The sequence below is a fragment of the Protopterus annectens genome, chromosome 3.part1, assembly GCF_019279795.1.
Source record: "Protopterus annectens isolate FY-2018-M chromosome 3.part1, PAN1.0, whole genome shotgun sequence".
Lineage (NCBI taxonomy): Eukaryota > Metazoa > Chordata > Ceratodontiformes > Protopteridae > Protopterus > Protopterus annectens.
Window position 1 is genome coordinate 412294884 of NC_056732.1, and position 72089 is coordinate 412366972.

The following is a 72089-nucleotide window of genomic DNA, read 5'->3' on the forward strand; positions in this document are numbered from 1 at the left end:
AAGGGCAGAAGGCCTACCTCACTGCAGCTTTGGGCCAAATAATAGGTTAAGACTTGACTAACTGCCCTTGTGGACCATTTTAAGCCTAGTCAATTAGGGCCATGTGAGAATCAAACCCTGTACCTTGTGTCTGTAAGATAAACACATTAACCATTATGCCAACCTTTTTGGTGTTAGCTAGCAGTTTGCATTTACAAGTGTCATTTTTAATAGCATCACCTACAGTGCTTCAAAATTAAATAGGATATTAACTTCCAATTTGGATAACACATGAGTCTAATTGCATTTTGAGAAGGAGAGATGCTACTCAGCCTGTTTAGCTCTGTTTCTGTATTCCCCAAGAAGTGAGTCTTTAATTACCTTGACACTGCTGCAAATAAGAACCAGCATTTTTTATTTACTTTTTGTGTGACAGCTGTTTTCTATGCCTGACATTTTCTATATCTGAATTTCAGTCAGTTGTGCAAGTGAATGACTCTTATTTGTGCTGCACTTGCACCTGGATCATAGCTGAAAAGGGTCCTCATGCCAGTCCACCAACCCAGCCACAAAGTAGAAATAAATAAATAAATAAATAAATAAATACATAAATACATAAATAATGTGATTTAGAAGTGAAATACTATCTGGTTGTATAGCAATTGGTTAATGTCAATTAACACCAGACGTGACCTTAAAGCTAACCTGCAGGACTTACCAGAGTTTACCTAGGTTTATGCCTACACTTATCATTTCATGCATTTAATTTATAGCTGTGTATTTTGTAATAAATTGTCAGTCTCAAATTGCATTTCTCTGTCTCATTATATAGAAACCCTACCTTGAAGGTCCTCTTGCCTAGATAGTTAAATCAGTAATTGTGCATCACAATGCATGGATAAGAGCCAACAACTTTGATTCTCAGTATGCAGAAATCAAGGGTTAACTGTTTTCTTTGTAGGGCAACATGAGAGGCAGAACTACCTCCATGAAACCCCAAAATCCTTTAGGCATAAAGTGAGCTCATACCCAGATAAGGTAGCTTTTTAATCAAAATAAATTTTTGATTTTGTACAAATATATAATTTTCCTATCTCACAAGCTACATTTTTCTTATAATTAAGCAATGTATTTCATTAAATATAGCTCACCATTTTTAAATCATATAATTGCCTTGCAAATTTATAATAATGGAGAATTTGATGGTTTGGTGAGCAATTAGTGTACTCTAGCTACTCTCCACACTCATTTGTCTGACAGGCATTTAACACATTTGCTTTAGACTCTGAATATTCTTTAGCTATGATCTGTTACAAATAATGGTTAACACAGTATCCATCATCAAGATGATGAAGATCTAAAATTCCTATAAGAAACTGGTGACAGGATTAGACAGAACACAGATATGAACACAGACTCTCCTGTGACAAAAAGAATAAATACTTCTTCATATATTGTATTTCAGTTCACTGCCCTTATGCACACTTTCATAGCAGATAGTAGAGTATGAGTCTACTTACCCTAAAGAACACTAAACGATATGTTAAACAGTTTGCTAAAAGGTAAGCAAACTGTAAGTCTTATCCAGCAAAAAGAAAATAAATAAATAAATTAAAAGGCATTAAATAATCAGATCATGGGCACTACAGCAACTCAGTGATTAGATCTGTGCCTAAAAGCTCTGCTATTTGGGGGTTAGTCTGACCGCCAGTCAATGTGTGGGGTTTTGCGGGTTCTCTTTGTGTCTGTGTGGCCTTTCTCTGTGTAATGCTATTTCATCACACCTCCTAAACACATAAATGTACATATATATATATATATATATATATATATATATATATCTACATACACACACATGTATTACATGGTTGCATTAATTTATTCGTGTAGCCATACAGATAATGCAATTACTCTCCCATTGGGGTCTGTATTGTTTCAGAAAAGGGTTAATGAACCAGACCACTTATCCACTTAATAAATGGTGAAAAAATTCTTTATCAGTAAAAATATATATTAAATAGATGGTTAGTCAAGAAAGAAATATGCAAGTTAAAGGACTACTAAACTGTATCCTGCATATAATAAAATAGTACCCTGGTTAATTCATTAGTTTGTAAAACTCCATTCTATCATTAGAATGTAAATATTCAATTGTGAGCACATAATTCTGGAGGGTGTGCATGAATTAAAGTTTGACTGCACAGAAGATTAAATGCATTAGATCAATTATAGTTATAGCAATACCTTTTACTAAGCTGATTGTAGCAGCTGCATACCAATACATCTGCATTAATTAGATGCCTACAAAAAATGAAGAAGGCACAATATTACATCTCTGCTAACAATTGCATAGGTATATTTCTTATAAACACAGGAGTTATATCATTCATGGCCCATGAATGAATATACAAAAATGCAAGAAAGAGGAGTAGTTCATTGACATTTTAAATGCATAACACTGGTTATACTATATCAGGATAATGTAGCTGTGATGCAGGGTGCCTGAGGACACAAGCAAAGGATATTGTAATCCCCTACACATGTTTTAATTTTTTGTATTCTACCTTTCCTCTTAGCTTTTCAAATCTAGTCTTTAAGGTACAGATAATAGATGGAAAAATTAATTGCAAAACAATAAAGTTCAGCCCAGGAGGTAATTCAGCAAACTAAACCGTTTCTTGAGCTGACTTTCCAGTAATCTGGTAAAGCAAACTTAAAACACATCAGTAGTGGTTTTGAGCATTATAAATTGTAAATTAATAGTTTAATATCCACATATAAACAGTATTAAATGATACCATAAATATAGAAAATAGGCTACACTATCTAGGGTTCACAGAAATACTCTGCATGCCTGAGCAGGACTTGTACAGCTTAGAGGAGACACTGCAGTGTTAAACAGGTATGAGTGTACAAATTGTCACAATATGCATGGCTTTTGCAGCTTACTGTGCTCTAAAGTTAAAATCAGAGCAACACTAAAAAGCTGCAAATCAATCAGCTTGGAGCAGATCAAGCAGTACATTGTAGAGCAAGAGAGTTGTCATTTGCTAGCAGGTGCAGTTCTGGTAATCCCTGAAGCAAACAGGGAGTGAGAGTTGGACATCACATGCTGGAGCCGGCTGTCAGCAAGGGCCACATACAATTAAGCTGCAGCATTAAGCTGCGGTGGTGCAGCGGTAGCATTGTTGCCTCACAGCAAGAGGTTCTCCTGTTCGATTTTCAGCTGGAGCACCTTCTGTGTGGAGTCTGCATGCCCTCCTCGCGGTCGAGTGGTGTTCGAAAGACATGTGTAGAATGGGTGTGCCTTTGTTGAAGGTTGGGCGTTGAGCTGGCACCTCGGCACCATAAAAATCTACTGCCAATCATTAGCAGACCGGAGTTCCGCTGTGGCGACCCCTAAGCCGAAAGAACAACAACAACATTGAAAGTAACAGTTAGAAGCTATCTCATCACCTGGATGTTTATTGGTACCATAAAAGGGGAAGAAAAGGAAGTCTAGAGCAGTAGGAAATGGGGGAATATAGGAAGCAGGGGTGCACAGGAAAGGAAGCATAAAGAAAAAGCAGGTGGATGGAAGGCAGGGTACATTATTTGTGAGCATAGATACCCTTTTTTGTATATATAAGTAGACAGAATGGACAATGAGAGGTGTGATAAGGCAATGAGGAAGAAAGATAGGGAAGGGTGGGCCATGGGAACACAAGAACAAACAGTAAGCAGCACAGGCAAACAAGGATGGATGTCCACACACTAAGGGGGGAAGACATGGGCTGGACAGAGACAAACAGGAGGCACACAAATGGCCATGAGGAAGTATGCAACCTAGCTACATGTTCTGTCACTTTTGACCTCCATCAAAATATAGTAATTCATAGACATATGTAGAACTTGCCCTTTTTGCATACGTTTTATGCAGACTACTATTAAGCAGATGGTCTGCCATTTTAAATGCTCTCACATAGCAAGTAAGTTATTGAAAAAGCTGGATTTTGCATGATAATTATTTTTCTGACAAGTCTGTCTGTTTTTATATGCATAAGCTTTATTTTTAGTACATTATTAATATTTTTCCAGTGTTGTAATTGTCTTGTAAAACTCAAAAATACAGATTTTGTAGCCTTAGTAAATGATGTTTTATATGATAGTCAGACTTCAAAGCAGCTCATACAGTAATTAATGAAAACATTTTTGAAGGTCTAATTATGCCTTGTGCTTAATCATTACAAACAGTGAAACTCCATATCTTTATCAACAGGCTGCTCCTGTGTTGCATACTGATTCAGACTATGTTACTCAGCTTGCAAATTGCAGACATGTTCATTGTTACATAACATGTAATCCCTGAATAACACTCTGCTCACAACAGTTCCCAGTTTCCATTCCTTTGGCACTGTTTGGTCTATAACTCAAATTTTAGTGAAGTGTATTACTCCTATCTACAGTATAATAATGGCACACCGATTAGGGTAGTTGTCTTACAACATCCCACTCTAGAGTTTAACCATGAATTCTGTTCACTTATTATGTGAGTTTTGCATTTTCTTGTTGTGTCAACATAAGCTGTCTGTTTTGGTATAGGATCTTCACCTTCCCCGCATATTCCAAATACACTCATCTTAGGCTAATTGCTACTCTAGGTGTCTGCTAGGTTTGTGTGTGCCTCTTTGTGAGTAGTGATACTGTATAACTAATTTAAATTGATACTGTTTGTTTGTTGACTGAGTAAGCAAATTGATCTGTTGACCTTTTTCAGTCATGACCTGAGCCAGAAGATACCACAGCGATGCAAAATATTAAAGTTAACAAAGGTTACATCAATACAGTTACTGACTGGTTCAAATAATTAAACATATTTAGATCTAAAAAGATCTAACAAATATTAAATATAGATGAAGATAGGTATTATTCAATAATAAAAACATCCACCAGGGATTCAGTAACCATTCATGCAGGAATAACTTATTCCTTCATGGAAGGGACCGTTCCTGTGCAGCACAGCAGCACGCCGTGTATATGTATGAAGGCGCGCTGCCGTGCTGTAATACGTACATGGGGATGTGTACAAGCACAGGGGGCATGTTTGAGAGCAGTGCTCTCACAAAATACATGCCTTCTGCACACCAGAATTGCCGTACAGCAATGTAAAAAGAGCAAAATCGTTCTTTTCACAAAATGTAAACCCAAAACAGGAGAGATCCCCAGACAATGTCCATATTCCTGCCGTATATTGTATGGCCGTGAAATAAATAAGTGGCCACTGCCAAAGTAGTGGCATATTATTAAAGAATGAAGTTAGAAAATAATGACAGACCTAAGTTTTAGATGTCATACCCTTCAGAAAATGCATGCGAGCGCAAAACCTACTATTCTAACAACTGTCTAAGTTTGTAAGATCAATATTTAAAAAGTGTCCGTAATGGATTTTTTTTTCATATCAGCAGGAAAGTTTAAGCGTAGCTGCGTGGGTGTGCCAGTTGCTTAGCTATGTGTAGGTCAGCTTAAATGGCCCAAGAAGTTAAATAGCAATAGACAGCCATCATAAGCAATACTGCAGTGACTAGAGAGTATACTTCGCATGAAGTCAGTCAGGATTCTAGCCCCACTGTAGCCAATTCTATTTTGTATGTGAAATCACCACAAATGTAATATTTTAGCATATTTAAGTAGTGCAGTGCTGGGACATACAGGAGTCCAAGGTCATGCTAGAACTCCTGGTAAAAAAAAAAACATGATATGAGACTGCTGCAGGACCAGTACCAGGGTTCCTAATATAAAGTGGAAGCCTGGGACCGTCTCGCCCGTGATCTCACCAGTGCCACTGGTATCCCTTGGACTGGTGAGCAGGTCCGGCACCACTATGCTGACTTGAAGTGGAGGAAGAAGGAGCTCTTGGATGGGTGGGTCCAAGAAGCAAGACAGAGGGTTGATGTCCCAGCAGTGTGTAAGTATTCATATCAATAGTTGTGTACCAAAGTCCAGCCTGAATAAGTGATGGATAGGTATGCCTAAATGTTTCTCTATTTCCATTACAGCTGCAGCTGAGTGGGCTGTGAATCAGGAAGCCCATGCCAGTAGGTTGCAAAGGCTGTGTTGCAAGGCTGGTGAGTAACAATCCTGCTTGTAGTAGTCATGCCAAATAAATATAAAGGAGTAGAATGTCACCTGGCAGTATAAAAATGTGTATGGTTTGTAATGAATAAACCAGACAATATGACAGTAATAGTCCCATATAGGTCATGTTTAAATAAAACTGTAACAGCCTGGCAATAAAGTTCTATATCCTGGACTGGTTGTGTTTACACTGGTATTGTATGGCTTGACACGTTGCATTCACCAAGATCTGATATCGGAATAGTAATGTTGTGTCATCCACTGTTACCCACACTGTGCTACATAGAAAACATGTCTAGGAATGCCTGTATAAGAATGTTGTAATTACAAGGTCAGACTGTGCAATCAAGAGACCCTTAGATAGAAAACACTGAAGGAAGCAGCAACAGTTTCTCAATAGCTCACAGTGATGAAACACAAATTGTTGTAGTTTTAGCAGACACAGCCATGGTTCAAATCTCAGGAGTGGTAGTAAGCTGTATGCATAATCATACCTCTCAAATGTACAGATTTTCACAGAATGTTCAGATTTTAGGTTCATATTTTTGGTGTGTTCCTCTGTTTTCCTGGCAAATCACTGGGACGATCTCATGAGTGAATTCACTAAATAATGACATACATTTGAGTTTTAGACTTCAAATCCTTCAGAAAATGTATATTAAAACAAATCATGTTACTCTAGCAACTTTCTAAGTTGATAAGAGCAATATTTAAAATATGTCCCTATTTGTACCCCCATTTTGTCAAGCTTTGTCCACATCTCTTGCATTACAAGGTTGAGAGGTATGTGCATAATGTTAACCAAGAATCTGAGAATATGTGTAGAAACAGTCAGGTAGTGTTCACAAACATTCCACCCAGGTCTACCAAGTAAGAGAAGTAGAATGTAGCTATAAGATGATTCATCTTGTATTCCCCAGGAAATTACTGTGAGCAAATAAGTATATCTGTCAGTAGTTGATGACACAATACATCACAGTGTAAAATGGTACATATGTCTGAATATCTCTGCTAACACCAAAACCATGTAGCACAAGCAGCACAGACATGATTAGTTACAGTATCCCACTATCCTTTGCCCATTGTGACTCCATATTGTCAACCTATCTACAGATATCCTTCAGAAACAGATTGCTAGCAGTAGGTGTAGAACACAAATGCCTGCACTGGAGTATAATCTACCTGGAATGGATTCGCACATTCAGTACAGAAGGTCATATTGGGCATGGTCCCACACTTAAGAAATGAAGCCCATGTCTGACAACAACAGTGGACTATACATATCTGTCAGTTACAGATTTCTGTGCACACACACCACATTGCACACCAGTCATGCTTTGCACATACATCGGATAGGAATACACACATATATCCAATGACAACACACTATAATAGGTCAAACATACACAAACAGAGATGTGAGGAAGAGAAAGACAGACAGTGAGAAAGAGATTCCCATCATGAAGCCTGTCACACCCACCACACATCCAACTGGCCAATATCACATGATGTGCCAATGTCTATCACTGTAGACATTTGCTTCTGGTATCCCTCAGCACTATAGTGTCTGTGCTGCTTGTGATAACTATGTAACATGACAGTACAAGTCATTATTCATCTAGCGTCCATATACAGAGACCTGTCAAATGTAAAGTTATGTATGACTGAGTGTTGCGTCTGTGTTTCCACAGGAAGGGTTTATGGCCCATTCACACACACTGCACTCTCCATTGTCCTAGTTTAGCTAGCCTGCTGATGTCAGTCACCTTGAAATACCCCTTTGTAGAAGGATCATCTCTGTAAGCTCTGTGGTATGTGCATTAACTGCTTAATGCAATAGTGTCATGTACTAGTTGGGTAGGAGTTCTAATCCCAAACATAGCAACTGTGAAGCTGTGTGTGTGTGTGAACAGAGTAATGCTTTTGAGGCCATTCACAATCACTACACCTCACATTGCCCTACTTTAGTAAGCCTGCTGATGTCAGTCACCTTGAAATACCTCCTTGGACAAACTTCAGCCCTCTAAGCTCTGTGGCACATGCAATAACTGTGCAATGCTATAGTGTGACATACTAGTTAGGTAGGAGTTCTAATCCCAGACATGGTATGTATGTGTGTGTGTAGGAATCAATGATTTTGAGGTCATTCACAGACACCACACCTCCCATTGCCCTACTTTAGCAAACCTGCTGTCATTCACCTTGAAATACCCCTTTAAGCCCTATAAGCTCCATGGAGTGGGTAATAACTGTGTAATGTTATAGTGTGATGTACAAGGTAGGAAGGAGTTCTAGTCCCTGACATGGAAACTGTGTGATGTGTGTGTGTGTGTGTGTGTGTGTGTGTGTGTGTGTGTGTGTGTGTGTGTGTGTGTGTGTAGGGATCAATGGTTTTGAGGCCATTCACAGTCACTACACCTCCCATTGCCCTACTTTAGCAAGCCTGCCAATGTCATTCACCTTGAACTACACCTTTGGATAAGGGTTAGCCCTAGAAAGTCCGTGGCACATGCAATAGCTGTATAATGCCATAGTGTAACATACTAGTTAGGTAGGAGCTCTAATTCCAGCCATGTCAACTGTGTGTGCATGTGTGTACTGTAGCTACCTCTGCTATTATCCAAAATGGATAGGATGCTTAAAGGGCTGGTACTCTCTTACACTGCTCAAAAGGTATGATGTTAAATGGAAGTTAAATGTATGTTGAACTTATAACAGCAACTAAACATTCCAGTCATACAGAGAATAAAGAAGGTATAATACAGAAGAAACATGTGATGGACAACAAGCAATGACAATGAGGTCTGTCTGTTGAAATTTGAGAACTTTTTTATTTTTGTCATTCATTTTATCAACATTTAGGCTGTCAGTCTAAAGTTTTGATTAACTTCAGTAGATCTATATATATATATATATATATATATATATATATATATATATATATATATATATATATATATATATATATATACAAACACACACACACACACACACACACACAAACACACACACACACGCATACACACACACACACACACACACACACACACACACACACACACACACACACACACACACACATATATTTTTTCCAGAAAGTTGATCTTTATTTGATATCATTAATGTTTGTAAAACATGAGTAGGAAATAAGTACTCATACTTGATCTTCAATTTGAAACTGTTACACTAAGTAACAGTCCAGTCTATTAGCCATAAATACAGATCTTATAACTATGTTTTTTCCAAAGCTTACCCACAGTCAGTTGACCAGATTATAGAACAATTTACACTTGAGGAAAGGTGCTATATGAAAGTCACAGACATCTTTACATGTCAGCAGTTCCAAAAGATTTACAGTGTTGCAGCTCCTTTACTATGCAGAAGTTAAAAATGGAAGAGTAGTGACATCCTTTCTTCAGAAAGCATCAGGACGCATAAATCTCAGTGAGTGCAACCTCTTTGTAAAATTCATCACCAGCAAAAAAGAAAAGCATTAGAGACATAATTTTCAAGCTCCCTATGATATTTCACACTATACCCCAAAAGTAAGGTGCAGTGCACTCTGTTATGAAAATCTTGAACTGTCTATAAATGTAACAACCCAATGAACAATAATGTACCCCCATATCTCTGTATTTAGTACCTAGAACACTAAGAAAAGAATTTATTAATTGAGCTAGAAAAAAAAAAAAAGAAAACAATAGCAAATGTGAGAAGAAAAACTGTATTTTGAGACATAGATTACAAACTAAGAAAGTGAATCAACAATCTGTTTTGAATAAAACTAATATAGAGATGCCACAAGTTGTGAGTCCCTTCCATATGAAAAAGAAACATTGAATTTTAAACAAAGACCAAAGGAATAAGAAACAAAAACAATCTATACTAAGCATTTAATATATCAATCCATTAAATGCAAAGTAACATTCTTTAGACATCATTTCATTCCAGAATTCTAGAAGGAGATATTTAATAAAATCAGAAAATGTAAGCGAGGATTCATTAACAAGCATGCACACATCGTGCTAAGCTTACATGTTCATTCTTCTCAGTGTGACAAGCAGCAGTGCTCATCAAATATGTAAGCCGCTAAACAGCCCTACACATTGAGCAGCATTGATTCATGCCTAGAACACCTGCTAGCAGGGACATTGAAGTTCATATAGGCTCAAACACACGGTATAAACTACAGGTTGGAAATAAGTTTAATCTCAGTAAGTGAGCATATATGAAAGGCACAATACAAAGCAAAGGCAACTTGAACTACATAAATAAATAGGCAGAGTAAGCTTAAGGAGGACAATGTAGTTATATATCACTTGTTTACTGTACAAACAACAGGAATTGTAATTATTGAGCAGTATATTTGTAATCATGGCCACTCGGACACAGCTACATTATTAAAAAAGGAAATGTTGAACAAATGAGGTGAGAGGGACACACCTACAGGGTAACAAAGTGACTACATGTATAGATAAATATTTAACATTGAGATGTGATTTGGCAGTTGTCAAGCAAAGCAGATAGAGTAGCGAACATTGCAGATACTGCAGACTGTGCACATTTCTGGAACTATGCTGGCATTGATATGTACAGTGTGAAACTAAACCAAGGATATAATTTACATACATATGATTGAGTTTGAACATTCACACAAGTTAAAGGAATTTAACTATTTGTTTTGCCTTGTATGTATGAAGGAAACAATAAGGAAGTTGTATTGCAATGTACACACTTGAAAAGGGGGACATACTGAGAAGAATCTTGCACACCTCTAAAATCAGTACAATAATAATATTACATCTGGAAAAATAAAGATTTGTGGTAGAAACCTGCACGTTATGAATGATGACTGCTCAGACATGCTGTGTATGTAACTACTGCCATAGAGAAGGATTTCACATATACTGAACTGTCACTTTGATCGGCATATCAACAGAAAATTGTGCTGCTATCCATACAGTTGTCTAAGTATAATACATGTGAAATGCATGTAGCTGCAAAATGAGGGAAATTATCTTGTGACACTTACTAACATGCTGATTAACTCATGTATATTCACATCCTTGACAACTGGAATGTGTACGCAAGGCTATCAGTATATTCCTGTACATATGCTATACGCAAGCATATACAATAGAAAGGTAACAAATGGATAGGCAGCCCATGGAAGAATAAGCCAACAAAAAATTATATGCCAGTAGTATTATATAATGACATCAGCTACAGGGAAAATAAATCACCTGTCACTTTAAAATTATTTAAGTGCAATATTTTTTTGTGAGTGTAATCAATCATATTACGTGTATCCTTCTTGTCGCAAATGACACACAAAACACATTCAAATACAAATGTCTATAAATGTACACCTCTGAATGCAGTATAGCATCATGTTGTACACTCCATTTTGCCCTGAAGTGAGACTTGTTGACTACATCAGTAATACCTGTATGACAGTACGCTAACATAAACCACAAACAGGTGAAATATTAATGCCTGGTATTAGGTGATGCGTGGGATTTAACTACTTGAAACTGCATCAAAAGCTAGACCTGTGTGCATGTATCTGTCTAACTAGCCTCTGAAAACTCCTACAGAAACCTTCCCAGCAATCAATACAGCCCAGATTTATAGACCCTTTCAAGCTACCTGCAATGGACAACAATTAATATCTGTGCGCATGTATCTGTCCAACTAGACTCCGAAAACTCCTACAGGGACCTTCCCAGCAATCAAAACAGCCCAGATTTATAGACCCTTTCAAGCTACCTGCAATGGACAACAATTAATATCTGTGCGCATGTATCTGTCCAACTAGACTCTGAAAACTCCTACAGGGACCTTCCCAGCAATCAAAACAGCCCAGCTTTATGGACCCTTTCAAGCTACCTGCAACAGACAACAGTTAATGTATGTGTAAATCCTTGGTGCTACTGCAATTGCAGCCTATACAACTATATCTTGTTCTTTGCATCACCAAGACATTGTTAGTTTCCCTTCTGGCTTCACAGCCACCTTCTTGCTTTAATTTTATTCCTACTGTTGCTTGTACTGGGCTTACTTTTTTGTTACCCAGAAGGAGATTGGTACTACTTAAACTCTCTCCCTTAACTAAACCAACCAGAGAATGGATATTCAGTCAGTGCCTTCCTAAACCAAAATAATAAAAGCAAGCAATTAAAGACTGAAAAGAAGAGTCTCAGACTGTTTGTAAATGATAGCATTCTTAGTAATTTAATATTAGCAGCTTACTGATTGTTTTGTCTTCACTGTTGAGACTTGGGTCATTGGGTCACCCCACTCCATTCACCCTTTGGGCTCACTCCACTCCCCTATCCTGCTCTTAAATCCCACCTGCCCACAGCACCTCTACATTTCATCACTTTAGGCTCCTCCCACTAAGCCCTTACACCAATCACAACCCTCCCACCCCTCCAAACTATAATCCACTACCCCACCCTCTTATCTCCACCACTACTAATACTCAAATTACAATTATTCAACACACTTATCATACACATTACCAATATATACTCATACTTCATTCATTTCAATGATCTCTAAACAACTTACCATCTCTATCCCACCAAATTAACCATACAAAGCCTCCTATACCTACACAAGCCATTCACCATGCAAACAGTCATAACACTCTTCATAACATTACTATTTCTCTTGGTACTCATCTGCCCTTTACTAGATCTTACTGCCCTCACTCCTTTTACCTTCTCACCTCAATATTCCAACTCCACATCTCTCATCAGAAATCTTGCCAGCTTTACCAGAATATCTCCCCACCTCTAGCAAACAAATATTCTTTTCCAATACAAAATAAAAATTGTCCCTTGCATAAACAGAACCCTCATATCCCCCAACTACCACACTACCAAAACCAGTTATCTAAACAACTCCAAATATACCACTAAGCAAGAGCCCCTAGCCTACATATTCAGTCTCACTACTTTGCCTTTATCTGGAGACATACACCCTAACCCAGGCCCAGACTCCCTTCCAAGCAATAATCCTACACATCCACCTCAATCTAATACCCACAAATCCATTTACATAGTAAATCTAAATACCCAAAGCCTCCACAACAAAATATCCACTTTTCAAGCATGGCTCGCCCATAACCAACCTGACATCATTGCCATGACCAAGACCTGGCTTCAACCATACATCAAAGATTCTGAAATTCTCCTCCCTGGCTACCCAACCATAAGATCTGACAGACCCAATAAAAAGGTGGTGGAGTAGCAATAGTCTTCACTAACACTCTCACTGTAATACCATACTCCAACCCCATCCCCTAATTTGCCAATGCAAAAATAACCATCACTTTCTTAAAAATGAACAACTGCAAAAATCGTTGAATCATAGCCAGGAAACAACATCCCTATACTAGGAAACATCCTCGCCTGGATCTCTTCCAACATAAAAAATGAAACCATCATCTTAGTGGACATAAACATCAACTGGGCAAAACTGGCCTCCAACTCCTCTACCACCAATATAAATCTATTCAACTTCACTCATCTCATTAACTTCCCAGTCAAACCATAAAAAGATAATACCGTCAGGTCCATCCTAGACTAGATTCTCATCTCCAACCACAACAAAATATCTTAAGCAGGTACTCTTCCTGATTCCCTAAGTAATCACCTCCCCACCATTATCTACCAGTCTCCATCTGCCTTACAACATCAACAGCACTATAAACAGGCACAGAACCTAACGACCTTCAACCCTCAAATCCTCTCCAGCACCCTTAAAAAGATAAACTGGCACATACTAAAAACTCTCCCCCTAGATAATGCAGCCGACTACTTCAATAATACGTTAAATTCAATGGACACACTAAACAACCAAACACCCATACATACAAATCTGTTCCATGGCTGACCAAATCTACCAAAGATCTCATGCACCTCAGAGATAAAGCTTTGAAACACTATCAAAATAAAAAACAAGGCTCCTTGGTGCATTTTAAACAACTTTGTAATGAAGTAAAAAAACTAGTACATAAAGACAAAAAAGCTTACTACACAAAACTTCAGTCCGATCACAAACAAACCCCGCCCCCCCCCCCCAAAAAAAAATTCTGGAATTCCATCTCATCTCTCTTTAACCCAAGCACAAAATAAAATCCATGCCCACATCCCAACAAATCAACTCAGGAAATAGCATCTCTCTTTAACTCCTTCTTAAACAGTATAGCTGACATTACTGTCACCTTTCCTGACAATAGTAACAACATAAACAATACTGCTAAAACTCCTAAATCATCCTCCACTTCCCCAACCTGCTCAAGCTCCCCATCCTCCTCTAAACCCTACACCTATCCTACCCCTAACTTTACACTCAACACTGTCTCTACCACAACTATTAAAATCTTACTCCTAAAGCTCAAACCTTGCTCAAATGCTCCCAACAACTAACCACCCACTTTCCTAAAGATTGCATCGCTTACCACATTCGCATCTTGATCAATAAATCTATTCAGGAGTCCTACATGCCAAATTATGGAAGAAAGCTTACATTCTTCCTTTTCAGAAAGTTGGCAAAAACAATGATATCTCCAACTTCTGTCCTACTGCTATCCTCTTTCCAATCTCAAAGATTCTGAAAAAATGTATCCACATTCAACTAATGGCCTATCTCATCCCAAACCACCTCTTATCTCCAACACAACATGGTTTCAGACCTGGTTACAGCACCACTACTGTCGTTATATCTTTTCTAGGCACAATTAATAGGGCTTGTGACTCTGAGAAAACAGTAGCTACCATATTCTTAGACCTTTCAAAGGCCTTCAGTACTGTCTCCCACCCTTTACTACTATCATAACTCTCTCATTTCAGACTCTCCCACACCACTCTAAACTGGTTCTCTAGCTATCTGTCAGACAGTTTTTGAAATAAATAAAAGGACAACAAGTGTAGAATGATCCACAATAGAGGCAATAAGAGCTAGCGCTTTCTTTCACTTTATTTTCCGTGAACTTCTTCAGAAAAAAGACCATGAGCCCCCTCATGCTCATGTCTTTTATATAATACATACAGGAAATGATGTCACCAATTGACTTTTTACATAAATTATGAAAACTGTTTAAAACAGTAAATAAAAACTTATAATACCTTATATGCTAATGTTTTCTTAACTATACATTGTTTTTTATGTATTATCACATTTTGTTTGTTTAAAAAGCATTCCAATGAAAAATGTGTGTGTTCAAGTCAAACACTTTGAAGTGCTTTGTGAAAGAAGTACTAACTTTTTGTCATTTTTTTGTAAAACTACCCTACTTTTTTTAAAAAAATTCTGTAATCTACTATAATGTAAAAAATACAAAACACTTATTGAATCCGTATCTAAATTCATATACTTGTTCAAATTATCATGTGCAAATACCAATGCACTTGTCCACAATAATTATTTGTAGTGTGAGTGTATGTCAAACATGAAATCCTATTTGTTTATCAAGATTGTGTGTTCACATCCACGCTCATCCTATGTAATATGAGAAACCCTACATAAACACACGTTAAAACTCTCCCTATCTCCGTAGTTTGCCGGTCCATGAATTGACACTCAACTCACATCATGGTGCTGATGAGATAAATGACCATAATACGTTAACCCAACTCGAATGATACTGGCCCACAATTTATAGGCTAACTTGATCTCATATCCCTAGTCGGCATGTAGCCTTGTCACTGAATGAATTGTGGGTGTAGAAAAGGTACCAAAGTACCATTTGATGAACCATCTACCCTGTTTGTTTCAAATTAAATGTAACTGGCCCAAGTGACTGAACCCAGATGTGTCTGACCCAAAGCTCTCCTGTCTAAAAATCTCCTCTAGCCTTCCTATCAAAATGTGTTGTTCCATTTTCCAAGTTCCTTTGGTCATGGACTACAGTGTCCTGATGGTGCCTGACTATGCCGTAACGGACTCTGTATGCCTTGGAAATATTTGGCCTCTACTGACTTAGATTGATGAACTAGCAAGTGGTCCATTTAAAATTTATTTATATAACAGGAAGCATTTCAAGTTTATGGATTCGTTCAAACCTGGTGAACGATCCGCTCCTAATATTAGTTGCCACAATGTTTCCCTTTGCTCCAATGTGTTGTTGACATCTCCTTTGAAAACACCCTTTTCAACCTGATCTAGTACGAAAAACTCAAATTTCTTGAATTTCTCGCACACCAATGCGTGTCTTGCTAATGAATTGTTCCTATCTTTGTTCTTAATAGCCAATGTGTTCAGAATTCTACGCTTCAAAACCCTAATGGTTTTACCAACGTAGAAACTGTCACATGAACAGCATGAAGCTAAATAGACTACATGATCACTATGGCAGTTGAAATAACTATGAGCCCAAAAAGTTCTTTTCATGTGCTTCAAAGTCACAAATGAAGTGTTGCTGATGAATCTACATTGTCTGCAATCTTTACATGAAAAACTTCCTTTCTTGGAACTAATCCTCTAGTTGGTTTCTCAATCCTCCTATTTGTGACCTCCAAGATTTGTTTGACATTTGTTACCATCTTGTATGTAAACCTCGGTCTAATCCCTAATGTTTCTGTTAAATCCTTGTTTCCTAAAATTATGTTCCAATTCTTTTCTATGATACTCTTGATGTACCAAATTTCATTAGAAATTGGTAGTGGAAATGCTGTACAAAACTCGTTCATGTTTCCATTACTTTCTTTGGTACCTCTTAAAATGACAGGAGCACCAACTGCCTGATCTAGTGAAAACAGTATAGGTTTGGCTACATTGTCCCTTAACTTTATAACCTGATGTTCCAACTTTTTCAATTTGTTGCTTTTGTAACCCCTGGCCAAAAATAACTTCCTCAACGTAACGAGTTCTTCCTTGAAAACATTATCCTCTGATGTGAGTCTACTCAATCTTATCATCTGGCCCTTGATGACATTGTTTTTCATATGATTGGGATGGAGGCTGTCCTTGTGCAAATATTGATTTGCAAAACAGGCCTTCCTGTATATCCTACTCTCTATTTGACCGTTGGTGGAGTTTATCTTTAGATTAAGATCAAGATAGTTTATATCCTTACCATAGCCACTATGTTTGAAATACAAAAAATTGGTGGTGTCATTCAAATCTTTTGTCATGTCAAGAAATTCACTCTCTTCACCTGCCCAAACAAAGAACAAATCATCAATGTATCTCAAATATAGTTTGACTTTGTCAAAATTGGGATGGTTTTTTAAGTGAATCTGCTCCCAATTTGCCATTACTATATTTGCAAAGGCCGGTGCTACTCTGGCCCCCATTGCTACCCCAGAAGTTTGCTTGTAGTAAGTATTGTCGAAGGAAAAGAAATTGTTGTCAAGAACTAATTCCATCAAGGAACATATTTCATGGACCGGCAAACTACGGAGATAGGGAGAGTTTTAACGTGTGTTTATGTAGGGTTTCTCATATTACATAGGATGAGCGTGGATGTGAACACACAATCTTGATAAACAAATAGGATTTCATGTTTGACATACACTCACACTACAAATAATTATTGTGGACAAGTGCATTGGTATTTGCACATGATAATTTGAACAAGTATATGAATTTAGATACGGATTCAATAAGTGTTTTGTATTTTTTACATTATAGTAGATTACAGAATTTTTTTAAAAAAAGTAGGGTAGTTTTACAAAAAAATGACAAAAAGTTAGTACTTCTTTCACAAAGCACTTCAAAGTGTTTGACTTGAACACACACATTTTTCATTGGAATGCTTTTTAAACAAACAAAATGTGATAATACATAAAAAACAATGTATAGTTAAGAAAACATTAGCATATAAGGTATTATAAGTTTTCATTTACTGTTTTAAACAGTTTTCATCATTTATGTAAAAAGTCAATTGGTGACATCATTTCCTGTATGTATTATATAAAAGACATGAGCATGAGGGGGCTCATGGTCTTTTTTCTGAAGAAGTTCACGGAAAATAAAGTGAAAGAAAGCGCTAGCTCTTATTGCCTCTATTGTGGATCATTCTACACTTGTTGTCCTTTTATTTATTTCAAAGTTTGTTTTTCGGTTTGTCCGAAGTTTGTACGTGGTTTTCATATCTGTCAGACAGGCAACAAGACATCAAATGACAAAACTCAATGTCATCCTATCTCAATATCCCTACCGGAGTGCTTCAAGGCTCCATACTCGGTCCCCTATCAGTCAATATTTTTATCAATAATTTTCACTCTTCTATCACCAGTGCAGCTCTAATTCTAATTATAATTCAATCCACAGATGACTCAACCATAGTATGCTTAGACGACTCAACTTCTGAACTATTACTCAAAACACAAATTGCTTTCTTCACTACTGAACCTGGATGTTCAATAACCACTTAGCCCTGTACCCAATAAATCTAAATTCATCCCTGGGATTGAGCATGCAGCCATGCAGGAATAAGTTATTCCTGTACGGAAGGGACCATTCTTGTTCAGCACGGCAGAGCACCATGCATATTTATGAAGGCACACTCCCATGCTCTAAACAGACACGGTTCTGTGTACAAGTGCAGGGGGGGGTGTGTCTGAGAGCAAAGCTCTCACAATACACACACCCCCTGTACTACAGAATTGCCTTTCAGCAATTAAAAATGAGTGAGAACACTCGTAACACCCCCAACCCATCAGGAAAACAAATCTGTGGTCAAAGTCATAAGGGACAAACATCCCTACCAAGCATACCTCTCAACTGTACAGATGTTTGCAGAATGGCCAGATTTTTGCCTCACATTTTTGGTGTGTTCCCCCTAAACTATGTACCTTTACTGGCAAATAGCTGAGGGTTAAAGTAATTAAATGACAAAATATTTGAGTTTAAGACTCCACACATCCTTCAGAAAATTCATGCTAATGTAAAACTTATTATTCTATCAACTTTTTAAGTTTGTAAGATCAATATTTAAAATTTCTCCCTATTTGTCTCCCCATCATTTTAGGCTTTGTCCAGATATTTTGCTCTAAGAGGTTGAGAAGTATTCTACCAAGCCAAAAGTTATTAGGATAACGGAGGTAGCATAAGCATATAGCGCACACCTCCCAACCCATCAGAGTAAGTAATGTGGGCAAAGCCAAAAGGGACAATTGTCCCTCAAAGCAGAAAGTTGATAAAATAACAGGTTCACCATTAGCAGGGATATTCTGAAGGTTATCGATAAAATAACACAACAAAACAGTTTTTTTATAAATGCGATAAAGTTTAAGCATAGCTGCACAGGTTTGCCCGTTGCTTAGCTACACTTAGTCCAGCTTAAACAGCACAAGAAGTTAAATAGCAAGAGACATCCAACATAAGCAGTATTGCAATAGTATAGTGGTTAAAGTGTACACTTTGTGAGCAGCCATTCCTGGTTTGATCCCTACTGTAACCAATTTGCATTTTACATGTGAAAACAGTACATAAACATTTTTAGTATTACCTACTAAATAACATATATTTGTTAACCAGAGTACTGCATTAGGTCCAGCTGTGAGGTGTCAATTTAATAAAGTTGTGAAATCCCCATATAAACACAAGTGCCTCATACACTATAGTCACACATGAATAAATGTAATGGAAGCACATTGGGGGATGTCAGGGACAGTAAACAAATTTATAATATGTAATGAATGATAAATCAATGCCATACAGCAGATAGTCTATAAAATGAAAAATAAGCAAAGCTAAGCATTGCACAGCTCTGCTTACCAGGTGTAAGCATTGTGTAAATATGACTGCTTAGCAAAGAGTAGCCCAGCTAAGTGGATTTGCCCATCGGTAAGCAGTGCTGAACCTGTCTCTTTAAGCAATGCCAACCTTAGCTTAGCAGGTTTGCCTGTAGCTTAGCTTAGCTTAGCATATTCAAAACTGTCCAATCATGGCAAAGGGCAGGAAATAGGCCATATTTAAACCCCACAGGCAGGAATGCAGCTCATAATTGGTTGCAGCTTCCCACTGTAGGTAGGATAGCAGGAGTTGGAGAGGGACTGCGCTTTTGCGTGCAGCGCTGGGGCATACAGGAGTACAAGGTCATGGTAGGACTCCTGGTAAAAAAATATGACAAGAGACTGCTGCAGGGCCAGTACCAAGGCTCCCAATACAAAGTAGAAGCCTGGTACTGTCTCGCCTGTGATCTCACCAGTGCCATTGGTATCCCTCAGACTGGTGAGCAGGTCAGGCACCACTATGCCGACTTGAAGCGGAGAAAGAGGGAGCTCTTGGATGAGTGGGTCCACGAAGCAAGGCAAAGGGGTAATGTCCCAGCAGTGTGTAAGTAGTCATACCATTACTGTTTACTAAAGTCCAGCATGTGTATGTGATGGATAGGTATGCCTCAATATGTCTCTATTTCTTTTACACCTGCAGCTGAGTGGGCTGTGAATCAGGGAGCCGATGCTAGTAGGCTGCAAAGACTGTGTTGCGAGGCTGGTGAGTAACAATCCTGCTTGTAGTAGTCATACCAAATAAATATAGAGTAGTAGAAAGTTACCTGGCAGTATAAAAACTGTTGTATGGGTTGTAGTGAATAAACCAGACAGTATGACAGTAATAGTCCCATATAGGTCATATTTAAATAAAACTGTAACTGCCTGGCAATAAAGCTCTAAATCCTGGACTGGTTGTGTTTACTCTGGTATTGTATGGCATTTATTGTTGCATTCTCTGATTAGTAATGTTGTGTTTACCACTGTTAACCACACTGCTACATAAAAAAATGTCTAGGAGTGTCTGTATAAGACTGTTGTAATTACAAGGTCAGTCTGTACAACCAAGAGAGACTTAGAAAACACTGAAGAAATAGAATGCAATATCCAAACAGCACACTCTACTGTGAGTTAAATTGTTGTATTTTTGGCAGACACAGCCATTGTTCGAATCCTGGGAGTAGTAGTAAGCTGTATGCATAATCATACCTCTCAACTGTACAGATTTTTCAGAATGTTCAGATTATTGGCTCATATTTTCTACCTGTTCCTCTGTCCCCCTGGCAAATCAGTGGGATGATCTCAGAATTGTAGTCATGAAATAATGACATACATTTGATTTTCGGACCTCAAAACCTTCAGAAAATGTATATTAAAACAAATCCTGTCACTCATACAACTCTCCAAGTTTATGACAGCAATATTCAAAACATGTCCCTATTTGTACCCCCATGTTGTCAAGCTTTGTCCAGGGTGTGTGCATTAAGAGATTGAGAGGTATGTACATAATATTAACTTTGAATCTTGGAATATGTGTAGAAACAGTCAGGTAGTGTTAAAAAACATTCCCTCCACAGATCTACCAGGTAAGAGATGTAAGAATTTAGCTATAAGACAGTTGAAGTACACACTGTGTACAAACATACCACTGCCCAAACCAAGGCCAGAGGGTATTGTAATAATACCTGTACCTTAATGATTAGAGCAATGATCATTAAATTTGTGAGTACTACAAGGATATATAAGTTAATTGACATCTCTCTCCCCCTACCATATCTGCAACAATAATCTAAATATACAAATCAATGGGTATGTTTGCACCAAACCTACTGCTGAGACATGTCCTATTGTTCAATAAATATTGCAATGTATTTCTATTAATGTTCCATGTTGAAATACTATCATTGGTGGCCTGTTGCTATCAATGTAACCTGCATGCCATTGTAATGGCCACTGTGGTTCCATATATGCATGTGTTCTGTTTGCTATGCAACTGTTCCAAATCTGGTGTTTTGGGTTAATGTGAATATCTAAGCTATGCATCCTGTTATAACTAATCCTGGATTGTGTTGACTATTACTAGCCCACATATGTTTTAAAATACAACACCATAGCATTTATGGGAAGGCCGGTCCCAGCAGACCCACCTGTCCCACCTCATCTGGCCATGGCACCGGGCCCCAGCATGCCTGGGACCACCCTCAGCACATCCTTGTCTGCTGGTCCTGCACCACCTTTGGGTGGAACCGCCTCTGGGATGAAGCTTGCCCCCCCCCCTCTGGAGCAGGTATGGACAAGATTCTGTCACCCGAAGTCAGGTCTGGGGATTGGTGTTAGCGAGCTCCAAAGGGAGTTTGGAGATCTGCTATGCCAGCTTGATGGCTGTGTGGCACATTTAGAGGTTCAGCCTGCCCCTCCTGCTCAGCCTCTAGCACAGCAACCTTCAGGGCCATGAAGGTGCAGTGGTGACTGCCCATGGGTGGGGACTTCAGTCCCACTGTTTCCATTTAGGGGCTCAGGACCTTCTGATTTCCAAACACCCATCCCCATCCAAGGTGTTTACCCCCAACATGTGTCATATACTGCCCATATATGCTGTCTTGTCTGCCTTGTCTGTTTTCCTACCCAACCTAACTCCCCAAATATACCTACTATCCTCCCTCAACATCCCACTCTCACCTTAAAAAAAAGGGCAATTTGTTCCCAAAAAAAGAATTTTGCCCCATACATAGCTGTCCATTTTGCACACATGTCCACTGAACACATGTAATCTGGTCTAATTGGCTTCACAACATATTATTGTTGTCCTCACCCCTCTCTCAGAGGTTTGAGTAACCATATCAACCTCCAAATTCAGTATATATGCACAGCTGTTGCTGTAGAAGAAATGGACAGCTATGGACCTTCCCTACACCCATCCTGCACATCCCTAGCTACTTTCCCTATTGTTTCTCCCTCTGCATGCCCTCTTTTTCACCATTTTCCTATTACTCCTTTTTTCTTTTCTTTTAAAAAAATTAGCACGGGGGTAAATGGGAGTAAGCTCTTTTAAGCAGTAGTAAGCGGGTTTAAGCCTGTTTGTATGGTGGCAAGCAATGGCTACACAGATAAAGCACTGTAAGGCTAACTGTCTGTAAGCTTATTTAACCGGAAGTTAGCATTGCTTACCGCCGGGCAAACCCATGCAAGTCCACTTACAACTGCTTAAAAGTGCCTTAATCACTCTGTATCCATCCTCCCTTGTTCTGCCCAGCAACAAAATAATTAGCCATCGCATGTCTCAAACCTGGGACCCTGCACACCATAGCGACAGTGCTTTACCACTAAGCCATTTGAGCTGTACATAAACTTGATGTTTTCTCAAACATATGTAGTACAGTTATTCAACAGGAGGGAAAATGTATTTATATACGTAGATGTATGTGTATACATATATATATATATATATATATATATATATATATATATCTATGTATATATATATATATATATATATGTATATATATAAGTATATATATATATATAATATATATATATATATATATATATATATATATATATATATATATATATATATATAGACATACGTCTGTGTATATGTATATATATATATATATATATATATATATATATATATATATATATATATATATATATATAGACATCCTGTGTATATGTATATATATATATATATATATATATATATATATATATATATATATATATATATATATATATATATATATATATATATATGTATATATATAGACATACATGTCTGTATATATATATTTCTATCTATATATATATATATATATATATATATATATCTATATATATATATATATATATATATATATATATATATATATATATATACATTTAAATTGCATTCGCACATTGGATCCACACTCTGAACCTCTCGCTGCAAAACATCTGACCAAAGGTACTGTTAATGAGGGTGAAGGGGCCCAAAATAGGGCTCTCTTGTAATTATTGCCATTATCCCTTCCTCAACTGCTGAACTGATCTGCCTTGCAACATAATAACCAGCACTTGCAAGTCTTGAACACTAGTCACAACAAGTTAACAGTAAGCCATCTCAGCTGCAAAATGTCAGGATGATTTCTCTAACATGTCATGCAGAACAGTCAGTCAACCATAGGGAATGTACAGTGTGGAAGCAGTAAACATTCCAATGATATATTTTCAAATGGCCGGCACTTGAGTCTTTCCTACAAATGAGAATTATTGCATGAAACATGTACCAACACACAATGCAAAGGACATGACACCACACACAAGTTTGCATACATAGAAATGTTTATTTGTGTACTATTTCAGTTGTTTATGCCATTTCTTATAGCAGTTAGGAGTTTGAAATACATAATAACTGATTAATACAACTCTCAAACAAAACATATGATACAGTAATCTGCAAAACATAATATACTTTGCTGTCTAGGCTAAGGCCTTCAAGTAGTAAAAAACACATTTGCCTTGAAGATAAGAACCAATCAACACTTAATTACAGATGTAGTTCAGTAGCCTCCAATTACACTCTGTACTCAACCCCTAGGGGGAAAAGTATTATTTGTCACAATGTAAATTTATCTGTTGTATAACAATGCTTAACTTAAAACGTCACTATCATACTGGCAAGCAGATCTGTGTGTAAGATAGTAAGCTCTAGCCCACCACTGCTCCCATGGGGAAATGTATGAAAATCTACAGCCATATACCTTAATGTTTCTTACTACTGATATCCCTCACATGTTGTAACAGCCTAGGTTAAAAACATTTAATACCCCTCCCCCATAAAATGTCTTACAAGGCATATAACAGTGTTCTCCATACACTGACTTCCGGACTGTACAAGATCACACACGTTTTGTCCAGCTGTAGCCCTCATATAAATGGACCATACCCCACAATTTGTGTGGGAGTCCACAACATCACTGGAATGATAGCAGGAATACCAGCACTAAATAATGATGGGCCTTTACGTAACAACCTCTTACTGCATGACATAGGTTCATAGGTTCATAGGTTTATACTAGGCTATCTGCCCTAAGGCATTTATAAGCCTAGCCCAAATTTTTGTGGCTTACGCCACCCCTTATATGAAAAAATACTGTGCCCATTAGTTTGTTGTGCCTCTGTCCAGCAGTGACACAGAGATGATTCCCGGGGTAAACCTACGATCTCCCATCCACAGGTCTAGATTTCTCTTGAACAGAGTCAGCGAGGTGCTCTGCCTCACATGGACCGGGATTTTATTCCACAGCATAGGGAGTCTCTGAGTGATAAATCTATCCTCCAGCACGCCCTATTTATATCCGTGCTAAGGTTTAAGTCGCTTGCTCTAGTGGTTTTGGTGGTTTGGGATTTTTTGAGGTGGAGCATGTGCATTAATTCCGGGTTGGACATGGCCTTGTATGTCAGGCACATGTCACCTCTGAGCAGACGGTATGCGACTGAATAGAGCTGGAGTTTCTTCAATCTGGCAGCATAAGACAGATTTTGGAGTCCCTTTATCCTTTTGGTGAGGAACTTTGGGGTCTCTCCAATTGCTGCAGATGTCGGGTGAGATACATCCCGAATGGGGCATTGTACTGATCATTGGTCTGATAAGTGAAGAGTACAGGGGAACAATGACCTCACTAGATCTGGATGTGAATCCTTCATGATCAGGTGGGCAATGTAGAAGGTCTTTCTAACCACTTTAGCAATGTGAGTGTCAAAAGAAAGGCCACTGTCAACCTGGGTCCCCAGGTCCCTGATAACCTCTTCTGTGCTTAGTGGATTGCCACCTATATGGTAGCTTGGGGTTACCTTGTTTTTCCCGAAGGGTATGACTATACATTTTTTGGCGTTTAACTTCAGGCCATGGCTCTGGCACCAGCTATCTGTTTCCGTGAGTCCCTTCTGAAGGATATCCGTGTCCGATGCACTTTCCACTATGGCCCAGTTTGCAGTCGCCTGCAAACTTTGTCAGCCAAAGTCCTCCCATGCTGGCCTGTACTTCTGAGAAGTAGATGCCAAACAATAGGGGGCCAAGGACCGAGCCCTGTGGGACACCACTTGTGACCTGCTTGGAGTCTGACACAACGCCAGCAACTCTAACCCTGTGGGTTCTGTCCTTAAGCCAGTTTGCAACCCATCTTGTGACATATGGGTTTACATTTAAGCTGGTAAGTTTTTCTACAATACCCGAGTGGGGTATTGTGTCGAAAGCCTTTGCAAGGTCAAGGTAGGCTGTATGGACTGCCTTTCCCTCATCAATGGCCTTGGTGACTGTTTCGAAGAAGTCGACCAAGTTCAAAAGGCATGATCTTCCCTTGACAAAGCCAAACTGGGTCGGGTCCAATGTCTGCAAGTCCCCTATATCTTTGTTTATGAGCTCCATTATGATCCTCTCCATAGCTTTGCAGACTAGACTTGTTAAGCTTATGGGGCGGTAATTGCCAGGGTCCGTGAGGCGCCGCTTTGGAGTGGGACCACAGTTGCCGTGACGCCACTCCTTGGGCACGTATCCTGTGGTAAGGCTGAGATTAAACAGCTGCCTTATGTGCGGGGTTAATTCCTCATTTAGCTCGTGTAGCACACAGCCGGGGACACCATCCAGTCCCATTGATGCTGTGTTTTTAGCTTTAGAGAGAGCAGCTTTCACCTGTGCATTTGAGATGTCCGGGAGGCTACACTCGGCTGGGATAGTTATCTCTCCTTTAGGGGAGAGGGTGAAGTTTGCACTGAACCTGTCTGCCAGTATGTTGGCAATGTCTGTGGGTTCAGTGATTTTTGTATCATTTTGGACTAATTCTGAGCATATCTGGGAGTTTCCACCCAGGTTCCTAACATAGCTGAAAAAGGCCTTATGATTGTCCTTTGAATCCATGGCAATTTTTCTCTCAAAATTGGCCTTAGTTGATTTTATGAGTGCTCGTAATTTTTACTAATAATGATCAGGGTGACTTCCTTTATGGATTTTGTTCTATCATGTAATAGCTTTCTCCTCTTATTGTAAAGTTTGTTAATGGCTGGGGTCCACCAGACTGGACGCTTGCCCTTTGTGGAAAGAGTCTTGGTTTTATTTGGGATTGCCTGATCCATGCAGTCCTGGAGGTGTTCATAGAAGGCATTTGTAAGGGCTTCCAGCTTGGGTTGTGGTTTCCTCTGGCTCAGGGGCCTTGAAGGATACCACACCAGTCTTGAGTAGTGTGAAGTTTGCTTTAGAGAAGTTCTTCACTATGGTCTTTTTGTTTGGGGTGGGGGCGGGATGTGGATTTCCAGTGAGATTAGTTTATGATCAGATCTCACCAATGAGGGATATACTTCCGGTGTGGAGCATTTTGTCCCCATGTTTGTGACAATGAGATCTAGTATATTTTCTCCTCTTGTGGGAACAGTGACTAGCTGTTCCATGGCATTTGGATTTATGAACTCCAGGAACCATTGGGCTAGAAAGTTAGGGCTTGAGTAATGTTCCCAGTCTATATTCGGGTAGTTGAAGTCACCCAATATGATGGTGTTTGGAGATACATTTATACCCTCCAGTGTCTTCAGGAAGGCTGTGTGGGGTTCCTGAGTTTGAGAGGGTGGCCTGTAGCATGCTACAATTTGTAGAGCAGTTTTGCCTATGGTTAGTTGCACCTGGATGGTTTCCAAGCTTCGCGTTGCCACCAACCTGGAGGTGTGGGTATCCTTTATGAATATGGATACACCCCTCCTTTTGTGGTGTGGTTGGGGTTTTGGGGCCGGAACGCATGATATGAGGTAAAACCTAATAGTGCCGGGTGCTCTCAGGAGCCTTGAGCCAGGTTTCAGTTACAGCACAGACATTGATGTTCTCCATACTGAGAAGGGCCTCGAAAAGTGCATTTTGAGATTTAGACTTCTGGCATTGAGCAGCATTACCCTCAGTTTCTTCCCATTTTTGTTTTGTAGGGTGGTAGGTTTAGAATTTGAGCCTTGCCTAAAAAAGGCACTATGGGGTGGCAAAAGCCTTAGCCAATATCCGAATCCCAGGGTGACAGGTGCAAGCCGTCCTTGCGAGCAGCGTGGCTTGTCAAGCATGTCATCCCAGGCAGACAGACACTGGATCCCTTTGAATGACACCAGACATTAAGCCAATTGTTAAAGCTGATCATCTTGTCTTTATATTGTGGCATCATTCTTGGTGAAGGAAGGATACTGCTCAGGGTTAGGGTCATACCTGCCTGGGCTACATAATCAGAGAGCTCCTCTATGTCTCTTTTCATGTAGTCCAGGGAGGTACGTCTCAGGTCGTTCACACCAGCATGGACAATGACTGTGTCATATTTGTACTTGCCGTGGAGAGACCCGAGTGCTTGTGTTATGTGGTGGATTCTAGCGCCCGATAGGCAGCTTACTGTGACCCTCTCCTTGTTCAGCCTGGTGAGTGGGACGTCAGTGTGTCTGACTATGGAGTCACCTATGACAAGTATGTTTGATGTTGTATTTGGCCTTGAGGGCTGTGACTGCTTTGCACACTGCTTTTGTGGTTTATGTGTTGCTTGTGGGGTGTCTTGAGGTAGCAGTTGTTTGGGTGTCTGCTTTGGAGGCCTCTGCTGTTTAGGTAAATTTTTACTCAGAGCCACCGAGTATGTCTTTGTGTGTTTATGTGTTTGATTCAGTGGAGTGGTAGCATTATGTGAGGCTGGTTTTGTGGTGTGTGTAGTTGCCTTCTCCTCCTGTCTGGTCTTGCCAGTCCTGAGTTGAGAGAGCTCAGCCTCCAGTTTGGCTAAATAGCTGCATCTCTCGCAAGTATTTGTGTTATGTGGGAGGAGGAGAGGGTTGTCTGTGTACATGAGGCAGTTATAACATTGCCTCAAGATTCCCAGATTCACCAGCTGGACCGGAGAGGAGATTGACAACTGACCTTTGGACATGCTAGAATAATATTGGGAAATCCTTAATTGAAAACAAGGGCCAGTGGGGAGTGAGGGTGTAGTGCTTTTAATTTTTAGTGCTGACTTATATAATTGCTTTAGTGAGCAAGTGCCAGGTAACTTGAGTGCAATGTGGACAAAGCCTGGTATATAGGTGGAGGGCAGAGGCTGAAACACAGGGCCATATTTGAAATATTGCTGTTACACACTGTAAACATGGCTGCTGTTACAGGATTGGTTGCAACATATCCTTAGTCAGGAATATGAAGTCAGAAACACAAATGAATGTTGTCATGTACTGATAGCAATCAATGGAGAGAATGCCACTGATATGTCAAAGACAAGACCTGTGTGGTGAACAGAGAAAACATAACAGCCAATCATCTGGCTATCATGTGGATAGGCCCGCAGATGAGAGCTATGCAGACAGACTGCATTCCATGCAAAACTAGCATGTATACGCATACCATGTAAAACTAGCAGTATTCAATGCATACAACAGCAATACTCACACACTCTCCCTAGGTCTGGAACCTTATACAAACATGCAGTTGGCCTGTGTCCGCAAGTCCTGTTGTAAGAGGTATTGCTACCTGGTGTCTGTAACACTGCTGCCCACACACAGGAAGGATGTCTTCCATACAGGAAAGGTATGGACAACGCCCACATGATGTAGTCATTTATAGTAGTGGGTTGCTATGACATTGTCTATTAAAAGTACTACACAGCTGGCTGCATGCAGTTAGCAAGTGGGGAACAACAATCGGTGCAGAGGCCATCACCTGATCATGAGCATCACCTACAAAAGCCATCCTGCAACCTATTCAATCCACCTTGATCCCTGTAATGGAGAGAGGGAGAAAGAGAAATAAAAAAAAAAAAAAAAAAAAAATAATACTAAAAAACTACAAAAAAAAAACAAGGAAAACATCCAAGTGGTACACAGAAGAGAGCACAATAATAAAACAGGCATGTGAAACATGTCAACATGTAATTGAATGTAGTCCTTGGTGTGTAATAATGGGATAGATGATGTTGAAAGATTTATATGTGCCATCAAGACTTACTGTAATGATGTCCTGCTGAACAACTACTATGGACATAGCATCTGGCCCTGTGGGCAGTGGGCCATACCTGTCAACTGTGCAGATCTGCACAGAATGTCAAGATTTATGCCATCATAGTGTTTGTTCTGTTCCTCCAAACATGTATATTAGTCTGGCAAATAGCTGAAGGTGGAAGTAATGAAGTCATGATAGACACATGAGTTTCAGACCACACCACCTTCAGAACAGTCATGGTAATGTGAAATGTATCATGCACAAAATGTATAGGTTTGTAATAGGCATATCTACGATCTGTCCCTATATATCCACCAATGTTAGGCTGTGTCCACATGTGACGCTCTGTTTAATAGCAAGGCAAAAGAGTGCAGCTGTGGAGGAAGGAGGTTCAAAGTGTGGATCTGATGTCTGAATGCACTATATATATATATATATATATATATATATATATAGATAGACATGTATGTCTACATATATATATATATATATATATATATATATATATATATATATATATATATACACACACACACACACACACACACACACACACACACACATATATATATATATATATTTATATTTATATATATATATATATATATATATATATATATATATATATACATAGACGTGTATGTCTACATATATATAAACACACACACACACACACACACACACACACACACACACACACACACACACACACACACACACATACACACATATATAAATACATTTTTCCTACTGTTGAATGACTGTGTTGCATGATATGTTTGAGAAAACATCACAGATATCTGCAGCTCAGATGGCTTAGTGGTAAATTGCTGTGGCTATGATGTGCAGGGTCCTGGGTTAGACACTTGTAAGGCCAAATAATTTATTTGCTGGCCAGAACAAGGGCTGTTGGATACAGAGTGATTAAGGCACCTGTAAGCAGTTGTAAGCAGGTGTAAAATGGCCAGTTATGTATGGTGTGAAAGTGTTGTTGGTAACATATTGCCCTTATTTTGTTAAGGTGAGAGTGGGATGTTGAGGAAGGACAGTAGGTATATTTGGGGAGGTAGGTTGGTTTGGAAGACTGACAAGACAGACAAGACAGCATGCATGTTACATTGATAGCAACAGGCCACCAATGATAGTGTTTCAACATGGAACATGAATAGAAACACATTTCAATATTTATTGCACAATAGGATATATGTCCCAACAGTAGGTTTGGTGTAAACATACCCATTGATTTGTGTGTTCAGATTATTGTTGCAGATATGGTGGGGGGGATGTCAATTAACAACTATTATATCCTTGCAGTATGAGGTCCTCAGACTTTTTTTTCCTGTATATGTCTTCCAGGTACCATGTCCCGGGAGTGTCTCCCTGCTTATACTCCACAGGAGAATGATATCATAATAAACTTCCTTGTGCATCACCACAGAACCCTTTTTGGGCATATGGCCCATGATCTGCAGGAGAGGCCTTTCCTGTGGAATGAGCTCATCCACAGCGTAAATGATGTTGGCCTGCATAACCGCAGTTATAAGCAGGTGTGACATCTTTGCAATGATCTCATCCACCACGCCCATCAGTATGCTGCTGCAGATAGGAGGGACCAGCTAGCCACAGATGTGGTTCATGCCATCCAGCCCTCATTGACACATGCTGAGGAGATCCTTGCTAACCTTGGGGCACCCGCCCGCCAGCCAAGCCAGGAACCCGATGATAGCATTGTGGAGGTGGGTGCTACCCACACAATGGATGAGGAGTGGGCAGGTAAGGCCCCAGGGCACATTAGTAGACCACTGTTGCTTGTCTATCTTCATCCGTAAAGTATCTTCATGCATATGTCAGATAACATAGTCTGTTGCTGCAGTGTAGTAATGAACAGATGCGCATAATCTCTAGTATTGTGGGTTTGCACTGTTTATGTACTAAAATGCTGCTCCCACCCTGTACCAATGCCACAAGTGTGGCTACTGACACTACATCTATCACACAATTGTGTAGGTCCCTCTGGTATACCTCCGAGGCAGCAGCCTGTAGCTAGTGAGTATGGAGTTGTTTGAATGTTATGGCCATGGTCTTTGCCATGCACACATTTATCACACCTACCCATAATGCATGCTGTACACATTCACTTATTGTTGCTGTTAACTGCACTGCATCACAGCAGTCACCATGGTGGCATATCTGAAGGGTATGTAAGAGTCCTGCAGTATACCTAACAACCTGTCAGTGCAAGATATGTGGACAGAGATGAACATAATGGTGGGACAAATGGCCTACAGTAGGGACATGTCTGAAACATTACCCTTATACACTGGCTACAACAGTGTATACACCACTATTACAATGGCAACTGTTACCGATCTACACAATGGCATATCACAATACGACATTCCACACCTTTTACAACCTGTAATGTGATGCTAACATGAGCAATAAATGTGTAATATGGAATCCTATGTTAGGACAACAAATATGGAAAATACATACCGTAACAAACACTGGAAGCATATGTGTGCACACACTCCAAATAACATATTGTGGAAGCAGCTTTTGAGGTTCTGACAGCATTCACTCTTCTTGAGTACACACTATCCATCAAGTACAGGGCCTCAATGTCACAACAAGTAATGGTCTGCTGTCCAAGAAGTATGTCCATGACATTTGCTCACTCACCTGCAACAGAGGCAGCTGTGGCTTTCACACATCTTACAAACATTGGAATGGATCCCATATCCAAAAGGTAGCACTCAGGAGTGGGAGACGTAGCCTTACCTCACCATTGCATATACCATGGCAAACAGCGCAGTCATATATGTGACTATGAAGTATGGGACAACATTAATGTAGAAAGTAAACAGATACCCATCCAACACAGATGACAACGCATGTTGAAAACTGGTCACGGAGGCTGCCCAGAAACATGTAGCAACACTGAGAGACTTGCAGGAATGTCTAGCAAGTACTGCCTGTGCAGTACCTATGTTGACAATCACCTGTATTCTGCATGTGTGGCCTATGGGTTTGGGTAATCGAATAGAATTCCACAGGAAACATCATCCAGGGCTCTGTACAGGTAGCATATGCATAACAGCAAGTCTCCCAAAGGCTTGTGTTGCAATGTGTAATGGTGTACCCTGACCAAGGCTGAAACCTACAGACAGTATTAATAAAGAGACATGTGGTGCTCAAGCAACACCTCATTCCACCTCAGGCCCACCATCCCCATCTCTACCTTGCTGCTGCCAGTGTACACCTGTAGGTTTGCTGTTCATTAGCAGGAACTAGGCCGGTAGACATGGTGTTCTGAATTTGGAACACTGCAAAATGGCACTCATGTGTGGCCCATAGTTATCAAGCATCTGCAATAAGGCTGAGGATGGGGAGGAGTATCATCCTAAAACAGAACAGTGAATTTAAGCATACATCCAAAGCTCGCTAAGGATGGCTATATCTGAACACAGTCAAGGTCATGAATTGTGCCAGACATAACCCTGACTCCACAGAAATAATGAAGGCACTGTGTGACCTCCAAGGGCTATGCACATGAGCTGACCTTACAATCCGGCAGAGTTGGGAGACATTTGTAGGGTGGAATGACCAAATAATGGCAAGTGGCTAGTATACCCCTTCCAGAAGTAGTGACTGCTGTAGTTCACTTAATAGGTGCTGCAACAAACCATCATGTTAAGGGTTTGCACACTTATGCGACCCACATATTGTATGCATCTTAATCAGCATCTGCATAACTAACACAATTGTTTGATACTGCATTTGATTGCACATGTCATATGTCACATATCAGGTGTGTGTAATGTGAACATATGCAGTATTGTGGTCCCACTGCATATCTGGGAAGAGGCTGGCATGTAAAAAAGGGTGTGTATACTCCTCATAGCCAAAGTAAGTTTTGAAGGATGTCAGTGTAATTGTATTTTATTGCTCATACATGGACTGATGATGATGAGATCTGCAAACAGAGGCCAGGCACTCACTATTGACATATGTCCTTGTATCATCCCAAGTATGTGTCAGACAAACACATAGGGGCTGTGAGCAACAGAGCAAACATAACTGCCACACATATACACATCCAATGGTGTGTACACTCATGAGGTATGGTGCACAATACATGCCAGGGTGCTGAACAGGTGCACAGCAATACTGTGTATATGGGTGCAGTGTGTTCAAGGGGAAGGGGCATCACCTAACACAACCCACGCATCACAGAGATGTATAATGTTGGTAACAAGGATTGAGTATAGCTACAGTGCATGCTGTTGAATGCCATATGTCATGCATGTTGACTGTTGGGTAATGAGATGTCTGTGTAATATCTTTGTGCCATCTCACCTGTAATTGTGTGTGTGTGTGTGTGTGTGTGTGTGTGTGTGTGTGTGTGTGTGTGTGTGTGTGTGTGTTTGTGTGTGAGTGTGTGTGTGAGTGTGTGAAGAGGTACGCAATGATGTACAGGTCTTAAATTATGCTTTTTGTTTTCCCCTCACAGGTGGCAAGGTAGGTCAGTGTCCCTCCAGCAGCCAAGCTGATGTTAGTGTTGATACAGACTGACAATGATGATAGGTATGGTGAGGCACAGGCAGGGTTGTCAGTGGCTGAAGCTGTGCCATCAGTTGACATCCCACTTTTATCCACCCCATCCTTGCACACAGTCACAATGCCTATACATACCCCATCACCAGTGGCCATAGATGAGGGACAGTTAGTGGGTGATGGCATTGGAAAGGACAGTGTGGTGACTATGGCAAGTGCATCTGTACACAGCAGCCATAATCAGATGACCGGTGAGGTACCACACAGGCAGATGTACAGGGGTGCTCGTAAGAGGGCTGCTGGCCATCATGTCCCTGGCAGAACTGGCACAGCAGGTGTCACCAGACACATGTTTTGGGCCATCATGGAGGCACAGGCATGTATGGAACATTATACGAGACAGAGTCTGAGGCTCCAGAGGGCTACTCATTCTGCTGTACTTGGCAACATCCGTGATCTTGCAGGTGCCCACTATTATTTTGCAGAGGTCCTGGAGAGATGGTTGGGTGAGATGATGGGAATCCTCGACCATAGAATGTCTGTGTTAGAGCATATGGTGGGTGTAGGGTGACAGCCACGTGGACGTAGGTCAGCAACACCAACAGTTGGAGGTCTACATAGATGTGCAACAAGTCACAGCCACTCTCGTAGTGGCAGTACCAGCACCAGCACCAGCACTGCAGGGGGGTGCTGTCCACATCACAACACAGCAGACCACGTGCACGTGGTCCTGGCTGGTCCCAACTGGACCCAGATCCAGCAGCCATTTGCCATCATCAGGGGAGAGTACCATATCTGGGCTTGTACCTGGTAGTGCCCGTGGAACCCCTGTCAGGCACAGTTCTCATGTCCGTGGCTGAACTGCACATCCTGCCATATATGGTCTGCAGCTGTCTAACAAACCCCTTTATAGGGCAGCCACATGGCAGAACTGTGTGCATACATACACACACATCAGCAACACAGCTAGGGTACCTCCATACCTACACACACCACATCTGCACAGCCCAGTTGATAATGAAACTCCCTAACACACACACACACACACACACACACACACACACACACACACACAATGTCAACCAAATGGCTCAGCCTATGTCTCTGGCAAACACACAACACACCCTATGCATATGATGATTCCTGTGCCACCTCCCTGTCATCCATACCATCGATGCAGGGACAGGCTAATATGCTTTTGATGCATGGGGTAAATGTACTAAGGTTTAGCAATATAATGCTGTGTAACATGTTTTCAGCTGGAAAGTTTAATGCTTACCTGTCAGGATGTGTAGCTATCCAGCCATGATGCATTATAGCTGTTATTAACACTGACTGATTGTGGTCTCCATAATGTATTCAGTTTGTGTTGTAAGTGTCTATGTGTCAGCAGGATGTTGGTCTGCTGTTGTTTCCTACAAGGGGTATGGCACTGTGGTGACACATTGACTGTGTCATATCCTGGGTACAGCTGAACACAAGTAACAGATCTGTATAACAGTGACTGCATGTGCCACATGGCTGATAGGTCTGAGGGGTGTATATTAGTGAGTGCATGGTGGCTGATGTCAGCAGCCCTTCTACAGTGGACAATGGTAAGCGTACTGGGTGGCACACACCACATGTTTGTGAATAACACACAAACACACACACACACACACACACACACACACACACACACACACACACACACACACACACACACACACACACACACACACACACACAGAGGCTTTGGTGTTGATGTAAAACACAGAGAATGCTGTACATATGGATGTACTTTATTTTGAAGTGAACCCATTTTAGCCTGTGTAATTCCACCAAGACAAAATAGGCAAAACATCACATCAGTAAATAATCAGTCTGCCAGTTTAATGTCATTGGCGATGGTGCTGGCAGGGTATATGTCCTCTTCCCTAATGTAGTGCTATCCTGGAGTTGGTAAACATAGGTGTGCTGGTGTGGGTAGCACAGGCCTCCACTTTGGAGGGTGTGGGGTGGCATTGAACCACACATAGTGTGATTGACAACTACTTAACCTGTTAACATTAAACTGTACAGTATTACAGCAGACTAAGTGGGGGATACACACAACAATAACCCCAATAAGGGTGGCTAGGGTGGCTATGTACATAACATCCACAGCCAACTATATATACCAACTCCAGTATCGCTGTACAGCTGTACAGTGGAGAAGAGGGCATTTACACATCTACTACTAGTTTTGATGGAATGAATTTCCATAAGATGATTCCTTTGAAATGTTAGCATTTGCCAGTCAGTTCTCAGATGATGACCTCCTGGGACATGTATTTTCTGCAAACTGAAGTAGATCCATTCACATACACACACACTTACTTGGCAACACTGACAGTAGAACCTGGAACTAGGTACTTATTGCTACTAATGTGTTTGGCCTTAATTGCACACACCACACAGCTTTTAGGATGAGGTGTCCTGAGTTTCTTGTTAATTGAAGAACATCACCAGGCCTTGTACAGTATGGTAATGGGGGAGTACTGCGTGTTAATGAACAATACATAGTATGACATACTGTCATATAAACATTGACAAACACATAACAGTCATAGACACATCTGAGAGACCTGGGTTTATCAGTGCTAGCTACTTTGTCAGTGAGTCCATTCTGTTACAGATAACTTCCACACAGCACATGTATCATTGGGCTGGATAGTGGAATCAGTTACCTGTATGGTTGATGGTGACAATGGTCCTCATAAAGTGGACCTTGGGACATGTACTGGGGGTACCATGGTATAAAGACAGCATACCCAGCACCCGCACCCCACATTGTATATTTTACTCATGAAACCCATGATAATGCTCTGACATACCTACAATCAAACATTGACCAGGACTGCAAAACAACCTATTGTCTAGCTCATCAGTGATACTACAGGGATATGCATTTATTGCACATGCCACAGGGGTAGTAGGGTGAGGGTTTGTCATGGCTCTCCTAATGTCAGTAACATCACTATCCCTTATAATGTATGCCAAGGTGTATTGTATATGGAAAATGTGACCTCAGAATGCTGTATCCTACAAATATACACACTTGCAAACATACACACACTTGCCAGGACACAGAGGGTAACCCATGCCTATCCACCCATTTGTACAACAGTGTTATGCTGGTACTGCAAACTCCAGGTAGTCCATAGGGTGAAGAGTGTAAAAAGGTACATTTAATGTCCATTACAGCAGCAGCCATTTCTAACTATGGCAATGGGGGGTGTAGTGGGTGAGAAGGCCCTGCGGGTATTATCAGCTACAAGTTTACAAACACACAGACACTGTTATTCTCAATAATGCCCATTGACACATTTGTCAGTACTGGGGTCCATAGGCGCAGATGTTCCTAGGTGTGTACCAGGATAATGTCCATGGAGAGATGAGAAGAGTAGGGGATGTGGGTGCAGTGGTATCATGCCATCTGACATTTGTCAGCAGGCCATCTATCAACTGATGCCACTTGAGTCATCCCTGGGGTGACAGTTAAATGCAACATCCAATCATCTGGTTGTCTCTTGCAGAGGGCCAGTGAGGTGCTCCAATTGACATGTATGCAGTTTATATTACATAATGTGTTCAGTGTCTGGGATGGAGACCTCTACCCAAGCATGTTCTGTTGACTGAGGTAGTCTAGTTGAGGTATCTATGGCATGTGGTGCATACAGGGTTGGGTTTCCTAGCTGTGGCATTCATAACACAGCTGGGCAGACATATCAGTGTCAGTCAAGCATAGATTGCCTGTAAGCAGCCAAGATGGATACCTGACATTTGCACATCTGTACAGAGGCCAGACAGAAATCAGCTAACCAACAGGTTATGCATTAGGATGAATGTTTTGACAGACAGACGTCTGACACTGATAGGTATGCCATTACTACATGACAGCAGCCCTCAATGACAACTACTATGCACATAGTAGTCCTCAGTTAATATCCACATATCAGATCAATATCCAGTAGCAAATACTTAATAACACACAGCTCACACACCAAGAACACGATAGTCAGTACTCAGAGTCCAGCTTTGCATGCAGGGGTGTATGGTTCCAGTACTACAATCTGCAATCTACTCTTATTTGGGAAAGCACTGTTAACAGTAGTAACATAATGATACAATACATGCAAGTGTGACTGCATATAACCTAGGATATAACCCATGTATGAAATGCATACAAAGAGAAAAGATTGTTGTACTAGCCATATATACTCAGGTGTCCCATACAGTATACTCACACCCCTTGCTACTGTAATGACAGCACATTAAAGCATGTTATGTACATGGAATTAAATACACTTATTAAAGATGTCATTACCCTGCTATTTTCTCAGTCTGGAATGTGATCATTGGTTACCAAGGCTAAGCTATGCTTAGCAGGCATAAGCCTTGCTTCAATGTAAATGATAAGCAGATTTGCTCAGTGGTAAGTGAAGCTGAGTAAGCACCTTTTCATTTAAGTGTACTTTAGCACTGCTTATCATCACACAAACCCAGTTAAAGCTGCTCAAAACTGCCTTAACCCCTCTGTATCCAACAGTCCTTGTTTTGCCTAGCAACAAAATAAACAGCTATTGCAGGTCTTGAACCCAGGACTCTGCACACTATAGTCACAACAGTTAACCACTAAGCCGTCACAGCTATGAAAAATGTATGTTGTTTTTTCAAATATATCCATCAGTAGGTCTATATTATAACATCAAAGTCTTAAAACTTCGAATGTTATAATATCGAAATATTTTGATCGAAAGGCCATAACATCGAACACTCAGAATAACAATTTTTTTTTTCCCAGGGAAAACATTTGCTGTTCCAACAAACATACACACAATACAAGCACACCAAAATAAATAATCCACACACATACACTTCACAAAAGACTACACTAAACCATACATACACTACTAGCTATCCACTTACCTTAACCCAACCCTAACCCTAAGGTCTGTAACTACCGCACACTCACTTTACCCGCCCCCTAACCCTAAGGGCCCTAACTATTGCACACTCACCTTACCTGCTCCCTAACCCTAAAGTCCCTATCGTACACTCACCTTACCCGCTCTCTAAACCTATGGTCCCTATCGCACACTCACCTTCGTTTGCACACTTACCTTAACCCTGTCCGCAACCTATACTCCACAGTCGAGGAAATAGCGAAGCTGCAGAAATGGCCCACTGAATACTTTCCCTAGGAAAGTATTCGATATTCTGCAGCTTTGCTATTTTCAGTGTTCAGTGCACAGGGTTCGATATTATAACATTTGAAGTTTTAAGACTTCAATGTTATAATATAGACCACTGTCAGTACACATACTAAAGAATAGTGAACAACTGCTTTGACTTCTACAATTGTTTAGTACTTGTTAGTGAAAATAGTGTTGAATCAGTATGTTGTTATATCTAAATATACACATATCAGATAAATATGGTGGAATACATCTGAGAAGGTATATACAACACTCATGTTTACACATAACAAGGATATGGATATATATATATATATATATATATATATATATATATATATATATATATATATATATATATATATATCTTCTTATCTTCTGATGTAGCATTCCTGACCTCATTTGGTGAGACTTGGCTATGGAACTGAGGTCTTGCTTGCACCTACATTGACAGCATGATACAAGTACTCAGTGGAGTTAGTGGCATCTGTCCATACAGGGCATGTGTATAAGGTATGGTATTCCCTTAGTGGGTTACAGTTGTTGCAGGCATCCAGTGGGGAAAATAGCAAAAGGGCCACTGTAAGCATTCATTTGCCTACTGCAGGGATGGAACAGGATGCCATGTCCTTTTACTTGCTGGATAACACACACTCAGTCAGGAGATGTAACACATCACAGTACTTTCTGATGTCAGTGGCACTGTTGTGGGCAACAGGCATGTAATCCACTGCAATCACACTGTGGTTACTATCTGTGAGGCAATATGCAGGGAACTACCAATATAGTGGTTGTTGCCTAGGCAGGTGTGTTTGTGTATGAAACATGGGTGGAGAGTGTTCTCTGAGTAATAGAAGGGTTGCCTATATTGTTAACCAATCCACAATGTTACATATAGGACTATGGATTGTCTACACCAGCCTCTCTGCTGTTTGATATCTGTTGTCCTTGTAAGGTGGACATTGTGACACACTAGGTCCTCAACATAATAATTTAGCAAAACCCTCCCCAAAATGCATCCTTTTATTACACAATTGCAGCAGCCTCCACACAGGATATTGATGACAGACGCATTTGCCAATACAGAGACTCAAACCACTACCTAGCTATGCATTGCTACTATAGTGTACCGCATTTATCGCATGCGCCATGAAGCTTATAGGATAAATGTTGTCCCAAGGTACTTCTAAGGTGCGGAATATCAATAGCCCTTGTAAATACTGGCATTGAGTGATGTAGTGGGTGAGAAATCTCAAAAATAATTGTACCCTAAATACAGATTTACATTTGCCAGGGATGAGGTTCAAACTTCTATCTAACAATTTTTATGGACCATTATGTTACACATTTACCACAGGCACCACTGACCTAACATGGTTTAGTGTTGGCAACAGGTACTTCTAAGGTGGATGATATCTACAGGACTGCTAAAGTCAGGCTCTGAGATGTGTACTGGGTGTAAATGGGGCCACAATCTTTGAGGTACACACACAAACACCTGCCACAGATTTCAAACCCATATCTGTTTAGTTACTACTACTAGTACATTACTTCACATTTGTGGCATGCACCATGGAGCTTATCTGTTGGAGAACTCTCCGCAGGTATCTTTGAAGGTGACTTACATCAGCAGCAGTGCTAAAGGAGGGGTAAGGGGAGAGTAGTAAGTGCAAATGTCCATAATAACAGGTATTATCAAGGACACACACACTCTGTCGCACACACACAGAGTGTTACAGTTGCCATGTCTGGGATTAGAACTCCTATCTAACTAGTATGTTATACTATAGCATCACACAGTTATCGCACATGCCACAGAGCTTATAGGGCTAGACTTTGTCCAAAGGGGTATTTCAAGGTGAATGACATCAGCAAGCTTGCTAAAGTAGAGCAATGGGAGGTGTAGTGACTGTGAATGGCCTCAAAATCATTAATATCTACACACAAACACACACACACACACACAGTTTCACAGTTGCCATGTCAGGGATTAGCACTCCTACTTAATTAGTATGTTATACTATAGCATTACACAGGTATTCAAAATAAAACAAACAATGTAGCGAAGCAAGGCTCCAGACAGCATAAAATAAAAACATTTAATAGCAGGTTAGCGCTTTCACCACGGAATGTGGCTTCTTTAGACCATTGACATAAATAACTAGTACAGAGATACATCAATTTTATATTCACATGTAATGCTTCAGTTATTCAAAAACTCCATTCATTCAGCAATCACTATCCATACATACACATGCAAACTTGATGACGTCAGCTATATTATTTATTCTAATTTAAAAGCACAGTGTTACCAATTATACATATCTAGGTTAAATAGCACTGGTCTTAATAACTAGTACAGTTAAATACCTCATACTGATCACTAATAACAAACTAGTATTTTATACAAATACATTAATAAAGCACAATGGCGACTATGTACTTATACTAACATAAGGCAATAAATAAAATAAGACTACCAAAAACAAATACTACAGTCCCTATTCTACTACTAGTAAACATGATTTTATATAAAGGGCAGTGAGATGAGTCTAGTATAAACAGCATACCATAATCGAAGAATAAAAAATGCAGCAATGAATATAAACAGCATATTAATGCATTATTATAAAATTATTTCAATATTATGGCTAAATATAAAACTATTTCCAAGAATAGGAAATATTAAGAATCTTACAGGAAATAGTGAGTTAAGGTGGATATCAAAGTTGAGAGCAGAAAAAGGCTTTGGGCTAAATGGGAATCTCTCTATGAAATGTGACCTGCAGGCGCATGAACTTCCTAGGAAATAGTTTTATATGTAGTATTTGTATAAAATACTAGTTTGTTATTAGTGATCAGTATGAGGTATTTAACTGTGCTAGTTATTAAGACCAATGCTATTTAACCTAGATATGTATAGTTGGTAACACTGTGCTTTTAAATTAGAATATATAATATAGCTGACGTCATCAAGTTTGCGTGTGTACGTATGGATAGTGATTGTTGAATGAATGGAGTTTTTGAATAACTGAAATGTTACATGTGAGTAAAAAATTGATGTATCTCTGTACTAGTTATTTATGTCAATGGTCTGAAGAAGCCACATTCCATGGTGAAAGCACTAACCTGTTATTAAATGTTTTTATTTTATGCTGTCTGGAGCCGTGCTTAGCTACATCATTAGTTTTATTTTGGTTGCTATTTGCTGGTCTCAACGGCATTCGTTTACCTGACGGCTATTTCTTTGCTTTTTATTACACAGGTATTGCAAGTGCCACGGAGCTTATGGGACTGAGATTTGGCCAGAGGGTTATTCCAAGGTCACTGACATCAGCATGAGTGCCAACATGAGCAATGGGAAGTGCAGTGTATGGGAATGGGCCATAAATCATTCCTCTGGAAATACACACACAACTTTACATTTGACAGGAGTGGGTATACAAATGCTAGATGAATACTGATTTGTACTATCATGTTACACAGTTATCACAAGCACCACAGACACTATAGGGCTGAGGGCTACCAAAAGCAAATGTCTACAGTGATTGACATCAGCACATCATGTGATAGTGGCCAATTGGATGTGTGGTGGGTAGGACAGGCCTCATGATGGAAATCCCTTTGTCACTGTCTGTCTCTCTCTTCCCACATGTCTGTGTGTGTATGTTTGACCTATTATAGTGTGTTGGCCTTGGATATGCGTGAGTATTCCTACCCAATGTGTGTGCAAAGCATGAATGGTGTGCAATGTGGTGTGCACAGACATCTGTGACTGACAGATATGTGTAGTCCACTGTTGTTGTCAGACATGGGCCTTCTGTATTTTGTTGTCAGACATGGGCTTCATTTCTCTAAGTGTAGGAGCGTGCCCAGTATGACCTTCTGTATTGAGTGTGTGAATCTATTCCAGGTGGGCTGTACTCCAGTGCAGGATTTTGTGTTCTACACCTACAGCAAGCAAAATGTTTCTGCAGGATATCTGTAGATAGATTGACAATATGGAGTCATAATGGGTGAAAGATAGTGGAATACTGTACCTATTGTGTCTGTGCTGCTTGTGTTACATGGTTGGTGTTAGTAGAGATATTCAGACATATGTGCTGTTTTACACTGTGATGTATTATGTCATCAACTACTGACAGATATACTTATTCGCTCACAGTTATTTCCTGGAAAATACAAGATGAATGAAGCTGTGTCCAGTATTGTGGTCTGCAGCCTACATATTCTTGCACACTCATGCTATTCTGGAGGGGTAGCTTTAGACACTTGCTGATGGGTCTGTGTAAATGGTCCAGCACCTTGGCACTGTGGTGGCTGAGGATCCCCTCCTTGTACATCTATCAACATAACAGAATGGCCATATCCTGCTGTGGCCATACCTCTCAGCTGTACAGATTCACCCAGGTTACCCAGAGGCAGGGCTCATATATCTGGTCAGTTTCCCTTCACATTGTGGTTTACAAGCAGGTTTGTAGCCACCCATTACTGGGTTTGCAGGCAGGGGTAGTATGGGCACACATCAGAGTTTCAGACTTCACACACTCCATGGCGTCCATGCTTCCACACCCCCCACTCTGTTAGTCTATCCTCTTCCTAACATTATGCGAGTGATATCTGAGAAGTATCCCTATAGTTGTCCCTTCATCCCAGTGGTATTTAGGGGTTGGTCCACAGTTCATGCAGTAGGACATGATGGGCATGCTACTGGGATTTGTTGATATGGCCTTGCATTTGTGTTCTGTGGACTGTTTTATGTTGTTAGTTGGGACCCCATGAGATAACATACATTGGCAGTACGGATGAGGCACAGGCCTTTGACAGAAGACTGTAGGGTATTTGGTAGTGATACAAGCCATCTGTAGCAGGCCGGTGCATTCTGTCACTCCTACAGTCCCAGGCTGCGAGCCACTTGATTCCCCTGAGGTGACAGGGCAAGTGTGCAAGGTGTTAATGGCAATAGTTCCTTACCATATTAATCCATTGTTCTGGATGCTGGCAGGGTGCTGTTTATAGCTAGGGACACACCTGCATGGAACACCTCTTCAGCATGCTGCATTCTATGGGTATTCTCATACAGAAATGGAGGTCATACTGCACTTATTCCAACAGCAGGGATATGACCTGTGATAAACCTGTGGCTGATGGTGGGGTGAACTGAGTGCATGTGTGATATGGAAGCTTCTTGCAGCTGACTCACAGATATAACTGGGACATTCCCCTTATGCTGCTTTGTGCTGGGACATAGGCAGTTTATCATTACTTCATAACTGTGCTTTTTGTGGTCTGCCAGTGATTGGCCAGACTACATCAATATTCCATACTACATAGACAACTAATGTGCTGCTAACCAGTATGTGCAATTCCAAAGGTGTGTGCAGTTGACAGTTACATTTTATGTACTCTGTCTAGGGTACTTCCACCTGTGTACTGTGTGTATGTCTGGGCCCACATTTATGACATGTCCATCTTTCAGATGGTGACAGATATTGATATTGACATCTGAACAGTGAGTATGGATGACAGCTGAATTGGGTCTTGCTGGGATGCATTGTGGCTGGCACTGCAGTTGTCAGAACATGACCCTGTCATCGACAGTACTAGCCATAGGCCACCGAGACACAACCTTCCATGCCTACATGCTGACCACTTCCACACAATATACAACACACAACAACCTAACACACACAGACCCCTGCATATTGTACACATGCAACAATCTATCCTGTAAATTTGGCCAGCTCAGGTAATCTGTGCTCCACTATTACTAAACCCACACAAACATGTTACTGCATTTCTACATAGGATTGTGTGGGGGGGGCACACCTGACAACTGTAAACATTTGCTGTGACTGTACTGGTGCTTCACGTACTCTGTTGGCTTCCATTTCGTTTTGTATTCTGACCTATCATGCAGACTAGAGGCATATCAGTAGAGTACAGATCTTAGGTTTTATTGACCTACATTTCAGTTTCAGACTTCTTACCCTTCAGAACTAACATACAACTGCCTGACCTGTAGTAGTTTGTCTGTGCAGGTCTGGAGGGGGGCTATTCTCCATTGCCATCAACTGGAGGCCTTAGCACAGCCTTTCTCTATGGTCATCTACACCTGTACTCTTGGCTGAGGCTGTTGTTGGGTATGTGAGCCTCACTGACATGCATGCGTGTGCCCTATGGACATACATTTGGGCCACCACATGTACTGCAGTGGGATTTGTCACCTTGTCTAGTACTGCCTACTTTGTTGACACCAGTATTTGTTATGCATTTCATACTGCCCATATAGCTGTCTGTGGCATCCCATTCAGCCACCCAATTCCCTTGCATGCTCACATCTATACCACAGATACAACTAGTAGAACATACTCCTCCATTCAGCAGTTGATAGGAAGAGTGACTTACCTTGTAGCTGTGCCTGTATTGAGGATGGTGCTGGAAAGCTGACTATGTCGGATGCACATAGTACACTCTCTATACACGGTAAAGTACAGATAGTGTCATGTATGGCATCCCTTTTACAGTATGTGTGAGTCAGAGAGAGGTGTCATTCCCTGAGTTCCTACCGTGACATTGTATGTGCTATGCGTTGCCTCTTTGCCAAAGCCTGGGCATACTGGGCATGCCTCCTTCTGCCTACAGGGGCAGGTTCAGGTTGTTCCACCTCCGAGTCACTCTGTGCCTCGGCTGGCCTTGGCAATAGTGAGGTGCTGTGTGGCCCTGCCCCATGCTGTTCCTGCTGCAGCTGTTTCTGAAGGATCATATAGTGTAGCATGTCACATACAATGAAAATTTGTGTTAATGTAGCTGGAGAGTACTGCAAGGCTCCACTAGATATGTGCAGGCACCGGAACCATGACTTGAGCATCCCAAAGACATACTCTATTATGATTCTGGTTTGTGCGGGTGCCTCAGTTATGGAGTTCTTGTTCGGGTGTGTGTGTATTTCTGATAGGTGTCATCAGCCACAGCTTCAGCGCGTAACCAGCATCCCCCACTAGGTGGCCATATGGGATGTTCCCACTGGCAAATCTCTGGTACAGCTGGGTCATATGCCAGATGTGGGAGTTGTGATAGCTTCCAGGGCTGCCAGCACACACATTCATGATAATGCCATGGGCATCCCACACGACCTGGTAGTTGATGGGGGAGAACCCCTTGCAGTTTATGTAGACCCTACCCCGTTCACCAGGTGGCACTTTGATGTGTATGTGTGTGCAGTCTATAGCACCCACTATCTCAAGGTATTCTGCTATTTGGTGGAAGAGACACATACTGCTGGTCAATGACTCATGGGTGTTGAGGAAATATATGTGCTCACCCACATGTGCTGACATGGCATCCAGGAACTGGTGGAGTACCCTGGATGCTGATGCCTGTGAGATCCCCATGATATCCTCAGTTGGCCTTTGGAAGGTGCCTGTGACTAGTATTCTTAAGCCTACAGATACCTTGGTATCCACTGGGATGATTTCTTCTCTGCTGGTTCTGTGTGTGAAGCGTGGCCGGCACAGCTCAACAATTTGCTGTAGGATGTCCCTGTCCACCCTATAGCACACCACTATCTCCAGCTCATGTAGCCCCTGGTAGGTTACCCTGGGTCTGTACACTCTTCTCCTTCTCCTCACTGTGGGTTGGTCATCGGCATTCTCATCCTCGCCACCCTCAGCCTTTTCCACATATTGATGTATGACACTGACAGCAGCCCCTATCATTTTGTTAGTTTTGTCAGGTAAAATTTCCCTGTCTGTGTACACCACTGGTGTAGAGTTTGTGGGAAAAACCAGAGTGAAAGGTGTTTGCATAGTTTATAGTAGTGTGCTGGACTGTGCTAGGCTGGGCTGCTGCCTGTGTAATTGGCTAATTCTGATATATTTCACCTGCCAGCTATGCTAGTTCTCCTTGATTGCCTTCCTACTGCTGTTTTCCCTTCCCATTGCCTTCCCATTTAAGCCCCGAGGCATGGCACGCATACCCAGTGCTCAAATGTGAACAGAGCTGCATTTCCTGTGGGGTTTTTTTTGTTTAAAACCCAGTATGTGGCACACACACCCATTTCAGCGATATAAACACTGCTAGGCAGCCTCAGACACACACCCCCTTTCCTTAGCTTTGCATAGCTAAGGGCAAACATGGGCCACAGAGCTCTAATAAGCTTACAGCATGCATGGTATTCCCCCTTATGAGGTCATCTACCTCTTATGCTTATACCATGGTGTTGCTGCACCTACACGGTTGGGTGTAAGCTAACACTGAGGGGAAATCTATGATTCAGTATCATTCCCCTCATTTGCATAAAATTGACTGCTAATGCATGGTTACAAAACTGACACTCATCCTTCTCCCTTAGCAACTACTATTCCATGGTATTGTTGTCTTATGCATGCCATTGACTATTATGGCAGAATGCTGATTTTGGTTTAAAAGTTTATTTCCAGCTTTTTTCATTATTTTCAGGCCGATCTCGTTTGCACACCTCTGCCCTATGCTTAAACGGCTGAAATCGGCCCAAAAAAATAAAAGTTATTTTTTATAATTTTGCAACTATTTCCCATGTCAATGGCCATATATTTGGTGCATGCCTACTACACTGAATACATGCTTTCTTTTGAGCTGTGATGCCTCTGTTTTGTTATTTGCAGAAATGTATTCGGTTAGTAGCAGAAAATGGGGTAATTAGCATATAGGAGCTGTGTCCATGCAAGAATAGTGTAGGAGCGCACTTACACATCCCGGGAGCTTCCTCCTGGATCACTCATTGGCCATATTGCGTGCAGCAGCTCTTGCACTATTCCTGCATGCCGTGCAGAGCTTGCTGAATCCTGGGCCATGATTTTCACTCAATCCAAATCCAAATCAACCATATTACACAAAAACACATTCAATATCTATAGCCAAAACAAAGCACAAATTGAAATTGTCTCCCACACAAAACTACTAGGAGTAGTCATAAATGATCAACTAAAATTCAATACTCCGCTACAGCAGAACATCAAAAAAAAAATCACCAAAAACATGGAATACTGAACGGACACAATCAATACCTAACCCCCTCCATTAGACAAACCCTTGCCTCCACCTGCCTACTCCCCACTCTTATGTATGTCTCTCCTCTACTTACCAACCTTCAAACCTCCCTAAAAGCCAAACTGGAAGCTTGCTATAACAAGATAGCAGAATTCAACAACAAATTAAAAAAAACTTCTCCCACCACTGTAATGCGCTTCACTCACTAAACTGGCTGGAGCTTCCAAAGTACTTCAACTATTTACAACTTACTACTGCTCAAAAACCTATCTTTAAACCCTCAGACTGTCCCTCCCTAGGTTCTACATTCTCCTCCTACCTCCCAAACAGGCCCCTTAGATGTGAAAACCAGAATCTACTCCTGGTTTACAAGCCTAACCAGCCTCCTGGCCATTTTATCTTCTCTTTCTCCTTAGCTAAAAAAGTTGAATTTGCTGCCGTTAGTTCTCAGAACTACCCAAAACCCTGTCAACTTTAAATCTTCTCTGCACTCGTACCCATCCTCTACCTGGAACTGCTCTTGCACTCAACCTCCCTGATAACCTTACTCTCATGATACATCTTTATTCTCTACTGTATTTGCTTCAACTACTGCCTGTTATAACTGTTCACAAAAAATACTGTTGCTAAACTGTCACAGAGTTGTATTTTTATCACTGTATAGCAGATAATTCTTCACAACTGTAATCTAATTTCTCTAATAACCACATATCACTAACAAGTTTTAGTAATCCATTTCTGCAGTTGTCTAACTGTTGAGTTACCAATGATGTCTATAATTTGTTAACTATCTAATCTTGTAATTATATAATGCCACTGTATGACCTTGCTTTTCTTGTACTGTGAAGCTTTTCTCCCAGGGCCTCCACTGAAAACTGGCTCTATATGGCTCAGTCAATTTCCCTGGTTAACAATCTACAAATAAATATTTCACATACAACTGTACACGTAACAATTGTTATCTTCCTTGTGCAGGCCACTAACTACATTGCATGGACATTGGCCAAACAAAGGTTTGTGAGTCTAATTCTATTAAATTTCCACAAAGAAGAACAAATGAGAAAAATATCTCATAGCATTGATTATTTTATGTGCTGTGCTAAACTTTGCGCATCTATGACATCATTATACTGGGCATGCTGATAATGAAGTACAGCAACAAACACATTAATATCACCTACTCAACACAAAACCACAAGAAAGTATAAAAGCACATATACGATCAAACTTTATGACCACTTTGCAGCTTTGAAGATATCAAGAACTACTGAATATGCCATTCTTACCTTTAACCGCTATATCACGAGCAAAGAAATAAAAGGCATATGTAAATGTTTCCATGAAGTCATACACTAAATTGAATTCATTTTGGGGAAGCAAATCATGCCTGTAAGCATTCTCTAGCATACTCAATAGTTGCACCTTGTCAAACTCAAACACCTGCATGAGGTCATACCTTAAAATGCTGTATATCAACCAGTGACACCACAGAAAGAAGCATAGCTAATGTGTCTTGAAGCACAAACTTGAAGGCATAATGACAGTAGTATGTTAGAATGGTTAAGCCTTCCCTAGAATGGAGTCTCAGGCCTCTAAAAGGGGAGGCCCTGGTAGTGTGCCATATCACCAGTGTTGTTTTAAGCCAGTCCTGTCTATTACTATTGACTAGTATACATACACTGACAGATTCAAACCCATGTCTCTCAAAGTCAGCACTATAAGGAACTGTGTGTTACTTTCTCTTGCCACAAAAAAAACTGTAATGTGTAGGTGGCAGACAGGACACACTTCAAGGTCCATAATAAGCAATGTTCTGAATGCTCATGTATTCCCTAAAATATTGTTTGAGGAATCAAACTGCTTTAGACATGTTACTTTTCACACAGTTGTAGGTTAGCTCTTTCACCAGTTGTATGTGAACCACTCTTGTTCATCAGTATTGTTTTGCATGTATACAGTGGCAGATTTAAACAACTGCTTGCTAAAGTCACATGCTATAGAAGTTGTTTACTGCATTCTCCATGGGAGAAGCCTTACTACAAGTGCCAAAGAACAACTGCCTGAAAGGGATGAAATCAACAATGTTATGAAAGTCCTAAAAGGGATGGAAAGAGTTTGTGGGATTGTTTCATAAGATATTGCTTCAGGTCACTGCACTCACATTACATTGGTTTGTGCTGGATTTGAACAGCTGCCTATATTAGTCCACAAACTATAGAACTGTGTATTAACCACAAGTGCAACCAGCAAAGTCTCACTACAAGTAAGAGACAGAACATATCTGAAGGTATGAAATCATCATTGTGTTGCAAAGCATATGTGTTTGGCTTAAATGTGAGTGAAAGAGTAGGGTGAGTTCTCTTCCCATGTCAATATGTGTTGGCTGAGTGGAGGTATACACAGCACATTTATTATTTATTTATTATTATTTATTAACATTTGTTGACCGGGAAAGTCCACTGGTCTTGAGACCTATTTTCTGTGGAGGACCGGGGAGAAAAGCTCCAAGTTACATGAAAATCATTACATGAATTTGTAAGGAAACAATTACTTATAAAGCAAGTGAAATAATACAGAAAACTATCTAAACAGCACATATGTTGTAAAAAGGCACAGCACAATAACAATGGAACATTAGCCTGTAGAAAATTATATAGTTATAAATATTTAACAATACAGCTCAATTTTATTTTTGGGCGGAGTAGGAAAAGGGAAAAGTAAGTGTAGTGGGAAGGTAGAATTAGAGAGTTAAACTTAAAGGTAGGATAGACGTAGTTAGAATCTTATAGCTAGGTGGTGGGAATATGTAGATTATAGGTGGCATGTTTTTAATGGAAGTATTAAATGTAGAAAGTGACAGAGGAGAGAAAATGTGTTAAGATAGTAGTATAGATGTGTGGACTAGGGTACTAAAGATTAGGGATAACTCATAAGGTGTAACAGTATGACATATACACAAGTATATTTGCTATGTGAAACAGTTTTGCTAGATTAAGGAGGCTGTGGATATGTGTTGCATGTGAAGCTGGGATTATCAGTGAGATGTTGTTTTCATTTTCTTTTAAAGGAGATTATGTTGTTTAATTCTGTAACTGATGACAGGAGAGTGTTCCACAGCTTATTTATGGAACTGGAATAGAGGCAGCTACCTGCTCTTTTACTAGGTTTTGATACTTTAAGTAGATGTTTGTTGCTAGGGCATAGATTTTTGGATGGGACGCAAGGTTCAATGATATTTTTCAGGGAAGGGCAACACTCAGGTTTAGATATGAGTTTATGGGCAAAGGTAAGTTGTGTGTAATGTAGGTAATGTGCAAATTCTAGCCAATTTAGTTCTCTAGTGGTCTGATAATGGTGGGTGTAATTTGGTTGGGCTGATGTGAATTTTGCAATCTTATAATAACAGGACTGCAGTTTGTGTTGCAAAGAGTTCTGGAGATTGGTGAAGATAGGAGACCCATATAATAAGGTTGGAAGGAGAAGACTTTTTGAAAGTTCTATTCAGATGGATTTGTCTAAGCATTATTTGTTTCTGTAAAGTTTGTCTAATTTGAAGTGAATTTTTTTATTGCGTTATTAATATGCACATCAAAGCTAAGTTTGCTGTCAATAGTAATTCCTAGCAGTTTGGCCTGATTACTAACTCTATTTGGGTTTTGTATATGGTGAATATAGTAAAGTTTGTGGCAACAGGTTTAGATGCAAAGATGAGTACTTTAGATTTATTAGGGTTAAATAATAACTGTGATTGGTTTAGCCAAATTTATATGGATGTAAAGGCCTTTTGTGTTAACTTTTGGAGGCCAGGGAAGTTATTGGAGGTACAGATTATGGATGGATCATCTGCATATTGTATGGTAGTACAGTCAGAGGGAACTTTATGTAGGTCATTTATACAAATGTTGAATAGCAGGGGTCCTAACCACTGGGGCACTCCTATGCTGTTTGGGAGAAAGCTAGAGAGGTTATTCTGCAATTTTATGGATCGCTGTCTGTTTTCCAAGTAACTAGTGAACCAAGTTAGGGTGGCATCAGAGCATCCTGGGTATTGCAGTTGCTGGATAAGTTTGATTTAGGAGACTGTGTCGAATTTTTTTGAGAGATCCAGTAACAGGACTGATGTAAGCAGGTTACTATCTAGGGCATTATAGATGAAATTTGTGAAGGAGACTAGGGCAGTAATGGTAATGGTCGAAAACCATGTTTTGAAGGGGATAGTCAGTTGTTGCTGGTTAGATATTCAACCAGTTGTTTGTGGATGCATTTTTCCATTATTTTAGATAGAGAGGACAGTATGGAAATGGGTCTAAAATTAGATAGGTCATGAGTGTTTCCACCTTTATGAAGTGGAGTGATTATTGATTTGTTTCCAGAGTTGGGGGACTTTATGTTCTGCAAGTGATCGGTTTATAAGGATACTTACTGGGAAATCTGTTGCCTTAGCACTAATATTCAGGTATTCTGAGGGGAGATTATCAGTGGCTAAGGAGCCTGGTTTCAATTTTCCAAGTAATGTTTGTATCTGAGAGGTTGCTACAGGTTGGAAGTTTGAAGGATGATATGGAGCTGATATTGCCTTGAGGTATGGTGGATGGGTTAATGGAGGATGGGGTATTGCCTGCATTTACTAATGTAAGGATAATATCAATAAGGTTTTTATTAAATATTTCAGTGATTTCAACTGAGCTTTTGTCTGGAAATGGAGATGAGTTTTGGGTGCTGCCAGGATTTAGTAATGAGTTGACAGATTTCCAGAAAAGTCTGGGATTATTACTGTGGGTGTTTACTTTTTGAGAGAAGTAAGTCTTTTTGTCCTGATTAATGGCCTGTTTTGCTTTGTTTCTAAGTATTTTAAAGGCGGCTTCATTGGGTGGGGTCTTATCTTTTCTCCATTTGTGCTATGCTCAGTCTCTATTAATCAGTAGTTGTTTGGTTGACTTAGATAGCCAAAGAGCATGGTTATGTTTAACTATTTTTTTTCTTATGGGGGCTATGGAGTTAAGGGTATCTAGAAAGACAGTATTGAAGAAATGTACTGCTTCATCTGCTTCATCTGAGGGAAGATATTTCAATGGATTCCAGTTTAGTGTTTGCAATAGGTTGCAAAAGTGAGACTGGCTAAAACTGGCTAGATTTCTGGTATATTTGCATGAATGAATGCTTGGGATGGAGGTTGATAGTCTGTGTATCAGGGCTGGGTGGGATACTAATATCCAGTCTTGGGTGGATTCAGGGTGATGGTTTGTTGTGTGTGTTGGGTTTTGTATAAGTTGTGTAAATTTGAACAAATTGATGAAGTTTGTGGAGTTGTTTGTTGTTAGTTTAAGCCAATTTATATTATTGTCACTGAGGATGATGGTTTAATTTGAGATGTAGCGGTTAGACCATGATAGGGAGTTTTCCGGTTTTGGGATATTGGGACCTGTAGGAATATAAATGGTGGTAATAGTTATTTGCTTGTGGTTGTTGAAAAATAGTAATCCTAATAGGATTTCCATATTACTGAAGGTGGGAAGTATTTTTGGGTGGGGTATTATGTTTAAGTGGTTACGGTATATTAATGCTAGGCCTCCCCTTTCTTATGAAGTCTATCTTTTCGTAATATTTGCTATCCAGGGAGAAGTATTTCTGAGTCTGATATCTGGGGTTTGAGCCAGGCTTCTGTTATAGCAACTATATCAGGTTTATACTGTGAAAGCCATGCATGGAAGCCCAATACCTTGTTGCAGATACTACAGATGTTTAATGTCACGATGCAAAGGTCTTTTGGTGTTTTCACTGAGAGTGATGTAGAGTTGTTGTCAAAGGAAAAAACTTCAAAGACCAATGCATGTAAGGTTCAGTTAAGGCACTTTAATTTACTTGCAGCAAGGAGACAAAAACATGCAAATACAAGGATTTGTCTAACTAATAACAGGAAGTATGTTCATTCTTATACTATTTTACAAGACATGGCCTTCTAAGCTGACGTAATCAAACACAACTTTAAGCATTGTACTACAGTAGGTGTTACTTCAGATTTTCTGCTGACATGACTAGATTTGTGAGAAACTTTTCAGAAAAACAACCTGGCCTTGATGACCAGTACTTACAAGCCTCTATTGTACAGTGTTACATTTCAAGGTACTCTTCTAATACAGATACAAGCAAATGCTGATTGCAGTTCATATTTTCAAGCAGGCTTTGTCCTAATTATCTGTTACTTCTACAGCTGTGTATGTTCTCATAGCACGGCAGAACTTCTTGTCTGAGTTTCATATAAGCAGTATTGTTCTATTCATTATTTTCCTAACGCAAGCAGAAATCATCTGCTTTTCAGTAAATTTCCAAAGCACAAGCAAGATTTTAGCTAACAGTACAAGGTCAGAAAGCAACTGCAGTTTGTACAGATTTATGCAGTATAAAATAGAATAAATGTGTTAACCCTTTTCTAGCTCTATATGCACTAAGCATATTGCTAATACACACATTAATACATATTTTTCTAACATTTCCCCCCTATTAATACTTTTATTCTACTTTCAAAATAAGCATAAACAGTTTGTTTTCTTCTCCTAACCTCTTCCACTCAGGATTTACAGTTAAGAGAGTCATTCAGTTTAAACTTATGAAAGCATTTTTAGTCTTTTAACAGTTCTTCAAACTCAGTACTTTGATATAAGGTTTCAGAAACTGAAATGTCCATTAGGTCTTTAACCAGTCTTTTCATGCAGGGGATACCGCAACAAACACATACTCCCAGTAGGAGCATTCCTACACAAATGGCAATCAGGATGTTCATTATGATGGTACCCCACCCCCCAAACCATTTCTGGAAAAAGTCCATCAGTGGGTTTGGGCCTGGTTTGGTCATGGCCGACACTTGCTGAATTACCTCAAGATGATTGTCTATCTCGTGTTTATGGTCAGGAATATACAAACAGCATTCTTCTTGGATTAAAGTGCACGTACCACCTCTTGCCGCTAGGGTGAAGTCGAGAGCCATGCGGTTTTGGAGCACTACAGTTCTCATAGCATTCAGTTCATCAGTCACCAACTCAAGAGCAGAAAAAGTTACGTTGCTCATTACTTCGAGAAGTTTTGACAGTTTTCTCAGCTCCCAGATCGATTTCACTGCTCCATATGCTGGTAATATGCCTGCCCACGATATAACGCTATCACTCAAGTCCATGTATGTCAGTCCTTTGCCTAGAGAGTGATGGTCTTTCCAACGTGCATTGATTTGTCCCACTGGATTTACAGGTTTCTTGACGTCTTCTCGGACATTTCAAATTTTCCCATGATGCAAAACTGCCGTGTGTCGTATGGCCGGAACCAGGTAACCCAAAAAACAACTGCCAGACCAATTCTCAGGTAACCATTTGTATGCCTTTCTACCACACACAAAATAACAGTCCTCTACTTTAGTAGTAACCTTGCTATGAATGTACACTCGCCCTGCATGAAACATTTTTCTATCAATTATAGACAGCTGTTTATAAAGAACAGAATTATGTTTTACTTTATCAAGTGTTTTATGCATCAATCCAAGAAATGAATCATAGTTTGTATTACAATAAAGATCTACTTTGTTTCCTTTAGTATAACATCCATAAGGAACAGTCACATTGCAATTGCTCCAACCCACTTGAACAGTATCATTTTTATAAAAACACACAGTTCCCTTTTGTGGAACAGACAAGTGCAATGCTATTTTATCTTGCGCTGTAATGGTTGAGGTATCATAAATCAAGTTTTCCCAGGTCTCATTGACCCCTAGGGGGACTGTAGTCATTAATAAACCCCCCCCCCATATGCTGCCGGCAAAGCTGTGCAAATCCAGCAATTCAAAACATTGAAAGTCTCAGCATATACATATTTAATTGCCTGGTAAGTGTTAAAGTTTGGATGCCAGTTTATGAGTAACGCTTCACATTTATTCAGTTCAGTCTGTGTGGCTGGGAAAAGTAAAGGCCACAACAAAAAGATCATTGTCATTAATACAGTTAACAGGATGATTATGCAATACTTCTGAGGAAAGGGCTGTCCTGCATTCCTATTTCTTCTGGACTCTATCATTTTTGCTCTTGGCATGTAACAAGATTTTTGTCCAGTTCAAAGTTTTTAACTAATTTACAATGCATCAGGTGGATCCAGGAGGCACATTCTGCAATTTTGACTGCAGTGGGTGTTGACAAAAGCACTTGATATGGACCTTCCCACTTTGTAGATGCCCAGTTCTTTCTCTTAACTACCTTCAGCCAGATCCACGCTCCAGGGGGCACTGCCACTTCTGACGGTCTGGGTCGTTCTTTATCTGAAACAGAATTTAACTGCAGCAAATGTTTAGAATTTAATAACTTACGCATATACTCTGCTAATGTACTGTCAGCTTCCTGGTCTGCGGGCATGAGAGATTTCCACTGAGGTATATAGTAAGCCCTTCCAAAGAGCTTTTCAAAAGGAGTCAATCCTTTTGCATTCGGAACAGTTCTCATGCTCAACAGTGTCAGGGGCAGACAGTACACCCAGTTTCTCTGTGTTTCTATCATTAATTTTCTTAGCTTACTCTTTAAAATCCCATTATGCCTCTCTACTAGCCCTGCTGATTGTGGGTGATACGCACAATGATTCTTTAAAGAAATGCAAAAATGTTTACTTGCTGTATGGTCTGATTCACGAAGTGTGTGCCATTGTCACTGTAGATCCTTTCTGGAATGCCGAATCTAGGGATGATTTCTTTAACAAGATCTTTGGCTACAGTCGTAGCATCTGGATTTTTAGTCGGAAAGGCTTCCATCCATCTGGAAAACATATCTACAATGACAAGACAATACTTCTTATTTTCACATTTATTCAACTCTATGAAATCCATACAAATAGTATGAAACGGATACGGTGGTGTGGGGAAACTCCCTTGCTTGGGCTTTAATGCCCCTTGTGCATGATGTTTATTACAGATGTGGCATAACAAACAAAAAGATTTAGAGTAATTTGAGAAGCCATATGTCGTGAACACTCGGTTCACCAGCTGTACCATCCCTCCTGTTGAGACATGGCACTGCCCATGGGTCAACAAAGCTGCTGCATATCTAAATAAATTAGACAGCAATATTGTTTTTCCTTCTTTAGAGATGTACAGCCCCTTTTCGAGAATTGCTCCTCGTTTTACCCATCTTTGTTTTTCAGCTTGCGTAGTAAGTGTCTGCATTGTCTTTAACATTTCTAAGTCTAAAATCTCAGAGGGTTGTAATTCCTCATTCAAAAGAAATACTTCTGAAGCTGCCTGCTTTGCAGCTGTATCAGCTCTTAAATTTCCTTTTGAAATCCTATCCTGTTGTTTGGTATGAGCTGTGCATTTACAAATAACTACTTTCTGAGGTAACTGAATAGATTCTAAAAGATCTAAAATAAACTGTGCATGATTGATTGGTTTGCCAGTAGATGTTATCATTCCTCGATTATTCCACTGTTGCGCAAAAACATGTACAGTAGAAAAAGCATACTGGCTGTCAGTAAAAATGTTTACACATTTACCCTTTGCTAAGGTACATGCCCGTGTCAAGGCAATCAATTCTGCTGCCTGTGCAGATAAATTATGTGGTAAAGATTTCGCTTCTATAATGTCAGTATCAGAAGCTACTGCATATCCTTCTAGGTTCTGTCCTGCAGGACCCCTTTTGCATGAGCCGTCCACGTAGTATGTCACCTCGGCATCATCCAAGGGAACATCCGTAAGATCTTTTCTAGGCAGTGTCTTTTGCTCAATCACCTGCAGGCAGCTGTGTGGTGTGCCATCTGCAGGGGTTAGGAGCAAGGTTGAAGGGTTTAAAGTCGTACATCGTTCAATTGTCATATGAGGTTGGCTCAACAGTATAGTCATACAGAAAAGATGCCTAGCAGGGGAAAGATATGCTACCTCCTCTTGCAGTAAAATAATTGCGACTGCATGAGGCACTCTCAATGTGAGAGGGTGGAACAACACTACTGAGGCTGAAGCCTGTACTGCCATTGCAGCTGCAACTACTGCTTGTACACAGTGAGGTAAAGACCGTGCCACTGGATCCCGTTGTGATGAATAATAAGCAATAGGGCATTGCTTGTCCCCATGCTGCTGTGTTAACACTGATGTCATATAACCTTGATTACAATCTACAGTTTGGAAAAAACATTTATGATAGTTTGGTAATCCCAAAACTAACGAGGATGTTATTAACTGTTTCAGTTTGCAGAAAGCAGATTCTGCTTCTGGTGTCCATTGTAACAAATCCTGTGCTGCCATAGGCTTTTCATAAATCAGGTTAGTCAATGGTGCAGATTCCAAAGCATAGTTTGGTATCCAACTCCGACAAAAATTAGTTGTACCCACGAAGGACATCATTAACTTCTTGGTAGTGGGTTTTGGTGCTTGCAAAATCGTTATTTTTCTGTGCTCATCTAATGTCCTACCTTCCTTGGATATCACATATCCTAGGTATTTAACTTGTTTTTTCCAATGCTGCAGTTTATTTTTGTTTACTTTATGTCCTTTAGTGGCTAAAAATTGTAATAGCGCTATAGTGTCTTCTTTACAATCTTGCTGGGTGGGGGACGCCAGCAGGATATCATCAACATAAAGCAAAATCTGACTACCTCTTGGTGGGGTAAACCCCGCTAAGTTGCTTGCCATTTCTTGTGAGAATATTGTTGGACTTTCACAATACCCCTGTGGTAGTCACATATATGTATACCTTTTCCCCTGAAATGTGAATGCAAACCAATGCTGACTGTCAGGGTGTATTGGTATTGAAAAGAACGCATTGCTGATATCTACCACAGAAAAATATTTCTGTTGAGGTTTTAAATCATTCAACAAGGTGTGTGGGTCTGGCACCGTAGGTGACCTTGGTATTACTGCATCATTTACAGCTTGTAAATCTTGGACCATATGCCACTCTCTATTCACTTTCTTAACAGGAAATAAGGGTGTGTTACATGGTGAATCAGTAGATTCCACCAGCACCCCTTCCTTAAGTAAAACTGCTATAATAGGTTTGATTCCTACCTCTGCATCTTTTCTTAAGGGATACTGTCTCTTTTGTGGTCTAAATGCTGACTTTGGCATAATAGTAACTGGTCCCGCTGTACGAATAAGTCCTACATCTGATTTTCCTGTTGACCAGAGATTTTCTGGTATATTCTGTAAGGCATTCTCTTCCTCCTTCAATAGGAGAGCCAATCAGCTGTCCTCGCTAGACTGCAAGTGTACAGCTGGGTGGGTCTGAGTTATCCAATTCAACTTCTGCATTTGTATTCATTGTTCTGACAGTTCTAACTCTGTCTGTTTTTCCCATCTTGTGACTTTTTCTCCTAAGTCTACCCATTTTACATTCTTGCCCTTAGTTAAGCTAACATGTGGTAATCGATTAAATTTGTAGAGTGCAAAGAACTCCTGGGGCAACGAACAGCTGGCTACACTGTTCCCGTGTGTGTCCCAGTACAGATTACATAATATCAATCTGTTTGCATGATTTTTAAACAATTCTTGCTCATATTCCTTATCAGGTCCTGGTGTATTACAATAATACACAGTACAGTGCAACAAATGCTGTTTATCAATGTCAAGGGAGGGGAACTTGCTGACAGCTACTTTCATCAACTCTTCGGTCACTGCCCCTGGACCAGTCGTAACCAAGTCCTGGCTGTACCAATAATATGTTTTACCCTCCGATTACACTGCAAAGGTATCAATTTGCCACTGTGCTTCCATACCCTGCATAGTCGGAACTACTGCTATACCAAATAGCTGCATAAGGTCTCTGCCCAAGAGGTTTACTGGGCATTTTGCAGAAACCACAATTTTACTTTTCTGGGTCAATCCTGAAACAGGATCAGTTATCACAATATTATGGGAGAGGGGCTCCCGATACAGCTGTCCATTAGCTGCTTTCACTAATATGTAATCAGGTGACTCTGAATTCTCTGGCAGTTTGGAGGGATGTAACAGGGTCCGTGATGCCCCTGAATCACACAAGAATCTGACTTCCCTCCCTTCTACCAGGAGTGGAACTTCTAGTTTCGTGTCTGCTAAATAGAGCTCTAAGCTCAATAAAGCCAAATCCAATATTTCATTTTCTTCACTATCCATGACTTCTTGCACTTCATCTATTTCTTCTGTCACATTCTCTACTCCCTCTATCACATACTCATTTGTCCTTTCTCCGCTATCCCCTTCTAGTGCTTCCTGACTATCATATAGTCAGTCCTCACCCTCCTTATCTACCGTGGTTGCCTTCTTGTTTTTCTTGCAATCTCTTGCCAAGTGTCCTTTCTTACCACATTTAAAACATTCACCCCTTTTTTTTCGCCCTTCAAAGTCCTCTGATCGTTGATCAGATTGCTTGTTTCCCTGGGCATTTCTCTTGCCCTTTTTCCCGGACTGTACTACATAAACTTCTGCTCCATCTTCTACAAAAAATACTTGGGCTTTCTTTTTCTTTTTGCTATTAAAATACCTTTCGGCATGCCTAGCATATTCAAGCAATGTCTGTAACCTGCTTGTACGATGATCTACCATGTGTTTTGTAATAAAGCTGCTGATGGGTGCAATACTGCCTTTCAAAAATGCATTGTTTAACTGCTGCTCATATGGGGAATCATGTGTCTGATCTTCAGGAACCTGCATTCCACAATGGTTATTAAAACATTCTAATAGTCTGGCATAATACCGATCAATAGCTTCACCTTCCTGTTGGATGCATTGATTAATGCAAGTCCAGTCTGCCCTAGGCTTCCATTTCTCAGAGATTCGGTCTGTAAGACCTTTCACTCTGTTGTCTAATTCTGTGCTACTATGTGGGAGGGGCCTGAGCGCAATATCATGGGGATTCCAGTCGCCACTAATCATGTGCCAATCTGGTCCCACAATTTGTCTGACTACTTTTTCTACCTCTTCTCCATTTAAATTATAACTCAGCCTCATTCCATGCAAATCTTCTAAGAACTTTCTAAAATTAACTTTTGGATGGGGAATTCCCTCAGTGGCTTTCTGGATGTCTTCCGGTGTCCAGGGTCTATACACTAGAATAGTTGGGTCCTGACCTTCTTGCCCTGCCTGAGGATTAGGCACTTCTATAAGTGGGCATATTTCTTCTTCACTCATAAATCATGAATTTCTCCCCATTTGATATAAATCAATGTCCCCTTTTGAGTTTCCTACCCGTGTTCGAGACCTGGTGTCGACAGGATCTCTAATAAACGGTGTTGCTTTTGTAGTGTCTCTACTTACAGTGATAGCAGGATATTGCAGGGGTGGACTAACTTGTTCACTTGCCTCATATTCTGGTAAGGGAGTCGGGTCTGATGCTATTACTACGTTATTGTCCTCCTTATCTAAAAACATTGCTTTTGAATTATTCTTTTGTTCCCTTCGGTTAACTTCCTCAATCCACCTGTGTGCCTGAGGAATTCCTAATTGACGTTGCTTTTTTACCCGACCTTTAGAATCGGTTTTAAGCTGTCTGACAAGTTTGACAAGTGAGGATTTTTCTAATTTACCATCAAATTCATACTTATTAACCCATTTGAGTAGTATTTAATATTGTCAGCACGCTGTGACTGCATGTATTTTGCATCTTCGGTTAACGGCGGATTTTGGGACCTTTTTGTACAATTATTACCCATTTTGTTCTACCCTTTTAATCATTACGTAACTCCTTATTTTTAACATGGTACCACAGATATTTTTATAGACTCTTCAGAATGACTGTTTACCTGCTCTGTTTCCCTGATCTATGACAAGACAGTAATCTTTCTGTCCCTGACTTATAACAAAGTCTCTAACAGAACAAATACAAATCTAGTCCCTGATCTAAAACAGAAAAGAAGGTGGATTCACCTTACCTGAGCCTTCGTGATTGATCACCTGGTTCGAGTAAAGCCGTCCTTCAGTCGCAGATCAGAAAGTGGCTGGCCTCTTTTGTACGACAATTCAATCGGAGGACTTTTCAAGTAAGAAGAACCAATGTGGTTTCTTCCCCATACGGTTTCAAGCCACCTGGCCTGTCTGATACGAGGCAAAGTGAAGGTTTCCGGTCCGAAGGGCCAATCTGTCAAAGGAAAAAACTTCAAAGACCAATACATGTAAGGTTCAGTTAAGGCACTTTAATTTACTTGCAGCAATGAGACAAAAACATGCAAATACAAGGATTTGTCTAACTACTAACAGGAAGTATGTTCATTCTTATACTATTTTACAAGACATGGCCTTCTAAGCTGACGTAATCAAACACAACTTTAAGCATTGTATTACAGCAGATGTTACTTCAGATTTTCTGCTGACATGACTAGATTTGTGAGAAACTTTTCAGAAAAACAACCTGGCCTTGATGACCAGTACTTCGCTTACAAGCCTCTATTGTACAGTGTTACATTTCAAGGTACTCTTCTAATACAGATAAAAGCAAATGCTGATTGCAGTTCATATTTTCAAGCAAGCTTTGTCCTAATTATCTGTTACTTCTACAGCTGTGTATGTTCTCATAGCACAGCGGAACTTCTTGTCTGAGTTTCATATAAGCAGTATTGTTCTATTCATTATTTTCCTAACACAAGCAGAAATCACCTGCTTCTCAGTAAATTTCCAAAGCACAAGCAAGATTTTAGCTAACAGTACAAGGTCAGAAAGCAACTGCAGTTTGTACAGATTTATGCAGTATGAAATAGAATAAATGTGTTAACCCTTTTCTAGCTCTATATGCACTAAGCATATTGCTAATACACACATTAATACATATTTTTCTAACAGTTGTTAATGTGTTGGGTGGAAGAGGGTCCAGGGTTTGGATGAATATCTCCACTTTGGCATAATAATGTGAAGATAGTGGTTTGGACTGTGGATGAAATGTAGTTAAGTATGGAGTATGCATATGAGATGTATAATTGTTTGATTTTTAGGTATATTAAAATGCAGTTTGGTCTTGAAAGTGGTGGTGTTTCTGTGATTGAAGAGTGATGGTGAAATATCAGAGTAACTATTTTGGGATGAGTTATGGTATATATCTATATATATATATATATATATATATATATATATATATATATATATATTGAAACACTTAATAACCTCGAATTACTGAAATGTCGAATTTCAGTATCTCGAGACTATAAAGCCGAATGTTAAAAATAGCAAAAGGTCATAATCGTGAACTCGAATATATGTCAAATTCGCGGTTATGACCTTACGCTACGTAATGTCCGGGATTGTGTTTTGATGGTGCGCGGTGCCATGTGTGGATGTAGCTGTTATGTCAGGTAAGTGTTTTCTAAGAGTTTTGAGTGGGAGTTAGAGTGTGTGCGAGTGTGCTGATGTGTTTGATGTGTGTGTGAGGGGTCGGAGAATGTGCATGTGTGAGTTGGCTTTTGTTTTGTGTTTGTGCGATCTTGGAGTTAGTATATATAAGTAGGGGGGTGTGGGAGCGCAGCCCCTCACATGGGGGGTGCAGGGCGTCTTGCCCCCTGCTTATGTGTGTATGAGTTGTGTATGTGTGTAGTTTTGTTTGTTTATGTTATGATGTGGGTGTTGTGGTGTATGTGTGGTATAGTGTGTGTGGTTTTTTCGTTGTTGTGAATTTCGCGGGGTTTTTTTTTTCGGAGTTTTGTGGATTCGGTTTTATAGTCTCGAGATACTGAAATTCGATATTTCAGTATTTTGCGGTTATAAAGTGAATCCATATATATATATATATATATATATATATATATATATATATATATATATATACTGTAGTTTTTGTTGGGGTTAGTTTATGTAGTGTGGTGTTGTGAGAAGTGAGGTGGTAGAGAGTAAGTAGGTTAAAGAAGGTTAGGGATGTTGCTAATAGTAGAGTTAGAGTGTGCATGATGTGAGATGTAGGAGGGCTTTAGTTGTTTTGGGTGTGGGAGACTTGGAACCTATGAGGAAGTTGGAAGGAGTGGCCTGTGATGTATAAAGCTAGAGATAGTTGGGGGGGATTGGGGACAAGGTAGGGGAGCAGAGTGAATGGAGTGGGCTTGTCCCTGCAGGGCTGAGAGTGAAAAAACTATCAGTGGAGAACTAAGGATAGGTATGTGGAATCAAGCATTTAACTTTATTGAGTGGGGTTATTAATGATACACTTATGGGGGCAACTATGCATTAAACCTAATTAATAAGGTTGGGTAGGTATTTTAATAAGTTTGCAGCAATTGTTTAACTGAGATAAATAAGTTACTGTAAAATATTAGTATTATTATAGGCAGGCAGCACCATGTAGAGGTGACTATGAGGAATTTACTTTAACCAGATATTGACCAGAGCTTAGGTTGGGGTCAATTTTGGGAGCCATAACTGTCGCGCACACTGTACAATTAGAGAGCAAAAACTGCTGTAATCTTTGATTAGGTATACAACAGTATTCACCTATGTGAAAAGCTTAAAATGGCACCCTTGCTGTTTGTTTTCTTTTAGTGTGAGACCTGTCCCATAACAAGTGAGTGATCAAAATCTATTTTTGTTTATGCCCTGGAAGGAAGGGGGGATCTTCAAGGAGAAAATACCCTGTAAGCACTTAGAAAAGACAAAAAAAAAACAGTAAGGTTATGAGCAGGGAAGAGGTAATACAGTAAGAGGTACAGAGAATACATAAGACAGATACACAGTACAAGGAATTGGTATTCAAGCAGAAATAATACTTAACAGAATGAAGTCGTACTTTAAGGTATATATAGATTCAGATTGCACCCTAGCAATACAATTCAGTAAATCTTGATTACACAAGCAAAGCTTATGGTAGCAATACACAGTTTAAATAATAAGCAGACCACTGATGCCATTGCCGTTTTTATGAAACCCTTGTACTGGCTTAGGACTCACAAAGTGCATCTGTATTAGTAGACACAGTTTTAGCAGAAAAGCAAACCAATAACCCAATTCTATGCAATGTTACCAAGATACATGTAAAAAATGTGAGTTTTGAACTAACATCGCATCTATATCAACAGAATTATTAGTTTGCAACAAACACAACAACATTTAAAAAGCACATTTAAGATAGCATTGCAATTGTTATACAAATGCAGTTTGCGAGAGTAGGTATGCTTCATGCACATGTTATAATGAGACAGCAGTATAAAAAAGCTACATAACAAGTTAAGGAATGACAACATAAAATCACAAATTCAGTACAGTAGAAAATATTTTAGTAAGCTGCAGTTCTTTAAGCTCTGGACCAAGTCAGCTCTGCTGTGTAATTATACTGTATGCAGTATGCTTATGAATAAAATCTTAACCAATGCATGCCAAGTTATACAAGTTTAACATCATTACTTCTGTAAGCATGTGTTGGATAATCCAGTCATCCCTGTGACTATAGTAACTCAGTCACATTATTTAGAGAATGCAATATTCAAACACCTGTCTACATAAGTACACAAGCTACAGAGCAGTGAATCTTCCTCTGTCGCCACAGGAGAAATCTTACCACATGGGCTGGTTAAAGCACATTTCAATGGATGGCCACATAAGTGCTTAGCAAAGCAGGTATCTAGACAAAAAGGGACTGAAGGTGGTGGGAAAGCCCTCTCTTGGTGTAAATCTACACATTAGATCTGTGATTGAAGCCATTCCTACCTAGTTCTCCAATCACTGATTCAAGTGACTAATTGCTGGATTCAGACACCTACCAACCTAAGTGCAGAAGCTACAGTACATTGCATTAACCACCAGTGCCACAGGATAATTCTATTCACAACTGAGAGATATAGTAGATTTGAGAGGATAATATCATAATTCCTTGAAAAGAGATATGTTTGCTAAAAGGAGTTGAATGTGATGGTGATGGAGCCCCCTACCCAATGGAAATCTACACATTAGATTTCTGTTTGAAGGCATTCCTACCTAGTTCAATGATAATGGAAGCATGGATACAAGTGAGTCATTGCTAGATTCAAAAATCTATCTAAGTACAGAAGCAGGAGTACATTCTATCAACCGCAAGAACCACAGAAGTCTTACTTTAAGTGTGAGAAAGAGCACATTTGAAAGTGTGACCATATCAAAGTGTTGGAAAAATTTTTGTGCTAAAATGGGAAGAAATTGATGAAGGCAATAATGCCAAGCTCATCTGTGTGACTGTTGGCAAAGTATTAGCACATGTATAATTATTCTGATGTTTTGCACTTTAAACAGGAATTGACAGTGGTCTGTAGTGTTCCATGTCAAGCTTCATACAAATAAGGATTACAGATATAAAGACAGTTCTGTTTCTGATCCAGTTCTGAATAGATGTGTGTCATGTTAACATTTTCTGTGTCATCATTTACACATCATGATCACTGCAGTAAAGTATTCATTATATGGATAATACAGGGGCATAATTACACTGTCCTCATATTTGCCGACTATCCACATGTTTAAGGAATGTTACAGCTTTCCTTATGCAATTGTATTTGCTTCTATCACATCACTGAGTAAAATAGTCACTATAGAATAATATACATTGATGTGTCAGACTTCATATACTTCAGAAAATGCATGCTAATGCTAAATATTTAATCCTGCCAACTTCTATGTATATAGGAGTAATATATGTAAATTATGGCTAGTGTTGTATAAATGCACCCCATAAATCACTGCTATGACCAGATGTTTTGAATTATTGCTGGGAAGGTATGAGCAGGATTGGTATGATTGTAAACCACATAATGGAATAAGATGGATATTGCTGGTGGAATAACATGTATAACCATCATTTAACAAGACAAAATTTTATGACAAATGATAATGTTAGACCTGATGCTGGACTCCTGAACACCTGCCCATCTGCTTTGACAATCTGTAGATATAATCATTAGCTGATCACACCACAAAGCAAAGTAAATGTCAAGTGCTAAAATACATGCACACACACGCACACACACACACACACACACACACACACACACACACACACACACACACACACACACACACACACACACACACACACACACACACACACACACACTGGAATGGAAAATGAAAACAGTATGAAGCAAGGGAGTATGTGTGCATTGTACATCATAACAACAATGACAACTGAAACATCCCATATGGTGTATATTCAACCCAACACCCCATATACCATCAAAATGTCTCCTCATATTGTTATTGATCTGTCTTTCAATAGTTGAGCAGGGCTAAGCACAGTAAAGTGAGGGACAGCACACTAATGTGGTTGAAGGTAAAAACTCAAATGTTTTTGCAACAAGAGATGAAATGGCATTTACTGTGATTTACACTTGCTGTTCAGTGTATGGCATCATGGAAATACTGAGGACAAACAGTGATGAGACTGAAGGGGAGAAGAGAGGAGGACAGACATAAAACGTTTTTGCTTATGGGCCATTTCTGGCCATCTTGTGTTACTCTGAGGTTTGTCATCACAATAATTCTGACATCATGTGTACAATAAACTGTTACAAATAGGGAGCAAGCAAGGGTAGTATAGTGGAGCAATGATTAAGACACATGCATGATAATGGTGGGTTAATAGCACATGTAGCCAACAGTTCCACACTTACTATTAATATGAAAAAAAAACATTAAACAAAGTTTGACATATTTGTGGAATCAAACCCTTTACACTGTGCAAAAAGCATTTCCACAGACCAGAAAATTGTTTGATCACACTATGCGGGAAATATTCTTCACATAGTATAAAAAATCACATATGTGAAGGACAATGACATAATATTGCAACAAGGGAAAACTATAGGCATCAGGCTTCATTGCAGTAATGAGAATTATGACATCTCATTAGATGTACATTTCATCCTGCTCCCTATGAAACATATAAGAGTAGTGCAGGAAGACTAAACACATTTATGCAAAGATATCCATATAAGTGTGGTTGAAGGTAAAATCTTCAGGTTTTTGCCATAGGATGTGAAATGATATTTACCAGCATTTACCAGTGATGACAGATTTCGAGCATCATGCAAATGCTAAGGACAAAAATTGAAGGTTTGTTTTATGTGCCATCTCTGGCTATATGTGCTCTATGTGATACTATTATTTTACCAGAGTAAACATGTGAAATGGAGTTGATAGGACAGTGGTGAAAATGGGGTCAAGCACAGTGTATCTCGCAGGGTAAAGAACAGAGAAATGTGCAGGATGGGGGAGAGAAAACACCACAGCTACACCACACTTCTTCAAAGATAAAGATATATCTCTAAAGATAATTTGCTCAGTTTGGGTAGTCACCACATCAGGGGTGGGTGACAATAACTGAATAATATTGTATAGCCAAATGGACCAAACCAAACGTGTCAGACAAACAGTTTTATTGGACAGCTGGTATGGGGCATATATTTTTTAATGGGACAGGAGCCCATTTTTTGTAATGAGAGGAATGTTGGAGAAGGTGGTTAGAGATAAGCAGGTTAGGTAGGTATGGTAGGTCAGGTAGCAGTTGCAGACAGACAGGACATACAAGGTAGACAGTGTTGGTGATGGACTCAGAATGTTGGGGGACACCATGATTGGAGATAGGTAGAGGATATTAGAGGTACATCCATGTCCAGCATGAATACAGTGAGAAGCTAGTCCTCACCCTCAGAACTGTCAGTACTGTCTCCTGTCTGAGACACCCAGTGCAGTGCCATATAGGGTATCAACTTGGCTATTTGATGCAGGACTTTCTCAACTCTACCAATTTGGGCACTGATGATCCTCTCCATAATGTCCACCACCAACCCTCTGAGCTCCTGATGAGTGACAAAATTGTCACCTCCACTAGTAATACTCCTTGTGAGTACCACTGCACCAGCCCCTGGGGCAGAGCTACCTGACACAGTTGTAGCAGGTAATACAATGGTTGTGGATGAAATGCTAACAGGTTGGGACCCAAGATGTGCTGTCTGTGGTGGTGCTGCCACAGCAATCTATGAAGGTATAGCAGTCCAGTTCCTAGTGGTCAGTCTAGTTTCCTGAGATGATGGTCATTTCTGTTGTAGGAGGAAAAAAGTGAAAGATAGGGAAGAGAAACATATAAAATACCATCAATTCCATATCGTTCCAATATTTCAAATATATATCTAAATTTACACATATAAATGGGGACCTTTGTCACATCCAGATATGAATGTGAAGTCATTAATGTGTCATAAAACACATCAATCTCATTGTTATTATAGACATTAGGCAAATAGCTATGTGATTATAATATATATCATGTATACATTCCAATTAAAGGCATCTATTTACAAAGTGAAAAGTTTAATGTTAGATAATGATTACAAAAAATAGAATGCATATAGTATGCTGTAATAAAAGCTAACTGCTGCTTAAAACTAGACTCACAAGCAGCTAAGATGATTTGTACATCACTTAATGCAATGCGCAAGAGCTATTGGAGCAGGCATGTATGCTTGATATATAGGTAAGGTATGCCTATGCATTTGAGCTCATATGGATTGATATCCTGAAATTGGGTCAACTTAACTACATTTGTGATGTATTATGATTTTGCTTGCATTCATACTTGAGCCATACTTACTCTATACCTCTCTGAGGCATCCTAATGAGTCTTGATTTGCCTCCCTATTCTGTGCTATCAATTCAGAAGCTGTACAGAACAGAAAACAGAAAAAAAGCATAATGAATCCATGGTATTGTACTGACTGGTGATAGGTTACTATATTTAATCAATTCAAGGGGTGTTGGCAGTTCTAAATTCTGCCTTTCATTGCTCAGAAGGTCCTTCTTGCGCTGTTCATATCAGTATAATGGTAGAGACATTGTTCACCAGTGTGTGGAATGCCAGTTACACTAGGAACAGCCTTGGGCAAGTTATTCCAAACCTCAGCCTTGTACTGAGACCTGATCTAATAATCCTAGAGAAGTCTACAGCTGTAGCTCTTTAACAGAAGTGCAACAAAGATCCTGACATCCCACTGACACCCCCTTTGGGCTCTAAATGGAGCACCACCCTTACCATCACCTAATATGTATTCAGAAGGATATCTTAATATGCTAGGGAATTAGAATCCAATTCAGATCTCGTGTGTACCAGCATGTGTGCAGCAAAGAACAACCTTGACAACTGCATTTACACAACAGAAAGCACACAAATGGCCTGACAGATAATTTGGATATGATTGCTTCAAAGTACACTGCAGGTGTGAAATAAAGGAGCAAGACTTGGCCATGTGTGATACTCTGTGTATTTAAACATGCTCCACTATGAACCCATCAAATGATTTTTGCTGATGTCTGATTTACATTTGAAATGACAGATTAGTAACTCTGACTTTGCTCACTTGTACAACGGATGCTACTCATACATATACTCTTGTGACAGATATGACATGACATTTACAATCAATTATATTGATGATCACTGTCATTAATAGATGTAGTTGCATAGTCTGGGACATAATGGGTAGGTGGGACATGCATTTTACAAACTGTTAAATGATAGCACATGGGAACTGAATCCATGACAAAAAAAGGACACTGAACTACTATATTTTGTTTATTAGCTGTCAATACCACAGAAAAAAATAAATTTTTAGGTTGTATGTTGAAGTGCAACAATTTGAACAGGACTGGAGACCTCATTATGGCAAGCCTTTATGTGTTGCACTTTGAGATGTTATGTTATTGGACTTACATTTTCTGTCAACTATTTGTTCCTACAAAACAATTCCCTTTGCATTCATCTGAGTGATCTCAGTAACACATGTTGAGTAAGGGGCCATGCATACTTTGTATGACATACTGTCCTACACACCTAATGATGATTGTTGTAAAGAGTCATACTTTATCCCAACAAGTACTGGTAATATTACACATCTATAAGTGTACTTTACATTAACTGTGATCATTGTTATGCTTAATGTACTTCACACAGAATATAGTTAACTTATTTAGCATTTGTTACATGCAGTTGTGTTACAACTCTTACTTTGGCACTTGTACTTCATGTTCAGTTAATAATAAAAAGTCAATGACAATATTTATTTTGACTGCCTCAATAAATCAATCTAAAATCTGGATTTGAGGACTCCATTTCATCTGCTATTTATCTGAACTTGGTGCATGAACACATTGAGTATAGAAAAGGTTACATAAGAGGTGTATTTTCTGCACTCAGTACCATCCAGAGTGCTGACTGGAGGGCACAGGCACCAGTCTTATTTGCACTTCTAATAGCTATGGCTTTGCACATGTCAAATAAAATTTTGAGTTTTTTCCTTTAGAAGTTAACTGTCATTCACTGTTTGTAGCTGCTGATAGTTAACAGTGAGCATTGTCATGCAATGGCAGAAGATTAAAAAAATAAAAAATGTAAACATTGTGCTGATTTATTCAAATGGTGGCCTTCTAAAATATCTATCATTGAACCAGCACCTATGGCATTACTCTGAAACATGCACTCTTTTAACAGTGTTTGCCACATGATAACCTGCATTGCTTTTATACATCATTATGCCATCATGTAATGACACTTATTTGGGAGCACAAGT